General features: G+C 39.1%; 1 protein-coding gene across 3 annotated transcripts; it reads left to right on the forward strand.

Annotated features, from left to right (window-relative positions):
* Nucleotides 1–17,139: 17,139 nt before the first annotated feature.
* On the forward strand, nt 17,140–59,645 carry RPRD1A (regulation of nuclear pre-mRNA domain containing 1A). Of its 3 annotated transcripts, none has more exons than XM_084509536.1 (7): nt 17,140–17,402; nt 28,260–28,389; nt 29,671–29,777; nt 29,860–29,954; nt 30,922–31,048; nt 31,147–31,322; nt 54,960–59,645. In XM_084509536.1, exons 1-7 carry the CDS (start codon nt 17,252–17,254, stop codon nt 55,107–55,109), a joined length of 936 nt encoding a protein of 311 aa, XP_084365662.1. In that variant the 5' UTR covers nt 17,140–17,251; the 3' UTR covers nt 55,110–59,645. The 3 variants fall into 3 exon arrangements, with proteins under 3 accessions (XP_084365662.1, XP_084365664.1, XP_084365663.1); XM_084509538.1 differs by lacking the exon at nt 54,960–59,645 and adding an exon at nt 33,089–33,183; XM_084509537.1 differs by lacking the exon at nt 54,960–59,645 and adding an exon at nt 32,533–33,183 and having other exon boundaries at nt 17,141–17,402.
* Nucleotides 59,646–60,948: the final 1,303 nt, after the last annotated feature.

A 60,948-nucleotide genomic window follows, 5' to 3' on the forward strand; every position in this document is an offset into this window, starting at 1 on the left:
GATCTGTCATGGACAAAGATGGGATATGTTCATTGGAAGTCGAGCACGCAATAGAAAATTGCCTCCATTAAGATAGTTCTTTTTCACTTCTGCGTAGTCTCACTGAAATTACTAGAAATTTTACATAAGCAAACGATAGACTATTTTGACTACAGCATCACAGAGAGGAATGTTTTGTGAATGAGAGAGGAAGATATTTAACTCTCCCAGTCAAAACACAGTATTTATGTATTTTAAAGCAGATGGCATTTTAAAAATAATATACTTTCTTTTTTCATTTATAACTGTGACATTTTTCCTTCAATGCTTTTCTAGAGAAAAAAATCCAGCTATGGATATTTAGGAGAATGATTATTCAGTATGTTGTTACCAAATGATTTATTTTCAGCTGAGAGCTAATACAGAGCTTGTTTGTGAAGAATAAGGTAGTTTCCCTAGTGATGGTAATCCTGCAAAAGCTCTTTGTGTCATGCTTTTTAGCAACTCAGGTATGTAAAGTCTTAGGATTGAGGACAGGATGTCTCTCTCAAATAGGCTGTCCTAGAATAACAGCGGAGTACACTGTCTTCAGCTTTCAAGCCGGCAGATATATCTTGTAGTGTACTTCACACCAGCCTTGAGTGCTAGCAGTAGCAACACAGGAGCAAGTGTGAGCATCTAAAGTGATGTTATTGTTCGGGAATGAACTACAGGCCTTGGATAATGTTGGCATTAGCAATTTTTTCAAACAGAAGCGGTCATATTCTGAGAGCTTAAATAACTACAGTTGTTAAAGGGAGTGACTTATTTAAAAATAACTTAGGGTCTCAACTGTAAATGAGTAGGAATTAGTCCGCCAGGTGGTTTGTGCGGCGCGAGTTATTTAGGTTGCAGAGGTTTAGTATCATTACAGCTTTTATGATGAAAACTGCTGTACCAGATGCATATAGACGGGGATTTGCCAGCCTGGAAAAGTGATGACAGAGTGGTGATAACAAAAGTCTGCAAGCAGCAGTTGGTATGGAGAAAATGAGTAGGAAATGATTATTTATGGTTTCTTCCAATATAAAAAATATGGGGGAATTAATTGAATTAATCATCAACTTAAAAACAAACAAAAGGAAGTAATTTTTAACAGACAGTAAACTTAAACTGTGGAATCCATTCTTATAGGATAATTGTGGAGATCAAAGCAAACCACAATTTAGAAATAAATTAGAAATATTCATGGAAGAAAATCCTTCAAACACAAGGATTTAACTTGAGACTGAGGAAGGAAATATTTTGTTACTGAAATGGCACTTACACACACTATTTCAGTAATAGAAATTTGTTTTCTATTTGTTGGTAGGATATAGCTATTTCTAAAAATGGTTCACATTGTCTTCTAGATATTTTTGTATCATACATTTTTTAAGATCACCAGTTTGTATTCTGATTTCAGGTATTTCTTAAAATTGACTTTTGGGGATAGTTTTTTTGCCCTCCCCTCTTTTTTTTTTTTTTTTTTTTTTTTTTTTTTTTCCTACTGATTGTAAAGAATAATATTTCTTGCTCTTTCTTCCTATTGATTTTTACCATTTTATCTCCTCCTTTCTTAGTTTTGGTTTGGTGTGGGAGTTTTTTGGGCAATTTGATTTTTTTTTTCCAAAAAAATTTAACTGGTGAAAGCTACCACAAGGCAAAGAAACAGGAATGTTTTTGTTGTTGTTTTGTTTGGTTTTGTTCTTGTTTGAAAACTGGATAAAATTACAGTGGAAATTGAAAAATGAATGGAACAGATGTCAGGGAAATGTCCTAGTGGACCATTCCTAACTGTAGCAGGAAGAGCAATGCCTAAATCATAATCTACTCAGATGTTGACAGAGAAGGAGAGGAGAGACAGACACAGTCAAAAAAGAATCTCTGAGGAAGATGATAAAAGTCTGTGGCTTGACAGGGTCCTGATCTCAGGCTCTTGGCCTTTAAACCTCTCGCACTGTAGCTAGTCATTAGTAAACAGATTGTTCAGAAGAGGCTGAGGAGGAACACGACAAGAACAGGGCTGCGGGAGCCAGAAACACAATGATTAATGATGTTCTGCAGACATGCAAAAGAAAATGCATTCCATGCTCACGGCATCAACCTCTGCTGCAGTCTAACAATGATTCCTTAATTGTTCTCTTGGCATATGGCACGTAGCTGTTTTTCTAAAAATTATTTTATATTAAAATTCCCAGTAAACCTTTTATCCAGACCAGAATGAGCTGAGTAGTGAAGCTTGCCCTGAGGAAAGAAAAAAATAACTTTGAGCAAAATGGCTGGAGAAGGGATGGAGGAGAAGAGTCAGGCTGGAACAAAGACTAAATATCGTGCTGTAGCCAACTGCACCACTGAATTGCTGGAGGAGGATGTGAAATAGCACTGAACCTCACACGTGCCCTAACTAAGCAGACCACCTTTCTGCCAGTGAGTGTAAGACTCTGGCTAGAGCAAACTTTTCTCCTGGGACAAGCATGAAGAGTAAGGTTAGAAGTGGCAGGGCAGAACCTGAGGTACTTTCCCGATCCCTAGCAAGTAGCATGGTGCTATCAAATCCTCTGGTATAAAATCACAGCCCTGCAATGGTGCTAGGCTGGAGTTGAGCTCTACTTTGGGAGAAAGCTTATAAATGCTTAGTTTTACATTTGCATCCACCTTTCCTGAAAATATCAAAAAATCTTGTACTTTTGCTGTCCTTTTGTAAGTCATATTCTACCAAGTCTGTTGATAGTTGATGTTCATGGCAGAAAAAGAACTTCATCATTTTCCTGTCATGTCCCTCGCCAGCATGGCTATCTCCCTATAGTTGTAAGGTGTTTGGGTGGTTCCTTTTTGAGGAATAAATTAGTGGGCTCAGGCACAGCCTTCATATTGGGACCCACTTTTACCTTTCCCTAGTCTAGCTCTTGGAGTTCCTACCTCAACAGGGCACAATTCCAGTGAAGAAATTTAACACATAAAACCTTAAAATATGAAAACAATCTAGATGCTGAATAGTTAGTCAGTAACTGAGTCTTTTAACTATGTCATCTTTTACTACATACCGTGAGCCCTAGTTGAGGAACAAAAAAGCCTCAGTTTTGAGTCTGCTGTCTTCAGATAAGTGTTGCTTGTTAGCTCTTGGTTTTCTTCTGGGTTACTTTGTCCAAAGACTGCTTTGGTGTTCCCTGTTCTAATGTTCCACTATGAGAGCTTTTCTCTAGAACAGCTTTTCCCTTTCTTAAAATGTAATTTTGCATTGCTCTGCCCAAGACACAAAGGTGAAGAGAGACCCTGAGGTTCTGGGTGTTGCAGGTCTAACACCCAGCCATTCTGCCACAAGGGTTAGATATGGAGGGAATGGGTTGGAGGAAACAAGGTGAAGGTACAGCTCTGCCAGATGGTGTGATCAAATGTTCATCTCAGAAGATGTTAATGGAAAGGCTGTAAGGCTAGCAAAGCTGTAACCACAGGTACCTGCAGGCAGCAGAAGTGGTCTCACAGTTAAGTCACAGGGAGCCGCTCAATTCTGTGCTTCTCTGAGGTGGATGCTTTGTTTTGGCACCTACTTTCCTCTTGGACTGAACAGGACTTCTGGATTGACTTTCCAGGCATGCTGCAAGATCAGCCTAAGCCTTGGGAGGGCTGTGATAGGGTCTGGAATTTACTGGTGAAGGTAATTACAGTTTGAGATTGATTTCATCGCAGTCTCGTTGGTTTCTTATAGCCATTGGTGAGAGAATAAAGCAGATGGTTTTTCTTCAATGCTGTTTTTCTCTAGCACTATAGAAAAGCACTTATAGCCCAGAAAGGATCCAATTTTTATTAATGGAAAAAGGTAAATAATTGATAAAAAGGCAAAATTTACAATCTATAAAACAGTATTTGCAGAACAGAGTGAAATTCCAACCAGTCTTCCTATAGAGATCAACCTTCCATCTAGCACTCCTCAATGAAAATAAAATCCAGTGGACACATCTTACCTATCAAATGATAACTCTGAGCTACAACCAGAGATTCTACCTGGCTAGAAACTGGCTGCACAAAGCATTTATCTGAGATGTGCCATCAGAAACTCCTCCTTACCACACACACACACAAAGCAAAAAGCAGTCGTTAAACAAATAAAAGGAGGAATGAGAAGATTTATTCTGGAGACCCTTGAAAGCCTAACAGGAAGGCAGATTTTATTCTTATCAGCTGGGAAAACAATTGCAAAATATAATTTTGTTTTGCCTGGCTTGCAATTCACTCTCTTTCTTTTCATTTTTAAGATGATACCAGCTCCGACTTCTGTGCAACATTTTCATTTGTTTCACAGTCCATTTTTTGTTCAGAAATTCTTTCACTGGCAGGTATCTGTATGTCACTTTCTATTTCGAAGCAGACGTTTAAAATCTATTCTGTGGCACCAATACAATTAGTGGCATGTTGACTGCTATTCCTTATTTTTTTATTATATATTTTTTTAGCATTGTATCAGATAAATTTCACAGTCCAAACAGAAAATATAGAGCTAAGTGGATCTTTTTACAGCAGGCTAGAAGTACATCGTGAGCAAAGTTAGTTCTGACAATATATGTAGTGTAATACTAAGGCTGTCTGTTAAACTGAGAGTATAATTTCGTTCATAATCAAGACCAAAGGTAAATCTAAAAAAAAAAAACAGTGAATATCAGTTGTTTGTAATTTGTTCCTTTGGATAATATTTCTTAGATTAAGCACAGTGTAACTACAAAATAGGAAAGAAATTGTTCAAACCTAAGGACTCATTAGAAAATCTCGTGCCTTCTCCCTTGGAAGGTGCTGGCATCAACACAAGCAAAAGCAGGACCCAGTGCACCTCCACGTGCAGTTCAGTGCACTGCATTGTTCACAGCATCACATGCCTATCCGCATCCAGATCAGAGTAATAATCTTCAGTGCAGGGAAAGTTCTAGTTTAAATCTAGTGGGCAAGGAAGATATATGCTTGCCAGCAAGCAACTGCACACTGATATCAGTGAGAGGCATGGGCTGTACAAACTAAAGGTGAACTCCAAACATTCCTGTAGGCCCACTATACATTGTTGATGTCTGCTGAGGTCACTGATGGTACTCCTTTATGGGTACCAGTATAAAGTGAGAAACAACTTTGCTGTAAACAGGAAACTCAGATTGTGAGTTTAGGAGGGAATAGGTCTGGAAACCTCAGTTAGCCCTTACCATGCTGAGAACCGATTAAAATTTCACTTACAACAAAGACCTCTTCCCCATTCTTCCACAAACCTGATGGCCTCATGATGCCAAATACTGCTTTCAGTGGTTTACCAAACCTCAAGGTATACTAACACTGAAAGCATTTGGATGCGCATCTGAACATCATGGGGATTAATAAAATTTCCAGCACTTCTCAATTGTTAACCTAATTCCTATGCATTAGGGTGAAAATGGACCTGCAAGACACGTTTCAGTGCCTGTATGATTCCCACTCCAAGCAGCAGATTTGTATTAGGATGGTCAATTTTCATCCCTAAAAGGAAAGGTCAAAGTTTGAGGGTGGAGAGGGCAGCATCTTCTTTCTGGTATTTTTCATGTTGAATGGGAGATGACCCTTAGGAATTTTTAGCAGGACTTTTTAAGCTCCATTCCTGAAGCTCTGCCAGTGCACAGCTGACAGGTGGCAACTGGTAAGGAGTAAGAGCCATGATGGCAGATAGGAAAGACAGATACATCAGAGTGGGAACATTTGGCAGCCATGCACTGAATTTTGAAAGCTATTATGTAGTCAAATGAGGAGCCTACAACACAGACACGGGAGATGTCAACTCAGGACAATTGTCTATGGTGTGTGGTTACCCTCAGTCCACATAACAAGTTTCAGATTTCCAAAAAAAGACAGGCTTGCAGTCATTGCAGGGGGGGATTTCAGGTCATTTTCAGTACAAATCATACAGTAACTGGAAGCGAGCATTGACTACTTAGAGTGAGCCAAATTTCTTGATGATATCATATGAAGTCTGTTGGCATGGTCCTGGTACCTTATGAGACCAATGGAGCTGATGCAGCTCAAGGCTGCTGGAGCTCTTTCCTTATGAAAGAAGCAATACAGGCAGTTCTGGCAATCAATACCTCCCTATCCTGCCATGATCTTCTGAGGCCATTTCATGCTCATAATGCCCAGATGATTTTCTTGAGCTTTTTGGAATATCCAGAGTTAGAAGGGATGCTGAAAAGATGGTTTGTTGAGTACCAGCAAACTGTCTTAATACAGAGGAATTACCTACTTTACATGACCTTTTTTTGTGTGTGCATTTTGAGAATAATATGCCTCTAAAGCTTTGTTTCATCTTAGTGTACTTATCTGTAGAAAATTTTAACTACCCATGCCATGAGGATTGTGTTCAAACACAGATTTGATCATACTTCTTTCTTAATGTGCTCTGAGAGATGCCTAGACCAGACAGTTGGATTGTTTCATTCCTTTTTTCATGAAACAAAAAAGACTTTGATCACAGCTAAATAAGTCTGATTTAAAATATCAAGGAGTAGCCAAAAACTATAATGCAGAATTGCTTTTATATTATTTAAATATGCTTTAAAATCTTTTTATTCTCTTGTGCTTCAGCCCAGACCAGAGATGAGAGGAGTATAATGAAATTAGTTCTGAATTGATGATGATCAGCATGACTCGGAGAGCTGAAAATGTAAGGAAATGCTTAAACTTACATCACTGAATAAGGGCTCCCTTGGGACACATTCCTTCTGTCCTCTCTGCCTGGACTGCAGTGGGAGCCATATTACTGTAGCCAGGCGATAGCAGAAGTTTTGAGGTACAGAAGTTTACTCCAGATACTTCATAGCAGTGGAGTTCTTTCCTGCAAAGACAAATTATATTTATTTTAACAGTGTGAATCTTTAGTGTGCACCCATCCCCTGATCACTGAGAATAATACTGTTATTATTCATACTGTCCATGTCTCTGTTGTGTACTCTATTGAATCTGTATATTTTCATTGAGAAGCATTAAAAATGAATTTCTAACTGCACTATGATACTCACTGAAGGAATCTCAGTAAACTGTGTTTACCTGACAAGTTCTTGGCTTCAAAGAGCTGTGCAGGTCCTGGATTTCTTCTATGTTCTGATTTTTAATGATCCTCAATACCTACCTTGAAAATACGAATAAGTTATATAATATTTTTGAGTTTCAGCATCATATAGTGCTATCATTACTGGATATCTTCTGGAAGGATAATACAGCAGGTTGCAAGAATGTAGGAAATTTCTGGAGCTCAGATACAATTCTTTAGTGCAGGTACTTATAGGTCAACCATTGGAGGTGCTCTGCTGAATTCCTTACTTGTGAATGAGGAAGTACTGATTGAAGATGTGGTTATTACCAGATGGGTTTCCCACTGTATCTCTGTAGGAACTCAGTGAGATAAACTGGAGAAGTTGATTACTAAGTGAGTGGAACAATGGCTGGATGACAAGGCTCCAGGGTTTGTGATCAGTGGTACAAAATCCATCTGATGGGCTGTTACTAAGTACGTCCCTTAGGAAGGACCTGAAGCAAATACCATGACCAATACTGGTTAATTCCTACTAAAGACCTAGGCAAGGAGACAGCATACACCTTCTGCAAGCCTGCAGCTGACAGTGTGTTGGAGAGTTGGTAAAGAAGTGGGAGGAAGGCAGTCAATGACCTGGAGGGCAGGGCAACCATTCTGATGGGCCTCAAAAGGTTGGAGAAACAGGCTGGCAGAAACGCCATGAAGCTCAAGAGAGGAAAATGCAGAGTCCTGGAGCTCAGAGGCACGGGCACAACAGCATCTTGGGACTGGGGCTTGACTGGCTGAGGAAGGGCTCTGTGGAAAAGGACTTTTGGATCTTGTGGCAGCAAGTGAAACAGGCATGTGTGCTGAGCCCATGAGACTGGAAGACCATCCCTTACTGGGCAGTATTACTGCACCATGGGCAGGTCAAGGGAAGTGATTCTTGCCCTTTGCTTGGCCCTTGTGAGAGCATGCCTGGGTGACTGTGTCTGACTTTGTCTTCCTTAGTATAAAGAGAAAAGCATAAGACTGGGAAAATCTAACAAAGACACATCATGGTGGTTAAAGAGACACACATACAGGCAAGGGAACTAGGTTTATTTATCTTGATGAAAATAAGAGTACAGAAGGATCTAATTTCAGTCTTCAGTTACAGAGCAAGCAAACTCCATGCTCTTTTTGAAGGTGCACGGGGAGAAGCTGAGGGGCAGTAAACGAGTTGTAGCTAAAAGAACAAGATAGGAATAAAAATTTATCTGGCATTTCTAAACCACTACTGACACCTAGTTTCCAGTATAACTATCGGCAGCTACATTAGCACTGCAACTTAGTAAATGGATCAGACTGTTTACAATGCTGCTAACTCAGTAATTTGAATGGACTGGATAGCATAGTCCCAAACCTATAGATCTTGATAATAAAAACGTGTGCACTAAATGTCTGCTCTCATAAAAGACATGAAGTTTGAGGATGTAACTTCTTGGTGGAAGGTACTGACACTGTTTTATTTCAGACATTTCCATGTCTATGTCTGTGCTGTCTAGCTAAATCATTAATTGCTTATTAAAGACTAACTTCCTGATTGACCAAGCATATTGACATGCACTCAGAGGACCTTAAGGATGCTACTACCTGGCTCCTCAGGTAAGAAATCTTGGACTTGATGTGGAAGGAGCTGTCTCATGTGAAAGCCTTCTCTCTCAGGCAAGAGAGATGTAATAGGTTTGTCTTGAGCTGCTGTGATTTGTAGTAATCCAAAGATGCTGGAGTACTACAGAGGCCTTGAGCCTTCTTATCTCACATTGGCTCCAGTTCTGACCTGCCACCTGTGTTTCCTTATTAAATTAACTTCACAGCAACATTTTTATTTCTTGGGTAACTCTTGTACTATACATGGGTAACTCTTGTAGTGCTATACTGGCTGTCCAGGTGGGCAGTTCATGACTTCCCTTCACGGCTGGGTGGCTTCAGAGAAAAGCACCTTTGCTCAGGAGAACAAGAAACAGATCTCCTGTCTAGGAACAGCCATGTTCTCTTCTTGGGGACGAGCACAAAGCCCTGGAACACATGCTCATTTGGAAAGTCTAATGGTGAGGGACAGAAAGTCACAGATGAAGGAAGATATGGAACAGCATATCTGACAGCCCAAAGATGGGAAATGTCAGATGACAATGTATTTGAGCAGCCAGTTTCCCAGAATTGCTAAAGCACCCTTCCATCCTTACCCTGTTTTCACTTTCCTGCCTTCTGCCCACCATTTCCCAAGAGAAATGAGTCCCTCTTCTCTAGAAATTAGGGTCATTTTCTCTAACTGTGCAGCAGCTCTGGCCAGATGTGACAGGATGGGGGAATTACCCAATGGCAAAGCATGTTTTGGCCACCATCAAAAAATGACATGTGTATTCACCACATTATAAACAGCAGAGATCTGAAGAAACACAGCCTTTCCATTGCATTCACAGCTGACTCCCACACAAAACTGTTAGCCCATCACCACTCTGACTAGGTTTTGAGTCGCATATAGAAAAATGATACCATAGAGAACAAGTACAGCAGAGGACCATATCACTAACTATTGGTAAAATTGAGCCATATTTGAGTCATGTTCCTGAGGATGTTGCAAAAGCAACCTATGAACTCCTATTGCTTGCATAAGCTTCCTTTCTGCATAGCCCTCTCCATATTTATTGTCCTTAGCTCAAAGAACAGGTTCAGCAGTTTTAGGGTGAACAATTAAACATTCCTGGGAAAGAGCCATCCAGCACTCTGGCAATTCTCAGGTGTGCTTTCAGTGTGAGGAAGAGAGAAGAGCTGTTAGGCATCAGAAAACATGTGGATTTTACCTATCAGCCCCCATACATTTGGGGAAACTGTGACTACTGAAGTCATTGATGTTTTTGGCAGCATAACTGATGGACAGCATGTAGAAGATATGGCTGGTGGCTCTTCACACCTGTGTAGTAAAGACTGTAATAGCAGCCTTTTCCATATCTCACTCTGCCTGCTCACTGTTCAGTAGGAGTTTGGGGTGAGGCACCCTTAAGAAGACAACAGATACTCTCTTGGAGAATCAGGGTCTTCACGATTGCCTGCTGCAGTTGTAGAGCTGATGCCAGCTGACAGCAAAGGTTGTTTTGAGATGTGCCTTTCTTCCTAAATTTCTCTACCAACATTGATTTGATTTGGGTGGGGAGATCAAATATAATGTGTCTTTCTTCTTTTGGTAAGACAAGACTGGAAAAATTGCTTAGCCCTCTGCCAGCTGGTACACCTCTATCTGTTACAGAAGAGGCAACTTTTTCTAAGGTGGATCTACTGCCTATTGTTCAAAGCATCATTGGCCTTCTCAGCAAGATGTGTATTATGGAAATAGCTTCATGTGGTCACTGATCAGCTAGAATGGACCAGTTCCCATCTGCAGGGAATACTGAAGGATCACACAGGCACACAAGTTATCTGAGATGCTTTACATGAAGGACAGTAATGTTGCATAGTTGGACAGCTATCATGCTCTGTGGATACAACTGATTCAAGACAAACAACCTTAGCCCTACAGTGTGCACACAACCTTTTTGGGCAACCTATTCCACTGACTGGTCATGTTCTGAGGGAAAAAAGAAAAAAGAAAAAATAAAAAAGAAAAAATAAAAAAGAAAAAAGAAAAAAGAAAAAAAGAAAAAAAAAAAAGAAAAAAGAAAAAAGAAAAAGGAAGGAAAAGGTTTTCTTTATGTCTAGTCGGATTCTTCTACTTCAACTTATGACCTTCGTCTGTCAGCCTCTCACTATGCGTAACCATGAAGAGCCTGATTTCATTTTCTCAGCAGTCTCCTTGCAGGTAATGGAAAGTTGCTAGTAGGTTCCCCCAAAGCCTTCTCCAAGTTAAACACACCCGGTTCATTCAGTCTCTCCCTTTGGATTCTGTGCTCTAATCATCTGACCATCATGGTAGCCTTCTGCTGGACTTGCTCAAGTTTATAAATATTTTTCCTGAAGTAGGGGACACCAAAACTGAGTGTACTATTCCAGATGTGGTTTGATGAGTGCCAAGTAAAGGTGAACAGGCACTTCCCTCAACCCTCTGGCTAAACTTGTGCTAGTACAGCACAGTAAGCTGGCAGCCACCATCTCCAAAAGCATGAGCTGAGTATACAGAAATAAAAAGAAAAAAGTACGGTCTGATCCCTATACTGGAAAACAAAACAAAACACCAGTGTCTGCTCCCTACAGTTGAATAGTCTCAGTTGAATGTGATCCTCTACTGGATCTCAAAGGTGAACTAGCCCATTTCCTTTGATTTAAAATAAAATTTAAATTTGCATTTTCCAAAATTTTGAAGGATGTTCTTCACTTAGTATATCAATACATCACAGAGTTTTTCTTTGGCTTGCAAAGATAATATTATTTATTGTTAGGAATGTGCTTTACAACTTTTATGCTGTGACTAAGAGCTATATGCACTTTAGGGCACATATTAATGATCCATTAATATATTGCTCAGATGTTTAAAATTACTCAGCCTAATGTTTCATGCCTTTCTGCACACCTGAGTTAATACATACCCTGGAGTGCTTTCTTGCCTAGTTACAGCACTCCCTCTACTAAGGAAAACTGGGACTTGATTGCACCCATATATTAATCACAGGGTATGTTTACACAGTATGACTTCACTTAAAAGCGTAATGATGAAGAAGCCGGATGTACATAGCTGCTCTGGCTGAATGCCTGACTTGGGAAAAGGGAAGGTTTTCTGCAGATGTCTTTACATCTCCACCACAGAGGACCAAAGAAATCACAGAAATGCTAGGGAGAATATTTTTGGATTTTACAATCTATCTTTCTGCATGAAACACGGGGATCCCTTGCTGGATCATATATACATATCTCAGTAAGTGGTTGTTGTTAATCTCCTCAGTAACAATTAATTGCTGCCTAATGTAACAAATTACATTAAAAGGTGAAGTGCTTTGTGGTGGGAACTTGTGGAAAAGAACCATTATTCACCCCAAGGTTTCTGGCTCCAGTAGGCAGATCCTGTGAGTGACTTCAGCAGGCTTCTTCCTTTCATTTAAGATTTCTTTTTTGTTCTCTGCCTGCAGGACTTAACACTGATTTTTTTTTCTTTTTAAAAAATTTCTGCCAGGGATATGCCATCTTGTTATACGGTTAGCAAATTGGATTTAATGTTTCTGAAGGAATTACTCAGATGAATTACCACCACTCAGTCAGGAATCATTTTACAGCTATATTTCAGAGTCTTCATGTTGTGTTCCTCTGTCTTTCATGCCCTTATTGGGATATGCAAGCAGGATCATTTGCACAGAATTGTGTTGTGCACAAGTATACTGACAGAAGAAAATATTTTGAAGTGTGAAACTTCAGAAACCATTGTACTGAGATATGTTAGAGATGGCCTGGACACTTGGAATATTAAAAAAGAACAGATAAGTCAGTGATGTATTTTTGAGATCCAGGTAGCAATCGGTGTGCTGACTAACAGAAATACGCAGGCAAGAAATAAGACTAGAGAAAACCCATTCCTCCTTTAACAGTGTTGCATCTCCTGGGAGGGACTATTTCAGAAAGAGCTACAAAACAAAGATAAAAATGACAAAAGGACAGCCTCACACAGGTCAAGATTTGTTCTGTTCTGAAATAAGATCTGGTTTCAATTTATAACAGGGAGTCAGTCACCAGGCAGGAGGGGGAATTGAGGAATAGATGTCCATAGCATCTCAAATTTGTACACGGCTGATGAACAGCATCTAGTAAACCAGTATATACACAGATTGTTTTACTTCTTTATGTATTGAAGTAAAATAAGGTTTCCTAAACAATTTGCGTGAAGTATAGAATATTCCCAAAGACAAATGAATCATCCAGCTACATCTCTGGACTTCAAGAGAAAATGACATATAAAGGTGACAGCTATCTGGGGGGAATATCTGAGTAGAAAGTGCCCTCAAGGAAACAACCAAAGCTAAAATTGACTCTGAAACTACAACACGACCATATCAATAAACGATGAAATGAGATACTTAGGCTCTGTGAACAGCAAAGTAGTAGGTGGTGTCTATATATTTTTTACATAGTATATTCCCCTTGGATATGGTGGAACAGTGCTGTTCTATAGAGCAATACCACTGAATTCATGCTGACCTATGTGAATGCTGAAGTACAGACAATGGTAAATTGCTCTGGAGCTCAGTGATTACATCTGAATCTCCTGAGGGAAGATGATTTCATTGATTTATTGCATAACTACTTTGGATCAGCTAAATAGGACTCTCTTGATCAAAGCACGTATGGATTATACAGTTCAAAAGACAACTTGTGAACCAAGGTAAACAGAGTAGCCCCCAGTGTATGTGAAAGAATATTCTGAGTAACATGTGAAAGCTGGGGGCATGAGGTGTGTCAGGCCCTCCCTGCCATGGGAATGGAGGGAAGAAGTGAAAAGACAGAGCTGGGACAGAGACCCTGTGGGGGTAAATCTGTCAAATCCCACCACCAAAAGAATAGAAGAGCTGGTGACTGCTGCTTTTGTGAGGGGCAGCTCTGCTTCTTCAGCAGTGCCCCCACACACTCAAGGGTGTGTGCATGTGTGTGTTGTGAAAGCAGCTGAAGTACTGCAGGCAACAGGGCCATCATCATTTTGTTGCTCTGGGCACTCTTTTAACCAAAACAAACTGCCTTCTTGGCCCACTCCTTTGGCCCTATCTGAGAGTCGGTACAGATCATCTACCTTACCATCTTAATGCTATGATCTCTTTTGAAATTTTGCCTTTTCTTGCCAGTTTCAGAGAAAAATACCTAAATCTGTTTTACCTTATATCTTGTTTTTCTACCTTTTAAATGTTTGGTGATAAAAAAAAAAATAAAATGCTCCTGTCTTGTGGCAGTTTCATTTTTGTCATGGCTCCACGAGCACCAGGAGCTAAGCCCAGTCAGATCTGTTGAAGGGCTGTCCAAGAGTGGGTTCAGTGCTCTGATGAAGAGCTGGGGTGATTCAGGCAGATGAGGTGCACAAATACAGGCCTGTGCCTTGGAATGATTGCTTTTGGGAGATCCCTACAGAAGAGTCACGATGCTGTGTGTCTCAGCACCATGGCAGAATGAACCCTTCTCTTTGAATTGACTGGAAGACAGCAGTATCCAGGTATTTATACTAAAAAAAAAAAAAAAAAACATGCACCATAAACATTGCTATTTTAGAGACAAATCAGCCCTTCTAGTGCTTAAGCACTTCCCAAGGTTCCCTCAGGGTAACAGAACTTAAATTTCTCACTTGCTACTGGAGTAAAATTCTCCTCTTAAGAAAGGTTTCAGGTGAATATCCTTGGCTGAGGGGAAAGGAGAAGCATAAAATCTGCTTTATTTATAAGTAGAAGTATTTATAAGTACAAATACATTATTTTATTAAACAATATATTTTAAATAAACATTTAAATACATCCAGATTTTATCTTAAATGTTTTTTATTTATAAATAAAAATAGCACATGTGGTGTAAGAATGCTCTACAGCCTCTTGGTGATTGCAGTCTGAAATGTAATTACATGTTTGAAGCACCTAGAGCCTCCTGATCCCTTGTTCTAATAAAATATCAACCAAGTAATTGCTTCACAGCCATCATCTTAAGTGTACATGGGTCTCACTCTGCTAGGAGCAGGAGAACACAGCAGACTATCACTAATCCATGGTGACCAGACAGAAGGGAAGCAGTGCATACATAATTTTGTTTTTCAGATATCAGAGGAAAGGTGGTTTTAATTTGAACACAGGAATTGGTGGAATAAAACTTGACATCTGTTTGCAACTCTCTGACCCTATGGATGTGGGTAAATTTTTTACAGGTAGGTGAATAATTTGTGCATCATTTCTGAATTAAAACTGAGATTTTCAAAGCTCCACAACAAACCAGTGCTCCATTGTGAATACTTCCTGTTTGAGATTTACTTTACTTTGAGTAAGTCTCATGGTAAATTTCCATGCATTGACTGGAAAAGCATAGTTTTAAAATTAGATTATTGATGTAAACATTTATTATAACAAATTTAATATGTGCTACAAAGATTTATGGGGGGAAATAAAATCTCAGTTTTGCTGTATAATATATTGTGGACTATATTATACACATAATAAATCAATCCCTTGGTATTTAAATACATTAATTTGCAGAGTAAATACCCATCTGAGAGGATTTATTCCTGTTTGCAATATGTTCAGAGAATCTAGAATGAAAGAGGAAGAGTAAACAGTAACAAAAATTGCTACAACTACTACTAAAATGCTCTATTATTTTCCTCTGCTTTTTCCTTATCTTTCTGGCTTTAACTTCTGAATTTTAGTTTGTTCCCAGATCCTTTTTAGTCCAGTCTTGTAGGTGAGATAAATGCTGATTCTTCCATAGTTACCCACAAGATTCCCCTGTTAATGTCAGAATTAACATGAATGTTTGGGGAGAATACACGCCTCCCCCCAAAAAAGGTATTTGAACTGTAGGTACTAAATTACCATTCATATTTCATTTTCCTAATGCGTGCATCTCTGTCAACTCTGTATTAATGCTACTTCACTGGCCAGTTCTACTTAACCAGAGTGTCCTCTGCTGTACATAACAAAAATAGCAATGTATTACAAGTTCTCCCATTCGTGATGATCAAAATGCAGCGAATTGAGAGTATATGAATCTCCTTGGAGACCTGTAAAGCTTATCACTTAAATTTTTCCGTCAAGATCATTTCTGCAAAATCCCATCTAGTTTCTCAAATGTCATCCATGCCACAGATGATTTTGGGGAATAGAATTCAAAGGAAAACATCTTAACACTCCCCTTTTGCTCCTACCAATATTTTTTGTTTGAAATGGAGTATTTCATCAAGAACCACTATCAGGAAAATTGCCTGAAAATAATGCTCTGTGCCATCTTATCCGAATGTCAGAATGAATTAGGGAGAACATTTTGTGAAGTTTTAAGATTACAGATTGTTTCGTAACTAGCTTTCTGCTGTTTGGTGAGGACAAACTGGATGGGTAAAAGTTTATAGGAATACTATAACCTTGTTTTAAGGGTGGATACTTAACCATTGTCAGGATGTCTCAACAGTTCAGCATATGTGAGTGAGACTTGTAGCAGTTTAAGCGCACATAAGTGCATTTCAGTGTTATCTGGAAATGTTACTCTGTAATTTTTAAAATAAGACTTGGTATAAGGCATTGTTAGGTGAGAAACAGGCTAGAAATGCTCATGAAGCTGCACCTTGAGTACTGTAGTACTGTTGAGTACTGAACAGCTTTGGGCCCCTCACTACAAGAAGGACATCGAGGCCCTGGAGTGTGTCCAGGGAAGGGCTACGAAGCTGGTGAAGGGCCTGGAGCACAAGTCCTGTGAGGAGTGGCTGGGGGAACTGGGGGTGTTTAGTCTGGAGAAGAGGAGGCTCAGGGGATACCTTATTGCTCTCTGCAGCTACCTGAAGGGAAGGTGTGGGGAGCTGGAAGTTGGCTTCTTCTCGCAGGTAACCAGTGATAGGATTAGAGGGAATGGGCTCAAGTTGCACCAAGGGAGGTTTAGGTTGGAAATGAGGAGACCTTTCTTCTTAGAAAGCGTGGTTAGTCATTGGAATGGGTTACCCAGGGAAGTGGTGGAGTCACCGTCCCTGGGGGTGTTCCAGGAGAGTTTGGACATGGTGCTTAGGGAAATGGTTTAGTGGGTGACATCGGTAGTAGGGGGATGGTTGGACCAGGTGATGCTGGAGGTCTTTTCCAACCTTAGTGATTCTATGATTCTACATTAACACTAGAAGCTTTACATATTTTCTGCAGCATAGAACACCTTCCATGGAAGCAGGTGCTGAACAGCCTTCCACCCCTCAGCTTGAAACATCACTGAAGACGGCAGAACAAAAAACCTTTGAAGCAAGGCAAGATATTTATAAAGAGAATCTTTTATATCTGCCACCCTCCCCTCCCCTCGCCACACCCCACCCCCGCCCCATGACGGCGCCGCCTCAGCGCGGCCGGAAGCGAGGGCAGGAGGAGAAGGGGGGCGGCGCCGTGCGGCGGTGGGGCCGCCGCCATTTTGTCAGCGCCGCCGGGCCGCGGGGCCGGGGCCGGGGCCGGGGCCGGGGCTCGGCTGGGCTCAGGCGGCTCCTCCCCTCCCCTGCCCTCCTTTGCCGGGGCGGAGCGGCGGGGCCGTGCCGGGTGAGGGGTGAGGGTGGTGGTGGTGGTGGTTCCCGGCATGTCGGCGTTCTCGGAGGCGGCGCTGGAGCGGAAGCTGTCGGAGCTGAGCAACTCTCAGCAGAGCGTGCAGACGCTGAGCCTCTGGCTCATCCACCACCGCAAGCACTCGGCGCTCATCGTCAGCGTGTGGGAGCGGGAGCTGCGCAAAGGTGAGCAATAAAATCCTCACGATTTTATTTTATTTTATTTTATTTTATTATTTTTTTTTTTTTACCGGCTCCCCTCTGGGCCCTCGGTGAGGGGCTGGGGGCCTGGCGTGGCCCTCTCCGCTGTGGGAAGGGGAGGGAGGCAGCAAGCACGGGGTTTTTGTCTCTGATATTAATAAGGGTGGGCAGGGTTCCTCAGAGAGCTGCTTTTAGGCAGTGCCTCTCCTCTCGCCAGCCGTAGTGTTGGTGGCTGCTGCCTGGCATTGGCTTTGTCCATTTGTGCAGGCTGCTGAGGGTGGGCATGCTTCAGGGGATGAGCAATTAAACGCATCCCAAATGGCGTTTCCACAGTTCTTACCCAGTCACTAATACCAATAAGTCAGCATAATAAAGACTCATGTTCCTTCACCTGTCTTCAATATTTGATGTTGAGTGTGCATACTTAGATTCTTACGTGATTTTCCTTTTAACAGCACTGTTCTGGGGTTGAAAGGCAGAAATGGCCATGTGAAGGTTTATCTGACCTGACTGGAAAATAGCTTGATCATAAGTTGACACATTTAAGTATAAGTAAATAACCTGCTGGAGCTCCGCCTTGCTCTGGAACATATCACCAGAGCAGAGCTTCCAGTAGCTCCCTTTGGATCCCCATTACTATATGGTCCTTTAATGGGAAAAGTAGATAGGTTTCCAGGTGGAGAGGAAAAATAGAGCAGAGTCACTTCAGAACCTACAAAAGAGAAACCACAACTTTAGTTTTGAAGAACTGGAGGGTTTGACCTGCAGGAATGACATGTAATAGAATGCAAAGGGTATGGCTGGATCATAATTACTTGTTTGGGGTGCGTAAGTTCATAACAAACTGAACCACCCTTAAAATAAAAATCTTGTGTGTGAAACAATACTGAACTTTAGAGTATGTAATATGGAAATTGATTCCTATGTGCCCTGTAGCTTTTCAGCTGACTATTGTATTTGTATTTAAAATAGGCTTTTTGCACAAAATGATTTTTTTTTATTTTCAGACCCAAGTTAAATGTTTTTTGTTATCTAGAAGAAGGAATGTCATGTTAAGGGATATATTAATCCACAAATAGAATTATTTAAATCTGTTACAGATGAATTCCTCAAAAGGAATACATATTTGGTAGCATATTTGGTCTTACGAAATAAACTTTTTTCAGTATATGGTTGTTAGCAAGTTTTTTTGTTCTTTTTTTCCCCAGTGTTCTGAGAGCAATGAATGTGTCCGCCATGTAAACCTCTGGTATTCCTGGGGGTTCAAGACAAACAGTTTGATGATCTGGGGTTCTGAATGATATCAGAAAGGTGTTTTAAACTAATTGGCACTCAGCTAGAGGTTTGGTTGCTTGTATTGATAACATGCACAATTCTCGTTCATAATAATCTATAATATCAGCTCCCAGTTCTGAACTTCTGAACTAGTATTGGCATAATTTGAATAATCGGAGAAATGAATTGCTCAAAACACAGGCTAAATGTTTGGAGGTGGCATTAAGAGACAGCGATAATGATCATCTTAAAGAAGAGCATTCCCATGAGGTCATTTCTCAGCTTTCAATGTCTGGCTTCCACTTTTACGCATGTTCAGAGGCTTAAAAACTTAAAACTGAGGATGTAGTTCAGGAGCTGCAAATAAGCATAGATGCTGTAATTGTCTTTGTCTTCCATTTGTTGAACTGTCTTCCAGCTTTTGCTGCTTCAAGGTACAGTTTTTCTGGTGACCTCTTTGGAAGTCAGCCTTCAAGGGTGTGTGGAGAGCATGTGATAATCCAGCTCTGGTAGGAGAAAGTTAGCTGCTTTCAAGGTTCTGATGGGCTTTTGTGCTTTTAGGCCAGGTGCCTAAAGCATTTTTTTCATATGTTCCTCTACCACATCATCTGAAGTTGGCATGGCTAAGATACATGAAATATATTTTAATTTTCCACCTCTGACAGTAGTATCTAAGCTTCATAAATGTTAGCTTACACGTACCCAGTACTAATCTTTGCAAATTGCAGCACAGAATTTTAAGAGAGTCTCAAGTCACTGTGTTTGTATGCTAAGCAGACGGCAGGTGGAAGGTGAGAAGGAAAACCAGCATGTTGTGCTGAAGTGACTTGCATGTAACACCACGAAGTAGAGTGCTGGCAGTGAGGCCGTAAGTAGACCAAGTTTAATGCTCTTGACTTGTCTATTCTGGGGAATACGGACAGAAAAATTTTTAGTTTTGTCCGCTGCTATTGCTACCGAGTGTTGTTCTGGAACTGTATGTTGCCTTTCTGGAGTTTTAGTTTGATCACCTTTTTTTGTTACTCCCTTCTCTGGACCTTCCTTTCAGGCTAGTGGAAGATTTTGCTGCCACATGACCTAGTTGACTGAGTTGAACAGAATACAGCATGATACTAAGTATTTCTGGATGCTTTCATTTTTGGTAAAAGTTCTCTTGTTTCAGATCAGATTGCAGGAACTTTCTAAGATGGCTTTAGATGTTGATGAAAACAAGCGCTAGGATATATTAATCCAGGATTAATATAGGATCACAATTCTTTTGTACTAAGTGTATGGTTCTGATTCTCCCACTTTTAAAATAGTCATTGCCTTTATGTCATCTTGTATTAGAGACAAAGAGGTAGCGTACCTAAAGTGCATACGATACAGGCAACATAGATGTTGGGCAGTGTAAAATCATAGTCCCCGTCTGTCTGCCTGGGTAATGGGTTGCCTTCAGGTCCCGTGTTAGGGTGTTTATCTTTACAGATCATCAGTTGTACATGCCTTCATGTACAGGTTTTACACAGCTGAACTTAGAGTGATTCTCTTGGTAAAATCATGTACTTTGATGTAAACTCAGATTATGGGCAAAGCTTTCACATCTTTGGCGTAACTCAGAGGAGTTGGGGAACACTGGATTTGGGTAACTGAATTGCAGCGTTGCTCTGGTTGAGACAGTTGATGCAACTGATTGCTGAGTATGCATTACATGCATCTTCCCTGATACTGCTGTAACTTTTATATGAAGTTCTTCTTTAAAATACTGGCAAGTATAATTCATAGGGTCATTCTTAAAAAATAAATAAATAAAGGAGTGATGTATTCTAGAATCAACTGTTTTGCCAAAATATTGAGAGCTCTGGATTGCTGAGAGACTCCTAGTAATCTTCACACACACACACACAAAAAAAAAAAAAGGGTAAGGAAGGGATATCATCATCAAATTACAGATTATAGAAATTATTTGCTTTCAGGGCCTGAGTGTAGAGAAGGGCATGCTGTTTAATGACTGACCTCAAATATGTGCTAATGAAAGATCTACTTAGGAACTGCACTGCTGAAGCTCAGTGCCTTTGCCTGAGATAATAAGTATTCCCAGCTCTACCTCTGTGCAAAACCACTCGGGTGTCACCCCAGGTACTCCATGTTTTGCTGTATGTAGTTGTGTTTGTTTGCTTTCATTTCTGCAAGGTACTGACTGTCTGTTGCTGTGATTAATGGAGAATAGATCCTGTAGTTCATCGATCTTTTGTTTGTTGTGGAATGATGATAAAAGATGCACCGAATGCATTTAACTTAAATTACTACTATAGTGATATAACAAAGATTTTTCCTGTTTTGACAGATTAGCAGAGGCCTTCAGTGACAAGAGAACAGCTTGTTTTCTGCTCTGATGGTGGTTAAATATTTGTTGCTTTTTTGCTGACAGTTTTGTGTGCGGTGCGAGTGCTGGAAATCTAACAAACCCAGTAATTAGTTTCTAAATAGATGCTTTCCCTGATGGAAAGCAGTGCTGGCGCAAAGGAGACTGAGGACAGTGTTGCAAGCTTAGGCCACTGCCTGTGTTAGTACTGGTGTATGCTGATCGTGAGTCTGCATTATTTTGAATTTCATAATTGATTTATGAAGTAAATATTTTGGTGAGGAGGATGCTCTTTCAGTACCGCATTTGTACTATGTCTTGCTAGCGTAATCTGTCATTGCAGGTTGAATTTCTGTTCTAGAAGAAGTGGGAGGCTTTTTTCTGGTACTTGGCAGTTGCGTGATTGTTTCACTGTAATGGGTGTGGGTTAACTTGAGTGATATTGTTGCCACATCATCTAATTATTTTTATGGAGACTATTTGATTAGGGGCTAGGGAGAATTTTGTAAAGGCTTGGAAGGTGTGTCCACTGAGGGAAAAGATCCTGCTTCAGCTGTATTTCAGATGAAATGTAACAGTTGAAGTAACATAGTTAATTACTTAACTAATCAGTAAGCTTATGGCTTCTAAGCGGTACTAATTAATTAACCAAAATGTGAATACTACAGTCAATCTCAAAATGCAGATGGTGGGCCTGTTAAAACCTTTTCATGTTGTGTCCATAAAGAGATTGTCTTGCAGGGAGTTTCTTAACAAGGTAGTGCATTTATACAGTTGTTTTAAGCCTGCAGCAACTGAGTGGCTGCAAAAAACAAACAAACAAAACAAAAAAAAGAAACAACCACACCACACTTATGAACAACAAATAAGAGTCTCTTCTGAGATGGAGACTGACTTTTTTTGTATTTGCAAATTAGGTATGTTCTCTCGCATCCATCTGTTGCTCCTGGATTTCAGGATTCTTTGCACCTGCAGGTTTTGTTTTGTCTATTTTTGTGGTGTTTTATTTTTGGGCTTGTGGGTTTTTTTTTTTTTTTTTTTGTTTTAATGAAAACGTCAATCCCATAATTCAAAGCATCAGCCTTCCAGGAGGCTCCATCTGATACTCATTGTGATGGGTTTAAAATATGTTCTGTTTAAAGTGGGGGAAATTAAGCGTTTGATTTCTATGAACAGTATGGTGCTTTTTATTTCAGGCTCCAGTTAGTTGTACTTCGTACCTCTTTTACCTGTTAACTCTTTTTCTGTTAGGTTTTCTGTTTTCTTTTTCTGTTAGTGATTTCTTAATAGACCTGTCGTGTGGCGCCTTTTATTTCACATTCAGGTACCTGTTTCCTGAGAGCTTTACATAGCATCTTAGGGATAAATCAGTCTCAGAAACTGGTGCTGAAACCCCATGTAAACACCTGATTTCTTGTTTTGGCTGTCACCTCTGTCACCACCTGTGTCACACCATTCTTTGTCTTCACTGCAAAGCTTACCCAGGTTTGCAGAGTCAGTGTATATCATCTTTGAGACAGCTACAATAATGTGAGTACACTTGTGCCAGTACATGGGGATATATTTTTAGCACTTGACTGCCATTTAACCTGCTGTTCCAGCTTACTCTGCTCAAAGCTCTTTTCTTGGTATGAGTTGAAGCCATTCAGTGGTAGAAGAAGCAAGTATTTTTGCTTATTTGTAATTTTTTGTTTTTCTGTTTGTCTGTAGTGTTTGGGCCCTCACTTGTTCTAGCTGTTGGCATTGATGCAGTGCATTTTTCTGATCCTTGTGGTTGTGGCAGTTGCTTGATGCTACAGAAAATTGTAAGATAAAAGATCTTGGTAGGCAGATTGAGAGGGCCTGGCGATACTGAAACTGCATTTGAAAGTTGTGCTGAATTGCTCAGAGTCAGCTGCTTTGGTGCCAGGCCACAGCCGAAAGTGATGGAAATACTTTGCCCTGCAGATGTGAAGTGTATTTCAGGAGACAGGTTGCTGATTTTAAAGTGGTTATTTTCAGTACTAGGTGGTGTATTTTTTCTTCCAAGAGAGGGGATCTTTCACTACTGATGGTTTTAAGGTTGCTTTACCTAATGGTGGCATTGTATCAGTGGATAATGTGGTAGACTTAAGAAAATAAATGGATTTTTGCTTTCTTTTATTAAAAAAAAAAGAAAGATTTTTGATCATAGTGTACTGATTTTCACTGGTTAGTAGGTGATACTGAGGAGGTAAATAAGGTACTTAAGATGGTGTTGCTTGTGGGAATCCAAATGAAGCTTCCCTTTGCAAAAAGGTTCAGAGATCAACCAGAAGCAAATGTTCAAGATGAATACAGGTTGTTGAATTAGAAAATTATATTTGTAACATGTGCTTTATAAGATGGCCTGTGTTCGTGAGCAACAGGTTGCCAATGTAAGAAGCTTTTGCACATTTGGATGTGTAATATAACCTGTATTACTAATTAATAATTACTAATGTAAGTGTCTGTATGCTGTGTTCCCTTCCACTGATAGCTTCCAAACCCAAAGTCAGGGTGCCTGGACCATCAAACCTTGAGCATATTGTGTAGGTAATCTCCTTGCCCTCTTTGATAAAGAAGCACAGGAGTTCTCAAACCTTGGTAAAATTCAACAGGAGAATTAGGTTATTGTGCGATGTTGAATACATGACCTAACTTTTCCATGACAGAAGGTTAATGAATTTTCGGATTGTACTTTTATGGGAAATCTTATCTCTCAATTGTCTTTGGATGATAGCCTCAAGTTACTTTTTACAGATGTGCTTGCAGTCATGTCACCAGAAATCACGCACCTAATCAGCTTGCATAAATGCTTGGTTAGTGTGAAGGGTCAGATGTAATGCACTTAAGTTTCAGTGCTGCTTTGCTTAGATAACACTGGGATTTGTAACGAAAAGCTTGAAAGCTTGCCAGGTTTGTACAAGATGTCACGTAACTTACAGGTATGAAGCATGTTACGGCACAGGAGGTATCTCATGGGTTTTGGGAGAAGTGCTGACGCTCATACTCTGCTCTTTGTAGACTAACGTAATTCCAAAAAAAAACTGAATCAAATTCTTACCTAAATCCATATTAGGGAACTTAACTTAAAAAAAACAACAACAACAACAAAAAAAAGAGCTGGTAACCAATGCAGGGTTTTAAGCTATTGATGCTCATTTTCACAAAACCTCTTGTTCAGTGTTACTTGTGTTTGAGGTCTGTTGATGCAGCAGAGCCAGCCTGTAGATATTTAAAGCCTGACTTGATGTTTTTCAGGTGTGTCAATGGTCTATTCACTTGTAGCGGGATGTAAGTGAAATCCCTTGTTGCCTGCCTGTTTTCTGAAGTTTCTTGCAAATAGTCATGGATGCACTAGAAAGAGTCCAATGGAGGGCCACCAAGATGATCACAGGACTGGACCAGCTCTCCTGTGAGGAAAGGCTGAGAGAGGTGAGACTGCTCAGCCTGGAGAAGAGGAGGCTCAGAGAGGATCGTGTCAGTGTGCATACGTTCCTGAAACGCTGCCAAGAAGACAGAGTCAGGCTAGGCTCCTCTCAGTGGTGGCCACTGTCAGGACAAGATGCAGTGGGCACAAACTGGAACGCAGGGGGTTCATTTTGAATATCAGGAAGCTCTTCTGTACTGAGCAGTGTTACAGGTAGCCGAGAGGCTATGGAGTCTCCTTCTCTGGAGATATTCAAAAGCCACCTGGACACAGTCCTAAGCAGTCTGCTTTAGGAGGCCCTGCTTGAGCAGGGGGTTGGACCAGACGGCCTCCAGAGCTCACTGCCAACCTCAGCCATTCTGTGTGTGTGTGAAACATACATCACTCCTGGGGAAGAGGTGTGCAACTGCATGACACTAAAAGGCCTGTTTCTGGTAACCTCCATGGGAGCTCAATTTCTGGTGCCAGGAGGTAACTTGGAGAAGAAGAACCTGGGTGATGATGCTTGCCAGAGTTAACCTCAGTGAAATAACAAGCTTCCTGCATTACCAAGAAGTCCTTCCCAGGCTGCTAGAGTTTCTTGCACTAAAGTGGTGGTGGCTCTTGGGCATTAGAGTTCTCTAAATACTGTGAACTCAAGCCCAGAATTTCAGGGTATCTGTGTTGGACTGGAAGAGAACCAGGAATACCCAGGTCAGGTTAAAATGTGCTTGCAAGAGGCATAAATTTCCGAAAGCTGCAACTTGGTAGTGAGGATGCTAAGTTGGGTACAGTAGATGCCTGACTGTCCTAGCTGCAGGTGAAATACCATGAATAACTGCGAAGTATTCAGAGCAATTGAAATGTCAGATGCATTTGTGGAACAGACTTGGTTTCAGTTTGTCAGGTGCTGACCCCAGTTAGTGTCATTATGGATGCTTTAAGGGGAATCTTCTTATTATGGCCCTTAGACCAGCCAGCGCTGTGGACGTGGTAAAACGTTTCAGAATCCGGTGTTTCTGGGAGCTGCTTTGGCGACTGTGGAAGCAGATTAATGATAAATTTGAGACAAGCAGAAAAGTTGTGTGAGCACTGCACAGAGCTTTCGAAAACCTGAGTTAGTCCAACAGGGATACTGAGCAATTTCATGTTTGCAGCCTGCACTGTTAGTGTACCGGTGACGCTACCAGCTAGCTACTTCTAACAGCGCTCTGGCAGTACCTGCACCTTTCAGATCCTCCTTTAGCCTAAGATCAGACATACTTTGCTTTCAGTTTCTTTTGATGGTGCGTTTCTAATAACCTTGCCCAGCACTGAGGACACTTCTTTTTGCTTAATTTGTCTGACTGCCGTGTGATCCATCTTGGTGTTCTGACGTGTATCAAAGCCCAGGGCTGGAAAGTTAGTGCCACTGCTGCTAGAGACAGATGCTTGAAACAGAATTTTTCAGAACAGGTCTGGAATTGAGCTTTGTATTTCAGGTTCAGTAGTTAATTTGCAGTTCTAGTGGCAGTAGGGCACCTTAGGATTCTTTGTCAGTTCAGAGTTGCCAGCCTCATTTGCTAAAGGTTACGTTGCTCTGGAGGCTTATGCGTAAGGTGGGATGGTAGGAGGCCAGTGTGTGACTCCTGAAGACCTGTGAAGTGGAAAGGAACACTTCTTGAAGGTAGGCAGAATATTTAACTTCTGAATTTTGTGCAGAGCATTCTTAAAGCAGGAAGAATTAAAATGTACTTTGCAATACTTTTATGAACATAAAGGCAGTATGTTAGTTGAATTTCTTACCAAAGCCAGAGATGACTGAAGTGCTATAAGGATTTTTTTTTTGTTCATTAAATGCATCTTCAGTACTGTTAAGTAGCAGAAGGAGGCTGAAAAGGTAATGTTAGTGGAAACAAGGTCAAAAGTGATTTTGAGTTTTACCATGCTTTTTCTAAATGTTATTTGTTGATCTCTTTATTGTAGTGAACAGACAAAAATCTGGGCTTTGTGGGAATTGCTATCACCTGACTTGGTGGCACTGCATACGTCTCCAGATTTTGTGACTCAGTTAATTCGTTTCGTTGCTGGAAGCATGAAAGTTGAGATCCATCACATTCACTGGAACTGGAGTCCTAATTTGGGGCTCCTTTGAGAAACTGGGGGCAGCGGGGTCAGGTCTGCTGAGAGGCCTGGTCTGGTTCATTTTGGTGCAGCCATAAGACAAACTGTTTTTTCAGATTGCCGTTCTTTAATAATTCAAACCTTTCTGTGTTAGAACTAAGTTACCTGAAGCATGGGTAGGAGATGTGTTGCTATATTAACAACCAGTTTTTAATACAGAAATAAGGTAGCATACATCTATAAAAATCTACATTTTTTACGTTAAGGAGATTTTGACCTAAATAAATTAATGTGCTGGGTGCTGATGTGTAGTGACTTGCCTGACTGGGGGAAACCTTTAATAGATCCACCTGTGTCTAGCACTTCCAAACTAGCTTCTCTTTGCCACTTGTTAGTTTCCCTCATTTCCGAAAGACGGGTGCATTTTTACTTTTAATACAGGTGTTTTTCACTTTGTTCAGACTTGTGTTAACTTCTTGGGTATGTCTGTCCAAGATGAATTCAGTATTCAAAGTAGAAGTTCTTTAGAGGATTTCTTCTGTAGCGCAAAATTCATATTCAGAAACACTACTTTAGAGTGGAAATACCTCAACACTGAGTGTGTGTGTGTGTGTGTAAAGGGGGGTCACCCTCTGGCATGTTTAAGAGATGGGAGTGGAAGTGAACAAAATGAAATCATTTGGGGAACTGAGTACAAGTTTGGGATGATAATAATACAAATGCCTAGACTGGATTTACCACGGTACTCCTTTCTCTGAGAGGACAGAAAATAATAAGTCTTTTCATTCAAGAGGAACTTATTTTTCAAGTGAGAGCATACACACTGAGGCTGTGTGGCTGTTGCAGGTACTGAAGATTTTTCTGGTATTAACGCAAGATTAGAAGAGTTACAATAAGAGCTGCAGCTCTGAAATTCATAGACTAATAAAGACTAGATGAAGTGTGAATGGCAATTTAAAATTGCTGAGTAGCAATGCGGGATACAATTTCAAAAATAACCTCTAAGGTGGAAACTTTAATTATATTGCAAATTGATGGGATTGGGGTAAAATGCTTAAGATGCTTGGAGAACTACAGCAGACAAAGTGATTTTTGAAAATGTGTTTCATGAGATGCCAGCTGCAGGCACATGAATGTTTTAGTGATTGGGCAATGAGGGGTGTAACAAATTGGTGTGGAGAGGTTGATTAGGAATTGACCATTTGGTTTGCTCAAATCTGAGGAGTTAGGTCAGAGTGAAATTCAAACCGAAAGAATGAGGTTCTTCATGTGAATGATAGCAGACCCGTGAAGCTCCTTGTTAGAGGACTTGGTGGGAGTAAGGAACTTTTGTAGACTCAAGGAGATGCTGAAATACTTGGAACAAATCCATGAAGGTTTCCAAATAAGTCAGTCACATCAGGCTCAGAAAAACACCTGAAAGTATGAAGAACATTTGGGGATATCATGTTTTTATATAATTGCTTTCAAAGATGGGGCTAGAGGGAACTTGTCAGCTTATGAAGGAGGAAGAATCTGAGCAAAGAGTTACAGCAGAAGAGAGGGAAAAGCCACTGTACAGCTTTAAATACAAAATTAAAACAAAATATAAGTGGTAATGAAAATAAGAAAAACATGTAATTTGTCTTTTGCATTTACCGTAGATATGGAAAACTGTGTTAGTTGGAAGAACTTACATTTCTAATTATTCTGGTTTGTTCTTTTTTATTAGCAAAACCAAATAGGAAGCTGACATTCCTGTACTTGGCCAATGATGTCATACAGAACAGCAAAAGGAAAGGACCAGAATTTACAAAAGACTTTGCTCCAGTAATAGTGGAGGCTTTTAAGCATGTTTCAAGGTACAGTAACTGTTACATGCAGTGTCCTTCATCACACTTGATTTGAGGGGGATTTAGAGCAGCCTTCAGCTCATCCCTTCTGGTGTGGCTAGTCCTTGTGAGCTAATTCTGTGTCTGAAGTCATGTTAATTTATTTAGTGTTCATCTGATCTTGGAGAGTGTCGTGGTTTAACCTGGCCGGCAGCTAAACACCACGCAGCTGTTCGCTCACCCTCCCCCCTCCCTCTCTGGGACGGGGGAGAGAGATGGAAAGTGAAGCCCGTGAGTTGAGATAAAGACAGTTTAATAAGACAAAATAATAATAATACAATGATGATAATAGTACTCCTACTAATAATGTGTACAAACAAGTGATGCACAATGCAATTGCTCACCACCCGCTGACCGATGCCCAGCCTAACCCCGAGCAGTCCGGCCCCTCCCCCCGGCTAGCCACCCCTATATATTGTTCAGCATGACGTCAGATGGTATGGAATACCCCTTTAGCTAGTTTGGGTCACCTGTCCTGGGTCTGTCCCCTCCCAGCTCTTACTGCACCCCCAGCCTGCCTGTTGGCAGGACAGAGCAAAAGGCTGAGATGTCCTTGGCTTGGTATAAGCACTGCTCTGCAACAATTAAAACATCGGGGTGTTATCAGCACTCTTCTCATCCTAAGCCAAAACACAGCATTCCACCAGCTACTAGGAAGAAAATTAACTCTGTTCTAACTGAAACCAGGACGGAGAGTCTTAATGCTATTAGATGAAGTTACGCTGTAAATTCATCTGTATTCAATCATTTTTGCCTTCAAGTGTTAGCGCTGCCTTAAATTAGGTCTTACTTTTCAGTCTGCATTTATATGCTACAGCATTTTGGTATGTCTCGTTACTAGTATTCATGATTTGTTTTTCCCCAGCAGACATCCCTCTTGTTGTATGACAACGACGCCCAGGTCTTGATGCAGAATTGTTTTCATATAAAGCTTTAGAGCTGTTAAAACAATGCAAAACTATTTACAGTGTTTATATAATAAGGGTACAGGCCTAGTATGGATTGAGCAAACAAATAGAAGCAAGGGATTGGGAGCTGACTTTTTGCTTAGTTGTGCTTGCAAAGACATCTTGAACTGGTCTCTTCTCTGTAAAATGTCGTTTTGTTATTTTCTGAGGTTATTAAACTTCTCTTACTTTGATGTTGATGAAGTATGCCGACATCCTTCAGTGAAAGATAGTCATGCTGTAGTAGTCTGATTGTGCTGTATTTTTACTTGGTGCTGATTTCTGCTTTTTTTTCTTGTAACAGTGAGTCTGATGAAAGTTGTAAAAAGCACCTTGGCCGAGTGCTGTCTATCTGGGAAGAAAGGTCTGTTTATGAAAACGATGTGTTAGAACAACTTAGGCAAGCATTGTGTAAGTATTTTGTGTGTGTATGAAAACTCAGCCTCTTGTTTGAGGAGCCGGAGAAATAACATTTCAGTTTGTTTTCATTTAGATGGAGACAGAAAGGTGAGGAAGCGTACATATGAACAGATAAAAGTTGATGAAAATAACTGTTCACCTCGAAGTTCTCCCACTGACCCTCCACAGGTAAAATAACATCTATAGAACTCTGTATTTGCAAATGTTTTGATACAAATTATTCAGCTGCTCTTGTTTTTCAGTGGGTCTCTGCTTTTCTTTTTAATTAGTTACTTTTTATGAGCAAAGGTGACTAGACCCCTTTCTTTAGTCCAAGTGACTGAACTTTGCCCCAGTAGGATGCAAGATTACCCCAGTACTGTGCTCAGTTATATTTTATGACCTGTATTAGCTTTGTAAGGAGAGACTGCTGTGCTTTTTTACCTGTCCCTACAACCTTCTCATACCAAGGTAAGATGAATCTTATTGGCTACATAAGTTTATTTCCTAAAGATACCTCATGCTGGGAATCTTCATTCTTCTATGAAAAGGTAGTTTAACATTACATTGATTTTTTTTTTCTGGACTACAAAGGATCTGTTGGCATTGCAACACTTTCTAGTTACAGTTTCTGAGCAATAGTTAGAAAACAATCCTGTCATTTACTACCCGTTTGTGAGGTGTAATCCACCAAAGAGTTGTAGACAGTATTCATCTTCAGCCCTTGTCAAACTTTTCTTTGAAGTATTTCAGGCTAGAAGTTGGAGTTCAGACATTGAGCATGCTGTAGTAGTCAGTTTGACACTAAAGCAGAATATATGTACTGTATCTTGCTTTGTTTGTCTGTCTTTTAGCATTAGTTCTGATTGGTTCTCATTTTAGGTTGTCATTTGGTTTCCAGGGTGGGAACAAAGATAAGTAGAACTTCAATGAAAAGTCTATTTTAGGAAAGTGGTCTTTAAAACTAGGAAGACTGAAACATTCTTCTGAGAACTTGTATTTTTTTGTCTGAGAGGGGATAGATGTCAATATGATGCTGATGCCATAAATGTTTTTAAAAATGCCATCAGATTGATTCAATAAGCTTGTGATACACTGTTTTTTTACTAGAATTTGTTTACTTAAACTAGTTCTTGATCTTCCATGCTTTTTTCAGACCACAGATCTCATTAGAGCGTTACAAGAACTAGAAAATGCTGCCTCTGGGGATGCAGCAGTTCATCAGAGAATAGCGTCTTTGCCTCTAGAGGTCCAAGATGTGTCTCTATTAGACAGGATAACAGGTGAGGGTTGGGGATCTAGTAAATGAAATGCTGTTATGCAAACTCAACAACATAGAATGAAATCATGCTTTACCTCTTTCTCTCTGCTTGCTTTTTAGATAAGGAATCTGGAGAGCAACTTTCCAAAATGGTAGATGATGCATGTATGTTGCTGGCGGATTACAATGGCAGGTTGGCAGCTGAAATAGATGATAGAAAACAGCTAACTCGAATGTTGTCAGACTTCCTGCGATGTCAAAAAGAATTCCTTGCAGAGAAAGAACATAAGCTGGAAGTGCGTAATGTTTTGTTTTAGTCCATTCTTTGCTCTAGCTTGATCTTGCAAATGTTTTCAGTTTGCCTAAACAGCTTTTTTTCTCCAAAGGTAAATATTTAATTGCCAGTTAGGTCTTTGTTTCCAGCATGTTATTAATGAGACTTATTTGGTTCTAGGATTCTAAATCTATTAAACCAGCTCAACTTTAGGTAATATTACCACTTCAATCACTTCAGTGTTCGTCTTTTTGTGTTTTAGGATGTTTGGTCTGCGCAGTATGTAAAGGCTTAATTTTACTTGTGCAGGTAGAAAATCTTACCCTTAATGGTACAAACTTTACTCCATGCAGAATTAACTTTTTCTTGTTCTTTTTATTTATTGTTGTAAGTCTTAACTATGTATTACATGGTATAATATCCTTTGTGTGAAAGGGCTTGATCTTTCTGGTAGTCAAAGGTTTGTGAAGTCACGTAAAGGATAAGAATTTAATTACTGGCTTCTACATAACTTTTTAACCTGACTTGGGTATCTATTAATCTTAGTAAAACATAACTTTAGGTTCTTTAGCCTCTAATACAACTGATTACCAGCATTTTTAGCACTGGGACCAGTAGGATAGGACAAATTGTTGGTAAAAGAGGGAAGCCAAGTGAACAGCTCACTGTGAGTGGGTGATCTACTGAGTTACCCCATTCCTCACTATTACCAGTGACTTGTTTTGTTTTCCTATTGAGTAATACTGCCAAAACCCCTGGTGAACATTCTGCCTTTCTTAAACAGTTCTATAATTTCACATCCATTGCTTCCCAAATCCCTTCTCTAAACTATGAGACATAGATTCAAGCCCTGACTTGGGTAATAGAGCAATGAAATTGAAGCTGCCTTGTTTTGCAAGGGGGAAAATAGCTGTACATTTGCCGTGCCCTGTAACTGCAGCATATGTGCATAATCTTTATGTTCACGAATTAATTGCTTTTCAGGTTTCATGTAATACAGGCTTATCATGAAAACTTTTTTCACTTCGGTTTCTTTATGCTTTTGTAACCTCATAACTTGAGTTCAGTCAGGTCCTGTGTCCTGGCTTGGGAAAATGCTGTTCATGATGCATCTGAAGTTATGTTATTTCTAGGCTGCTCTTGTTTCCTGACTTCCTTTGCTCTGTGCCTCACAGAAAAGGAATTGATGAAGCTTTTTCCTGCTAACTTCACTGTATTTATCTTCACCCAAGGGGGAAGAATATCAACCAACTTCACATAAGATAGATGGCACTCATGGTAGCGTTGATCGCACTAGCAACTGATCCAACTGCACAAAGGAACCTGAAAAAACAGGAAACCTTAAATGATTGCATTCTTAGTGAATCTGAGAGATGTTACCTACTGTTGACCTGGTTTAATAGGATTTGAATTTCCAGAGAATTCTTGGTGTCTTTAAACTCTAGACTGGAGCTTTAGACCTAAATTTGCAGGTCTCTTTTCTTGTGAGGAAAGTTTACAGGTGAGTGACTTGGAATAACCAATCTTTGCATTAGTACTTTTTTTTAATAGTTGTTGCTATAATAGTTATTTCTAAACAGAACTTAATGATTCCCACCAAAATCAAGGTAACATATGCATTAGCATTGAACCTTGACAGGAAATTTTGGCAACAGATAAATAATATGAGCTATTATGTCTACACCAGGAGCTAACCGTACTGCTTAGTAGGTGACTTTCATAACTCTGCTCTGGGTAAGTAGTGTCGTTTTTAACTCTTAAATTATGTTTTCTTTAACATCTGTCTAGCTTCTGTTGCAGGTGGTGGACATGGACCTATCTCCTAATGATGTCACCATCCATTAGTACACACATCCTGCTAAAAATAAATTTAAGAATCAAAATCTTGTATTGTCTGTTGTTTTTGAAAACTGAAGGGGAGGAATCCTGTAACTACTCATACTAGACCTCTGCTATTGTCATCTATCTTCTCACAAACATGACTGAATTTATGCCTGAGATGGATGAGCATTTATCCAGTGCCATTCCTTTTTCTTCAAAAGTAAAACTTTCACGTGGTTGTTCTTAAAATTCACAAGTCCTTTTGGTTAAATCATTCCAAGATCCAAATGCAGGAATCTGGGTGTCACTTGCATTGAAGTTGCCATAACCAAAAGCAAAGAACTGTGAAAACAAGACTTTGTCAGACTTCAGCTATTTAACTTACACTGTAGTTAATGGGCTTATATGAACATCAGAAATGATGGGTGGTGGATGTAGAAGTTGTCCTTCACAAGTGCAGTAAAGAACTTTATTGAGGTAAATCTATGCAGGTAACAGAGGAGAGGTATATTTTATAATTGCTCTTATGCCCCTTCAGGAACCCCCTCAAATTTAGGATTGCCCTAAAGGGCATTTTCCCTTCACCTTTGTAAGTTTTAAAGAAGTATAAATATTTGAGATTCAGCGTACTGCAGTTGTATTTGGAAACTTATCTGGCATTTATAGCTAGGCATATTTCTATCTTAGAGAAGACGGACACTTTTGCAGAAAGATTTTGTAGGAACATATTTTTTCCAGAACCTCGAGGATTAATATTTTCTATTTTCTACTTCGATTCATTCCTTTCTATCTGCCTCCTTGTTGCACCCCTGTCCTGCCCCTTTGCCCATTCTTTAGTTTTTGTTGGTTAATCTGTCGGTCTCACTGAAGGCTGGGGAAGAGATATTTATGTTGTGCAGGAACAGAGAACTAGCTATACACAAATCAAGGTGCCCTTATGTCTGTGTGATAAAGACCGTGCTGTAGGTTTTCTAGAATGATCATGACCTTAAAAATACAGGGATGGCATAAACAAGAGAAGTACTTGATTTACTATTGCTTTGCTTTTGCTACTTCTACAGTCTTATTGTAGGCTCTTACTAAATTTCAAGTAAAGGCTTTGGTAGTGTGGAATCTTACATGACTTACAAGCGTGGGCGGGAGGTAATACTACCTTTTTTTCCTAGAAAAATGCTTCAAGACAGCCTGCTCTCAACTGTGTTTGTTAGAAAAAACATAGCATTGCTACACTTAGCATATGCTGGGTGACTCAATTTCTTGCATAAGGTTTATAACTACTTACCACCTTAAATTTGGCAATATTATTCTCACAAAATCTGAGTTTTTATGGAGGAAATGCTATGCTAGGAGGCCTGCTGTGTTTCAGCAGCTTGCATTTAATTAAGATGTTTGATGTTTTCTTGCATTCCTTATTTTATACAGCTATATAAACAATATTCACATCCCTGCACTCTCACATCTGGTTATAATTGTGGTTTCTTAGCATGTTGAGAGAATAGAATATGTTCAATGCACTTTTATTTAATGGTTGAGCTTTATGGCTCAATATAACTTAACTTGTCTTCCTAAAAGTTTTAATTCTGTTGTTGAATTTTACGGGTAAACAGCAAGCAGTTTCTCATCCCAGCCTGCAGCCCTGGAGTTGAAGGCTCTTTGCTTTGTTCAGTTCCAGCTTAATGGTTTCAAATATGTGAAGGAAGTCAGGGGTGGTAGTGGTATATTATAACAGGCCTTTGATGTTCAGGTTTTGTTTCTTAGTGCAAGACTGGACTGATGCTACAGTCTACTGTTTTCATCATGGTCTTGGCTAACAGTAAAGGCATCACAGGTAGTGTAGTGCTTTCATTGCAGTTTTTTCTTTAGACCCCTTATACTCACCTAGTACATTTTTGCCAGCTTGTTTCATGCAGTGCCACGTGAACTTAGGGTGATAGATTCAGTCATTAACTTCTTAAGTCCACTTGAAGTAATTGGAATTAATTTGTAACTTTGCAGCTGAACAGCTGAAGTCTTTTGCTGTGTTTTGCTCAAAGTTGAGAAAGATTAACTTGTAGTATGAATCCTACGCTGCTTTATGGTTTAGGATGGAGTTTGCTGTGCAGCATTGTAGGAGATCTGCAAATCCCTATGCGTGGCAGAACCACAGGTTAATCTTGAATTGGAACCAAGCTGTACTGTAACTGTTGTTAGCAGTGCAATGATGACAAAATGGTTAGTTGGGAAATAGCAGGGTGTTTTCAAGAAGGCTTATCCATGCTGGATCAGGACTGTTCTGGGGATTTAAGGTCCTCTGATACTATGTTGGCAATGGAAGTCTCTCTAAGTAAGGATACCAAATAGTTGTTCTATACTGTGGTTTCTTTTGACATTGTGAATCATCACATTTATTTCTATTTAGGATTAAAGCTGAGGGAATTGAATCTGGATCGAGAATGCTTTCAGTTCAGGGTAGTGTGACTTCTCCAGAAAGAGGTGATCAATTCAGATACTCATGGGCTGAGGAGAGCATGAATTTGGATCTCTGTAAGGAAAAAAAGGGAGGAGATGCTTCACTAGGACTCTTTTGTGGGCCAATGTCAAGTAATCTTCACTGTTTTTCTTTGAGAAATGTATGTTACTGTTATCCATCAGGAGAGGATTGTAGACTACGGATCTCTGGTGAATAGATTCACTTCATTGTAGTTACCATACCCTGTACAAAACGAAATAGGACTCAGAAACAGACCCCTGTGCTTAGAGATTGGTGTAGACCTGTTCAGAGCCCTTCCTCGTACTGACCACTTGAGATCTGTCATGTGGTGTAAATGTCTTGAGGCTCTATTCCTCTTGAGTTGCACAGCGCAAGTCCTTTACTGAATTTATAATCACTGAGGTTCAGTGATCTTCAAAAAAGATACAATATCAAGATCAGTGAGTTTGCATTATCTATCTGAAGGCGATTGGGCAGAATTCAGCCATCACAGCTGTACTCATATCTTTTTAAGGTTTAATAGATTAGAAGTTAAAGAACGGGAGGGAAATTATGTCTTATCTGCACTAGAATTAGGCTTGCTTAGCATGTTTACAGATTGATAGTCTGTTTTTCAAATGTAGCTGTTCGTATGTTTCCTTTCTATATGAAGAAATGGCAGGACATCCAGTTGTAAAGGTTAACTTTTGTAGAAGTAATTTGCTGGACTAGAGTGGAGGACTGCAACTCTTACGTCAAATGCAGCAAAGTCAAGCCATCAGTGAATTTTGTCCTTCTGTGCTGTGCCTGTTTTATGAGAATAATATTTCTTAGCTCCATTTCTCATAACCACCTTATAACCCCTCTTCGCTTGACCAATAAAAAATGTTTTTATATTAACCAACGACTGGAGTCTGAGGTACCATGATGCATAGTTTGTCAATTTGTAGCCGAAAGTGTTAGGCTTCAGAGATCTGTCACTCAGCACAACAGACATTTGCAGACTTCTACTTTTTAAATTGAATTACCAGTAATTTTGAGTATAAATCCTTGGCTTTTTTAACAGATTGGACAGGTTGTAGGTTGTACTTTTGCTCATCCTTGTAAAATAAGAATAATCTTTTGATTATTAGGGTGGTTTTCTAGAACTTCACTCTTTAGCTTACATTTTATTTAAAACAAACAAAAACCAACCACCACCAACAAAAAAACAAGTACAGGTACTTATACTCTGAGGTGCTTCTTGAATTCCACACTATAAACATACAGGGGGAAGATAATGGTCATACCTAGGTAGGACTTGTTGTTTACGACAAGTCCTTTAGACAATGTTCCTGGCTGTTGTAAGCCAAAACCTTGATCCTGTTAACCAAAATGAATGGATCTATTTGTCATCTTCAGAAGAACAATTTTGCAGGTATGTAATGGATTCCTTTTTTTTTGTGCAAATAAACACCTGAGAGGATGGGAAAGTGAAAATGGAATAATCAGTGCAGTGTGTTCCAGCTAGAACTTCTCCTTCAGTGTCGAAGGACAGCTGGAGACTGGACAATTCTGGGTGCTTTCTTCAGCAGATGTTTTGTGTTAACCAGCTACTTATTTGCTGGAAGAAAAACAAAACAAAACAAAAACATTTAAAGATTGAAACTGTAGCGCATATTTCTGTCAGTGCTGGCCATGTAGTTCTTGTAGAAAACGTGTAGTCTTAACTACAAGTTTTAATTTCCCACAATAATACCGTTTAAACTAGATTTTTTCAGATGCTTTTCTCAATAGGGCTGAAACTTTTTTAGGAGCCATTTTTTTTCTTTATTGTAAATATGAAGTGAACAGAACTGTAAACCCTGCTTGCACACCCCTCCCCTCCCTGTCCCTGTCCTCAAGTGTCTATATGCTGCAGTTGAAAAGGAAGCACTGTACTCGAGTTACTCTTGATTGTGACCTCATGTTTCACTGCACTTCTGATAAAGATCTGCTTGGCTGTAAGGGCTGATGAGAAGTGCTACTAGGTATCTCTGACAGAAGAAAGAAGATAAATGGCTAGAACATCAGCTTCCTTTCTCTGTCAGCCTTGCTGAGACAACATAAAGCAGATTTCGTTCCATCTTAGATCCAAACTTGAGATGTTTCCACTTAAAAGCAGTGTGGTGTTAGGTACAAAAAGTGTTTTGCCTAAAATCTGATGCAGAGCTTAACAGCACTCACGTTTGTGGACGGGGCTAGTAACTCTTTGAAGAATTGTGCCCAGCAAGGAAACAGTCTACAGTCTGTGCTTGAGATGGCATTTTAAAGAAAACTTGCATCCACTTTAGATCTTGGGCAGGGTGGTAATATTTATGTGTCTTCACATACACATAGAAGCAAATGGATTATTTTCCTGTGAGAGCCAGAGATGGCAAATAGCAAATATTTTCAAAGCCTATAATGAAATAGGGAATTACCTCATGTTATTGGGCACATCTCCATGTCTGCGTAATGGGAACTATTTGTGTTCTTGTTCTAGAATACTTCGTTATGTTGTGGTGTCAATGGACAATATAGTTTCCCTGTGTTGTTTTTTTTTTTTTTTTTTTTTTAAATGCAGGGCATCAATTGAAATTAGTCTGTCACTCAGTCCATCAGTTATGTGCAAACTCACCAAAAATAAAAATTTCAAAGAGCTCATTTGAATCTTGCATGACAGATATAAGGATCACACTTAATCTTAATAATTCTGATGTCAAATTATTTTGAACTCATGGTTGACCTGTTTTAATTGGGTACCAAAACTTTTGTTTTCCTGGTTCAAATTCATGACTAAACTACTGAACTAGTCATGAGGTTTCTTGTGACCATTTCATACATCTTTTATGGTCTGTATGTGCTTTTCAAATAGCTACTCATTTTCTGAATAACACCTTCAACTTTGCCATCACTAACTAAAAAACCTAACAGGTAGTTTAAGACATAATGGTACTGGGGTCATCTTCTTAGACCAGTAGCTCTCCAGAGGGCTTTTGTTTAGGAACAAATTCCTCTGCTAATTCCTTTAGTAGCAGATTGTGGAAGTTAGTACCTTCTGTATCCTTTCAGCTGAAGTTCAACGTAGAGGGCAGAAATACTGTTTAGTAGGATTCAAAGTGATTTTTTATAAATAAAAACCATCACATTTACACCAATGGCTAAGTCACTGTTACCCCCGAGACATTTTACTTAAGTAAAACCCATGCGTGTAATAAAATAATCTCCTGGTGCTTAAGGAGAGTTCAAAGAATAGTGCTGATGAAGTGGGTCAGTTCATGAAGCAGTAGGCTGAGGGTGCCAGCTGTGAAGATGAGAACTGTTAGGGCATATGGTGGTTCCCCTAGCTGGGCTCTTGCTGATAAATCCAACTCTTAAAATCTGCTGTTATCTTTCTGTTAAAGCATGCAGATGAAATAGTTTTGAAGAATCTCTCTTTTCAGCTTGTTGGTAGCAACTGGAGTTTAAGACCGACCTGATTTTGAAAATCAAATTCCAAGAATGATAGTCTTTTTATCCTCTAGAAAAGTCCATCTGGAAGTCTTACCTTCTTACTGGAAGTGCACACGACATGTATTCTGAATCAATGCTGGAGGAGATGGCCTAGCAAGGAAGAGAACTGCAGGGCTTTCAGTGTTGCTGCAACTACCTGGACCAAATGTTCATTTTTGCCTTGATTGCAATTGGAAGCTGAGATTTTTATTGTAATATATATGTTTGTCCATACAAGCATTTTTTCCTAGCATCTTACTGCAAAACGTGTTGTCTTAGAAGGTGAATTATTTTCTCCATACCTTCATTTGTATGGTTGGACTTGATGATCTAAGAGGTCTTCTTTTTCAACCTAAACGATTCTATGAGTTCCCTGATCGAGAGGAGGGTACCATACAGGAGGGAGAGTGGGGAGAACAACTTGGAGGCTATGAATTGAAATGTGGTTGAGGACCATTTAAAAACACCAGCACTCATTACTCTTGAATAGAGTAAAACTCCTACTCTACTCATTAGTTGTCTCTTGAAACTGTATGTATCTAGCGGATGTAATGAACAAGCAAGGCAATTTCAGCAGCAATGAGAAAGCAATATATTCCACAAGAACTCTTGCTAAGTTAGTTTCACAGCCTGGCTGCTTTGTAAAGGGAGATATTGGAGCCTTTTTTCATAGGAGTGCTCCCCATCACCTGGTAAGGGCGTAAAACGGTCCTTAGGCTTGCCTTAAAATTTAATTTTCAACCAAAAGAAAGGCCAGAGTGCGTTTACTTCTGCTAAAACAGTTGAGATGTGTTTCAGTTTTGCTAAAAGAAAGCTGAATTAGTCTAATTCTGAGTTGTTAAAGCTTTTCCACTGTCAGAATCTGGAATGCTGTGGACTAATGGTGGAATAAGGTAAAACAGAATACAGGGAAACAACGCAGGATGACATACGAATTCTGTGCATTGTCTTGAGTTTTTTTCTGCTATATAGTATGAAGAAGTATTTCCCAGATAAAAAGTATGTGAAGTTGACTTGGTTAGAGAGTAAAAAGCATTTTTGAAGCACATTCCAGCTGGTGTTGGCAGTGAATGGTGGACAAGGGAAGTGTGTACTGTTATTATAGTAGGCTTGTAAGTGGTGATTTCTCAGGAGACTAGACCGGAGCAGTCATGTGGACAGTCCATCAATTCTTCTTTCATTTGACAGGGAAACAAAAATAGTTTAGTTCCTTACGTTTGGCAAATTTAGTTTTGTGAGTAGTAGAGAGGCCCAAAGGAGTATCTCAGTAGCATTTCTCTCTTAGTTTCCTCTCCAGGCATTGTGTGTAGCTTGGAACCAGCTGTAGTCTCTGGTGCTTTTTGCCAAAACAATCCTTGTGGGATGTAGAAGACATCAAGAGGTTGGGTTGAGGAGGTTGGATTGAGGATGGGGCACACTGGCTAGGAGTAACGGTGGGATGGAGAGCTGAGCTAACTTGTGTGGGATTAGGAGGGTTACCTGTTCGTTTATAGGAATCAAAAAACATCACCAGTCACTAAACATCCTTTTATCACTGTGCTGTATCATCTTGAAAGATAGTTCAGTTGAGGGTGAAAGTGTTTGCATGCAATAGGATGGAAGCAGTATTCCTCTAACAGCATTAATCTGAAGAGCTGGTGGTTTGAGCTGCTTTCTCATGCCTGTTTTCAGTATTAGCTGAAATCTTTTTGTTGTTGTTGTTTTTGTTTAGTTTAGTCTTTATTTTAGTGTATTTTCACAAAAACACCTTTCTGATTAATTTTCATTGTCTGTGAAGTTGACCTCACAGCGTGCTCTCAGGGCTATGGTACTTTAGAAATACATCATGAATTCAAATCGACTTGGAGAAACTTTCAAACAGCTATCAAATCAATTCCACTGGTCTATCAAGAAAATGAAGGAAAATAAGTTGTAGCTTTTTCTAAATGAAGAAAAACTTCGTTATGTGAAGTGGGATAGTACATATTTAAATGGGAACATCCAGGGGACACTTTAATGTCTAAGTGTTACACAGGAGATTTTAATGACTTGGGTTTTGCACTTGTACACACAAACAAAAACCAACACGAACAACAAACAAAAAGAAAAGCACTTCTTAGGCCAGTGAGAAGGGTATTTTTGAGGTGCATAGGCAGAAGAAGAAGGTAATGTGACTTTTTAGGCAGAAAATTACATTTTTGATAGCAGTCATAATAAGTACTCTGAAATATAAATGTCTGTTTAGAAACATTATCTGGTTCCAGATTCAGAGTAGTTTCTTGGTTCAAAAGTGATCATCATTTCTCTCTACGTAGCTGGGCATGCTTGCCACAGCATTTTTAATCTCATTTTTAAGTGGGGGTGAGGGGGAAAACAAAGAAAGCAGAAGAATGCACATACTTTTAAAAGAAATGTTAGAAGTTGCAGTAGATGCACGTTGGAGGGCTGGAATATGAATCAGTATCATTAGCACAAGTCCTGAAGTTTTGAAGGTAGTCCATGAGTCCTCGATTTAGATGTAGACAACTGATGACTAATAGAAATCATTGTAAAATTAAGCCTTTGATCTGCTGCAATTTGAATGTTTCCTCTTTTTTCTTTTCTTTTTCTTTTTCTTTTTTTTTTTTCTTTTATTTTTATTTACATATATAAATAAAAGCTTGTATTCAGCTCTATCTTCAAGGCCCTGCAAACTGCATGGGGAGACCTAGTTTTGCAAACAGCACATGCGGTGGTTTAAAGCTTTGCTGCACACAGAGTTTGAATGTGGGAGATGTGTAGTGGCTGCTTCATCAGTTATTACATGGCAAGGGGATGTTCAGCTGTCAACGATGCAGAGCTGAAAGTTTGGTAGGAAATGTTTGAGCTTTGAGTTCACCATTCAAAATACTTCTATTTTGAAGTCGCTTCTGAAAATAACACATTAACAGCATGTCAAAAATAGCAGTAGAACAAAATGAAGAAGGTTGGAGAAGAAAGATGGTTGGAGAAACAAGATTTACATCTAACTACAGTCTTAGGGGTCAAGTAGATGCTTCCTTTGCTCTAGTTCCTCAAATGGTAGGCACTTATTATTCCTTTTCACTCCTAATAACATTTTTTATTTCACCCTTTGTTTCTCTTAAGTCAATAGTATTCAGATAAGGTTCATTTTATTCCAGCCCAAATACTTATAGAGAGCATGAGACAGCAAAGGAGGTAGAAGGCTAATGGATTTGGGGGTTCAAGAGTTCTGCCTGTAAATGAGTTCCTTAATTCTGTGTGCAGTGTTGAGCTAATTGAAACTGCTTTAAAATGAGCCTTTGAGCTGTCCTGATCTGAGTAAACGTAAGCTCTTCTGATTACGAGGACAGCAGAACTGCAAGATTAACGCTTTGTAATGTTTCAAACACAACATTTTAATGTAACTTATATCTAGGTTGCTAGTGACTACCGGAGCAGGAGGAATGATTCTGCGAGGGCAGAAGATAGGAATTCAGTTGTTTTCTGCATCACATCCTAATTCACTATTTGTAATTTGTCCCATTGTGTTATTTTTCTTCTATCACTTATTCTGCTTTTTCCTCGTGCTGCGGCCAGTAAGGAAATGCTGGGAATGTTGCATTCTTAGAGAATTTCCTCTTCCGCCCCCCTCTCCACCTTGTTTTTGGTTGCCATCCTACATATCAAGACAATAGCGAAGCTGAATCGGGTGCTGTTTGTTGCCTAAGAGACCGCAGCATCAAGATAAAACCTGGTTAAATTCTGGAGGTGTTCTAGAAATGTAAAATCTCCCATTTAAAGCTGCTGTTATCTTATGGAGATAATTAATGTCTGTCAGCCGTAGTGAACCATGGTCAGAAAGTGGTGGTTCATCCCTAAGGTCAGTATATTTGATAGATAAGCAAGCTGTGCTATCGTTGTGCTTAACTTCCTGCAGGGTTGCTTTGCCTACCAGATTCAGATAACCATTTAACATCCAGGAAAAAAAAAATGCAACAACAACAGGGTTTTAGTTAAACTGATAGTTGATGAGTAGCTTCCAGCCGTATCTTTTCAGTCTTTCTCTCATTTATGATTCCATACTAACAAATCTAAGCAACAACTGCATGACAGCCAGTAAAACATTTTCTTCTTTCCCCATTTTCTGTCTTCTGTCCTAGGAAAACTTTGTTGGGGCTGGTGGTGGCAGCGGCATTTATTTATTTATTTTTAAACCAGTGATAACTTAAGCAACCTTTGGTTTTAAACAGCTTAGGTATGAATATCGTGCCACTCTCATTAGCATTGCATACACTGCCTACTTAACAAAGCAGTTTAGCGTACTGTCTCGAAAGCCAGGTATTTCCTGTGCTTGCTGTCACATGTAGTGAAATGAGTGCCGTTACCAGTAGAGAAACCCATCATTTGGCATAGAAAGATAGTGGGTATGACCTCTGCGGAGAGAATTAAATTCTGTCTATGTACATACCCATTAATTTGCTCTCTCAATCACAACACAGTTACTGAGCTTAGCTATGGCATTATCTGAAGATGCAGGAGTGACAAGGCCTTATTTATAATGTCTGTGGAAGAAACCAGGTGATCTTGCTAAGACATGTTATCTCAAAGCCTTTTTACCCCCAGGCTGAAAGACTGTAGAATAAAGCACAAAATGCTGTTGCAGGTACAAACCCAAAGCACAGTCACTGTGCACACTGGTTTGTTGCAGGGGAACCTGCGCAAACTGGCCGTGCTCCACCATCAGAGAAGCTGGCTGCATTCTACTGCAGTTTCTTCCAGTGCTCATCCACTTCCTTTTCAGACGTGTTCCTCTCAAGAATATGCTGTCTTCTGGATTTCTTACTGTGCCATCATGCTGTCTCAAAATATGGATTGCAGCAAGACATTTGGTGTGGCCAGGCTACCCTCCAGAAAGTAATCTTTAAATCACTGCTCCTTTTGTTTTCTGACTCATCGGTGATTTATATGGACTGTTAATGTTTTTTCTTGCTGCAATGGCTGTAAGAGAAAGTCATTCCTGTGCTATTGAAAATGGAACAGGCTCTTTCTTCTACAATTTTGGACCCCTTGTTCTCAGCATTTCCAGAAAGAAAGCAGTACCTATATATATTTTATCCTCCTGGCTGACTAGTCTCTTCTGCCACATCCCGAGAAGCATCCAAGTCATTTTTGTGGAACGCAGATATCTTCCTTTATTCACAAGCCCACAGTCCAGTAGATTTGTTATGCTTAATGCTAATTCTTGAGTCATAGAGGAATCCTTCTTTAATATCAGGCTAATCAGTGCTAGTAGGATTGGACTCCGCAGGATCATGCAACTGCTTTCGAGCCAAGTAGTTTTTATATATATGCAAAAAAAAAAAAAAAAAAGTGTTTTTTTTTCTTTCTTTTTTTTTTTTTTCCCCCAAATCTTAAGATTCGAGATGAAGAAGCTTCCTGTCGCTGTGCTGACTGGGAGCATCTCATTTATTCCATTTCTGTCCTCTGTACGCTGCTTACACTTCTACAACTTGGCAAATATCCTAGCCCCAAATCCTTGAAGCCGTGCTGGATAACAGCCACTGTAGTCAGCTGAGGAATAATGTGCTTTTCATGCAACATGCTCAGGGAAACTGTGCTGCATGATAGCAGCTGTAGATTGTAACTTTACTCTTCTGTTCAACAGTAAAGATTAATTCTTAGGGCGATGAGGGTATTTCTATGTCTGGGCTGTAAAACAATCTTGATGACTTGAACTTCAATTTTGGAGTTGTCTGTAAGTATTTACAGTAGCTGCTCTTAAAAAGCAAAAGTAATAAAGATTGAGATATGTGATCTAGGTTTTAGCTATCTTTAGTTTTAAAATGCTGAGCACAAGCTCCAAATTTGCTTCATTAGATATAAGTGGTAAATGCTTAGCATTTAAATACGTCTTTTTATTATTACTTTTAGAAAACATAACTATGTGACTTAAGGTTTAGAGCAAGTGTATCTTCTGATGTGAGCAAGTGCCTATGTATCAGTAGGAGAAGGTTGCTTAAAAATACTGAACGTAATTAGAGCTCCAATAAAAACAGCAATCAGTGCAAATGTAAATGCGAAGATGAGCTGCAGTGAGGGACAGTGGGCAGGCTCACGGTCCAGCAGTGGGTGGGAGCAGTGCTGTACTCATCTGACAGCTATGCGAGGTCTGAACTTGCATTAAAACCTTGTCCATGGGAGGTACCACCTCCGCGTGCAACATGTGCAGCAGCAGCAAAGATTTCTCCCAAGCTGTTGCATACAGAATCATCTGCTAAACAGTGTTGCCGGCTTTTTCAAGGCACGTGTGTGTTCAACAATACTTTTTCTTCCAATAATCAAGTACTCAGCAGAATTTTAGGCTACGTTACACAGCTTTTGCTATATTGCATGACAAACTTTCTCCTCCATGGTTCAGTTTGTTGGAATTGTTATGAAGTATGCCCTGCGCTGTTGCAACTTTCAGCGTAGGTTTTAAAGACTGTTGTGAAGGGGCTTTTTTATTTCAGTGTGTCTTTGCAATACCAAGAATGTGCCAGAGCTCCCCGGTGTGACCAAGGGCCTCATCCAGCCTGCACAGCCCCTTCAGCTTGCTGTGCCTGGATAACTTGGTTTTCCACTCAGGTGGCCTTGCAAGGTGCGAGTAGAGAGATTACCTTTTGCTTTACAAGGTGAGGCCTTCCAAAAAAAAAATAAATATATATATATGTATTTTTTGATTACATAGTGACTTCTACAGTTGCTCTTGAAGCCTGCATCTCAAGATTTGGTGCAAGTCTTTGTTTTATCATAGATCATGGTTAAATCATTTACCATAACCATACCTTGGATTTAGAGCTCTTCGTTATCACGTTTCCCCTTTTACACAGGGCCCTTTGCGTGAGAGTTGCACTGCAGAGTGAAAGCAAAGTGACATACCCATGCCTGACACTCAAGCCCCTTACCTCAGAGCAAGTCAGAAACATGTACCACATACCCATGTATACATTAGTCATAAACTGGTCGTGTCCAGCAGACCACAAATCTTAAAACATGCACTGGCAGGTTGGTTTGGCTGTGCCCTAGAGCTTCCCAAGGCAGCATGCTGGCAGAGAAACCAACCCTGTTAACTCTTGCCTGAAATTTAGACTTGCTGGTTTTCTTCCCCTTAATGAAAGTCCCAGAAGACCCAGTCATCAGATCCTAGGCTTAGTTTATTTTTGTCTTTTTGTTTCAAACTCAATGTTTGTGAGACGTATGAGACATTGTGAGACATAAGGATGTGGGGTCTTAGGGACTGAATAAGTAGAGAAGAGATGAATAAGTATTTTTAAAATTCTTAAATGGTCCTAGATGACTTGTAGATTTGTCTTCAACTTGCCAAAAATTGAAGGGTAACCCCCTTATTCAGCAAGAGTCAAGCCTACGTTGCTACTTCAGTTCTTGTTTTCTCCTCAGGGAATTTAAAGCTTTCCTCAGCAGAGGAATGAGGCAAATGTAATTATTTATTTTGTAGTGTGGACCTCAAATCTGATTAAAAAACAAAAACAAAACAAAGCAAAGAACCTCTTTTCTACTTCCCTAAGGGATAGTAAGGAAAAGCACAGTTTAGAGGATTGTAATTTTTTATTTGAGTTTGTAGAAATGAAAGTAGAGATGGAGTTGTTCTGGAGCCTTTGGTAGAAATTTAAAATAGCATCAAGCTTCTGAGAGTGGATTTTGTATGAATAAGAAATTTGGAATGTCTGCCATAAAAAAGAAGAAAACAGGAAACTAGGTAGTGTACTACGTGACTTGCATACTGATATGCAAGAAACACACGGCAAAACAAGGAATTTAAGCTATTTACTACTTTGTATAATTCAATTTTTTTCAACACCATGAAAACCAAAGAATTAGTTTAGGAAATGCAGTAAGGGAACCAATGAAAAATAATACCAGAGTCTACTACATAATCAGAAATCTCAGTCCTTGGAATCTTTAACAGAAAGATCTGAAACTTGAAACTTTGCAATGACTCTTCCCTGTCTTTCCCTCCATTCCAAAATGACCCATTTTTTTAAAAAACAGGATGTGAATGGAAAGAACTAAATAATCTTTTCCATTACTTGCAGTTTAACTCTGCAACATGTCTATTGAATTACTCCGATTTTTTTAGAGACACCTTAGTGATTAATTATTTAGTTATTTTAACAACATTTAACGGTTTTATCCTAATGACCTGATCTTCAAAGGTCATTTACCCATGACTGGATAGAAATCCAGACCTACAACACAAACAAACAAACAGAAAACCCACAGGTGACTTGAGCTTTTACATAAACAAGGGCAATCATTTTAAAGACCTTTTTAACAAAGTACAGGTGGCTTGAATGGATGAAAGATGCTTTAAAGAGCTAACGCATTTTAGATAGAAATGACTGCTAACCTTTGATACATGTTTTCTTTCATCAGTGGATCACAGAAAGATGTGCATTAGTGGGGTTATTGCTAGCTGTAGGCTTTTGGAAGGAAAATAGTTCATAATGGGAAAGAAAACTTCAGGAAAAACACTGTAAATGTCTTTTTAAAAAATGTTCTTTATTTCTTCTTTGTCCTACTTTCTGATGTTACTTTTTCTTCTGTTTCTTTATTTTTTATTTTTTTTTACCCTGGCAATCTCTTTTTGTGTCCTTTTAGTTTTAAAATACAACTAGTTACATGAGCAATTCGTAGTTGAGGAAAACATGTAAAAAAAAAATAAATAAATGGGTGGGTATGCCAAATTTGCTGCCTAGAATTGTCTTTTTTTTTTTTTTTTTTCTTTTTTTCTTGCAGCTCCTCCACGCTCTTAACTGATTTTAGTTCCCTGACACACAACTTTCTCATTAATTTAATGCTAAAGCACCGTTGTTTGTTTGTTTGTTTGTTAAATGATGGAATTTTATACCGGTTGTTAGGAAAGATTTTTCTCCTTTCTTGTTGACTGTGAATTGCAGTTGCATTTTTGCCTCATATGTAGTAGAGTTTGCATTACATGTTCCCAAAGGACATTAGAGGGGCAGTTTCAAGAATACCTACTGCTGCTGTGTAGTATTTCCATTCCACCCAGTCCTACCTTTCACACACTCCCATACCCATCACTGAGCTGTGCATTTGAAGCATCTTTTTCACACTCATGAAAGGAGAGAAAAACAAAATTACTATGCAGTCTGTTTTACACATGCCATTATTAGTCACATAAACTTCAGTTTCATTTCTCAAGTGATGCTGAGCTCTTTCAACTGCCATTAAAGTAAATCAGACTCCTGAGCGCTCATCTTTCAGCTGCCACTAAATCTTTAGAACCCACGTCTATAAAATGGATGTATCAGCCTACTTAATGAAATTGTGCGATGAATTGACACGTATAATAAGATGTCTGGCTGATCAAATTTACTGATATACACACATTGGATGACCCCCTGGCATTTCTTGGCTTATTTTGAGAAGCACTCTTTAAAATCTGTTAAGAAATAGCCATATGCTCTTCAGGTAAGACTTTTCTGGAGTCGTATGGTGGTTGTCCTTCACAGCAGTTTCTTCAGGTTTGATAGAAGTAGTTTATAAAATGGGAAATTAAGAAGGAAGTCGAAAAAAAAATAGTTTGAAGAGCTTGTTGAAGATGTCCTAAGATCAGTTTTGTACAGATAGTCCCGCACTGGTAGGCCAACAGTATTTGGTTCAATTGTAGCAGAAAGTCAAGGTCCTCCATCTATATTACTGATGTTTATTCCACTTGAAATACAGTGAATACCCAATCTCAGGTCAGCAGAACACTTCTAATTCACGTACTTCTCATTGATTTTTTATTTTATTATATTTTATTTTTTTTGCCTTGCTCACAGGTTAATATTTAGTGGCTTTATAGTGCAGTTGCAAAAACTGTGTATATTACCTTGCTTTAAATTTGCTGCTGCTTAGATTAGACTGCTACTATTACTTACCGTTGCTGCAATAAACCTAGGTCTCACTACTTCTACTTTATATATATATGCCTCTGACAAAAGAAGAGATAAGGACCTGAAACATTTGTCTCTTGGCCAGCTACAGATAAAACCCCTACTTAGGAAGGTGAACTGCTGCTTTTGTTTTCAGATTTACTTTTTGTATCAAAACCAGTTACTTGTAATTTTGGCTTCACAGAAATTTCATACGCTCAGATGTCCATTTGTCTCCATTAAATAATGAACATCAAAGTCCCCGTTTTTGCAGTTGGACACCCACAGCATTGGCTTTAGAAAGATGAATTGCACATATGGAATTTGAAACTGAGACCTTTGTAATGACCTGCACATAATGGTTACATGAAAAGAGGAATGTGTGTGATACACAATTTGTACAGTTCAGCTACTTGGTACAGTAAATACTTGAGCCTGAGGACTTTACACAGCTGTTCCTAAATATATTGTGAAGGACATGTTTTTTCCAATAGACCACAAAAAACTGTCAACAAAAAATCAATTTGAAGTGGAACCGTGATATCCTTTAATTTGGATTTCTTTCAGATTTGTTTTTGAGTAGGTGAAACTTTAAGAAGCTATCTTGAAGCCTGAGGCCATTTCATTTTTATTTTCAAAACTATTCTATTTTAACCCATGTGTGTCTTAATCTGTAGAGTATCTGCTTGAATATTTGAGCTCAGTTGTGTAAAATTTTACAGAAGTGCCTGATTCCTTGTCATCAGAAATTCTTCAGAACCTCATGCTATTAGCCAACATTTGAAATGTAAGAATTTAGTGTAATTTAAGCATCTCTTGGAAGTAGGTACTTTCAAGTTTATTATAATGTCTAAGTTTTGAGAGAGATAAAAGTCTCATATTGGATGATAAAACACCAAGACCAAATTTAACTTCAAGTAGGCATTGTGAGGAACTGCTACTCATATCTGTCATCTTCAAATGCTTTCAGTTAAATTACTGTCCTGTAACAGATTCTCTAATTAAATCAGTATCTTTAAATAGTAATTTATTTTATAAATTAATATATGTTACTTTGGACCTTTTCTGATAGAGTGAAGGTAAATATAAACTAAGTAAGCCTGGTGATACAGCCTGTAATTAAGCCTACATGTCCCTGTTTGGACCAACTTTTTTCCAACACAATTAATCTTCAAGAATAAAGTTTATGTAATAAAACAATGTTAAAAACAACAACAACAAGAACTTTAAACCTTTTCTTTGAGATGACATTAATGTTATTTCTCAAAGCATTGTGGTGTGGGGAAGCTATTCTTTCTGTCAGGGGCATGGATTTTGTTATACTAATGGAAATCAACCTGAATTTAATGAAATTACAAGGCTTTAGGAAAAAAAAAAAAAAAAAAAAAGAAAAAAAAAAAAGGGCTTTTAATATGCACATCAGAGGCTTCTTAGACATCACTGACTTCCATGAAGAACTTTTCTGCCAGAGTTTCTTTTCCAGCTTGGGCTAAAGAAGACTTCTGTGATTGCAGCTATAGATGGCTACAATCTGCATGAGCTGACCATGGGCCAAGTGCCTGGTGTGAGAGCTGAACACTTCTGTGGGTGGGTTGTCCTTGGTTCCCGTGAGTCTAAGTAATGTGGAGGTGAAGCCAATGGGTTTGAGTGTGCAGAACTTGGACAAGTGTCTGTAAACGTGGCACCAGAGGCCACAGAGGTTAGGAGGGAGTCTAGGACTAAATGTTACAGTAAGGAATGGAGTAGGGGACAGGGCCTGGCCATGGGAGGAAAAGAGATCAGCTGGCTGAGAAGTAAGGGAGTGACGGGTCAGAAAAATGGAACGTCATGTAGGATTGAAATGGAAGGAACTGAAATTTATTTGGACAAAGAGAATGGGAGCAAAAGGTGGTATGAGGTGAGAGAGAAATGGAGATACAGTGTAGGCAAAGAACAGGGACAGGCTGAGTAAAAAGGACTGGGGAGAAATAGGTGGAACTGGAACCAGGAGCAGCTAAACCTATAGACAAAGTAATAATTATAGACTGGGATTAGAGGGAGGAATTCAGACATGGAGCCAGAAAGGAAGGAAATCAGAACAGTTAGGCAAAAAACAATTGTGAGTGTATTGGGTGAGAATACAGGCATGACGGTGGGGTGAGAGGCACCAAACAGCCTTGCTGGACAAATACATCGGTTCTGGGAACAGTATTTGAGGAATAGAGTCGGACCAAGGGTCAAGACTAGGGTGAGTGAGGTTTGAGGACCAAGTTTATGTTGGAAGGAGCTGGACAAAGATGACTGGATTGGGACCACTGTGAAGGATTTTGCATTTCTATCACTCACTCACCCTTCAGATGGGAAATGTTCTGGTAAAGTACTTTGTTCCCATTTACTACTGCTGCAATCAGAAACACACAGTTTGAAGATCTGCAGTGGTACCAGTTAATGGTACCATCTATGACAAAGTCATTTAAATCCCGAGATGGTCACAAATTTAGTTTGTGGGTTTCAAAATTCTGAGTTCATTGTTTCCTGTTGCTTCCTTAGCACACAAGCTGAGGAGTCTACGATATTTTAAGTTAATTTTAAAAAATGTGATTTGAAGTGTTACATTCTTGGTAATTTTCAGCACTGGGAAAAATCCAATATTCAAAATTAGAGGATGCATTTGACTTTGATTTCTCATTTCCTGCCCAAAGAAGTTTCCTGAAGAATTAGTTATGTTTACGAATGGTGAAGTATGCCATCAGCAAACCTGTAAGGATATTTGTAGATCTGTGTACAGACCAGAGTTTGAATAGCATGCAGTAAGCAATGCCTGAGGCAATGCGTAGAACAAGAAATGAACAAAGCAGTCAGAGGCTAGCTTGTAGGGCCATTTACGCCAGTTGTGGTAAGGCCTAATGACAAACTGACGTAAGGTTCTGACGTATGGTTAAGTTGCAGAAAATAGAAAACTCATTTCAAGTAAAGAGGGCAAAATTATAATGGAAGGTTATCCAAGTCACTCCTTCCCTAAGCTTGTCATGCCTGTCCTCGATTTTTCAAAAATTTTTTTGTTTTGTTTTGTTTTGTTTTGTTTTGTTTTTCTTGTGTGTGTGTGATGCACATAAATGTATTCAGACTCTGTTTAGTGCTTTAAATGCTAAGCTGTTCTGGGATTTCATTCAACCTTAGCACTGACAAATAGCATGAGTCCTTAATCATGTGGGTGAAGGATGTGAGCCATGGCAGGTTTTTAAAGACAGCACAAAATTTAGCCCAGCTATTACATTTTCTGGATCGATAGAGAGGCTTGCCTGGCTCCTCTAGTTCTAGCTGCCAGTCTTCCATGCACAAATACCCAGGCTGGGTGAGGCGTTATATTTTAATAAGGAGGAGCCTATAAATAAATTCTGTGTGTCTGAACTTTTAAAATGTCGATATCACATGCTGCTTGCCTTCGTCTGAGCCTTTGAAGATTGCTAGCAATGCCTGTGCTGTTCAGACAGCCTGTGAGAAGCATTTGCTCTGAGACACAGCACCCGTGTCAGCACCTGAGCCTGAAAGGTTGGAACTGGCCTGGAAAGTCAGGGATCTCAGTTCTAAATCCGATCTTACCAGCCACAGATGCCTCTGTATACTCATGCCCTGAACATTTGAAAAGTTTTTATCTTTTTATCCTTTTTATCTTTTTCTTTATATTTTTTTCCTTTGTGTAATGAGAGTGTTGCTTTCCACCTTACCTTTTTTCTATGGCTGATGAGTGCAGATTAAATATTTGTGTTTTCTGTGTATCTTCTATTCTTGCTTTGCAATCAAGCCTTTTTTTTCTCTCCCTTTGCTATGCATTAGTATTTTGATGCTTGCCATAGTGTTAGTGATCAGATGAGAGATCAAAGTCATCTTAATGCTGAAAAGGGAAGGCGTACTCATTAAGTTCCAAGTGGTTTTAGCTGTAGCCCATCTGTAAGATAATTGTAGAAACTCTCTATCAAAATCTGTTTCAACCTATTTCAGTTGAAAGGGAAAATATGATATGCAGGGCACAGCCTGTTTGGGCTTCCCACATTTTTACTATTCATGATGAGTGTGGTATCTGTTCAATCAAAAATTATTTGGCTTTTTTTGCCTGGCACTTACTTGATAGAGAAATGCTGTTGATCTAGATGTGGAATCTGTAGATTTTAGCATTAGTTTCACAAAATATTACATTTGACGCTGGCAAGTAATGAAAACTGTAGTAATCAGTGGGATTCTAATTAGCAAAATAAGTTGTTCTAATCATCTCATAAACCTGCTCTTATGACTGGTAGGGCCAAAAATTATTGCTTGAAAGTAGTCTTATCTTAGGCCACTGAAGGAATTAAAGTGAATTTAATTCTGTACGTCAAGTTGCCCACATATCCCAGGAGTGAGGTTCTCCATAGGCAGCCAGCAACGCAAATTATGCTCCCTGTGGCAGGAGAAAACAACATGCTTCTGCTTGTCCTTGTCTGTCTGAAGTAAATAGCTTGAATCTAGCCTTGTTTACACAGGGGTAATTTGAAGTGTATGTTAAAATCAAGATAATGAAAGTGAAATTGAAGTTCTCCAGCAGGATTTCTGTAGTTAGGAGCCTCAGCGGTGTGGGTAAATGGTTGCTCAGTTGCACAGCATCCAGCATTTCCAATGGAGCAAAAATACCAGAAGCGAAGCCGAGATATCCCCATTCCCAGTCTTCTGTTTTAATTGCTGAGTCACACCCCCAGCATATAAGTTGGACAAAAAGGATGTATATACATGTGCACAGTATTATGATAAAAGAATAAAGGCTGTACATATAAATATTGTTTCTCTTGAATTCCTGATGTCTGCCTTCCAGCAGTCAAGGACTACTTAGGTAATGACAGGACTATATCAGCAGCCATCAAAATATATAAGCAAACCCTTTCAGAACTGACCTTTTCAGAATGATTTTACATGGAATTAAACTCTAAAAAAAAAAAAAAAACAAAAAAAAAAAACAAAAAAACAGCTTTGAAATACCTCAAAACTGCTCAATCCCTATGTTTTTAAAACCCTTTCAGACATGCTCATCAGTCATGAAAACTGATCATCTTCAGTGATTTCTAGAATGGTTTTGAGAGGGGCAGGGAAATTATGGTGCTCTGGAGGAGGTGAATACCCAAGGGGGAGAAATGTCATGGAAAAGCAATCTCTACAATTACCAAAATTGTATAAAAATTACACTCTGTAGCTTTTAGTGAATTCTAAAGCCCTATATAATTTTTGATATATTCTAGTCTTGTAGTAATACTAAAACCTTGACCCGATTTTTTCAGTGGTCTCCATTTCTAACAAGGTACAAGGACTAAGCTTTGACTGCCCGTGAGTGTGCGTTGTGCTGTAAAGGTGTTGGTCAGGGCAAAAAGGCAATGCTGGTATATGGGAGACCAAATTTCTGAGAGCATGCGCCTTGGTGAGAAAAGGAGACACACTGTCAGTAATATTGGTCGAGCTGATATTCACTAGGCAACAAGTCCCAGCTGAAATTTGTATGGAAAATGCTGGATGTGAGAAATGTGATGTTACTATGGAAATGATTTATTATCAGCAAAAGGGAAGCTTAATGGAGCCAAGCAACTGATAATCTCATTTAAGGCACATTTCTGGTTCTGGAGTAAAGTCTTGAGAAAATGTAGCTGGTAATGTGCATGTTTGCCTAGCATCACACTTCGAACCTATGAAGGGGTGCTGATTTGCTGCTTCACAGTTCTTCGTGGACAGAGAATGTATTTGGCCAGGATTCAGCTGATTCACCACTCAAGAATTAACTGCTGAAATGAGATTTTAGTATTTTTTATGTTGGTTGGTTGGTTGGAGGTTTTTTGTTTGTTTTGTTGTGTTTTCTGCACTAATATTGGGTTTAATACCAAATACCTACGAATGGTCAGCTTGGTAGGACATATGCAGCTGACCATTTGTTAGGACATGTGTTAAGTGCAGTAAAAAAGGGGATGGTATTTATTTCATGATGAATCCTTCTCCCTTACAGGAATACAAACGCAAGCTCGCCAGAGTGTCCCAAGTACGGAAAGAACTCAGGTCACGCATCCAGAACCTGCCTGATCTCTCTCGACTTCCCAACGTCACGGGCAGCCACGTACACCTGCCGTTTGCAGGAGACATCTACAGTGATGATTGATTAGAAGAATGCCCTTCCATAACCTCTACTTTTCTGTGAAATGAGGGGTAGGTCAGACTGATTGGTACTCTTGTAGTATTATTTTTGTATATTGTTGGAGAGTGTCAGTAAAATACTCTAATAATTTATAAAAAAAAATGGTTTAAAAAGTTGATTTGTTTACTATTTTATTGGCGAGTGAACATAAGGGTACATTTATAAAAAGTGTCGTCTGCATCTAATACATTAAAGAATGGGTAATTATCTTTTGTACAGATTTTGGTTGGGTGCGCTGTAAAAAACATGCTAAGATTTTTCCTATGTACCCTATATTTAATGTAGATCAACATGTAATCAAAGCATACTTCTAACTTGAGACATTTCAGTTGCTAGTGAGGGAGTGAAACATGGAAATCAGAAGTTTATGTCTGCAAGAAAGTTAAGACTATTTAATGCGAAGTTAAAAGTAATCCTACTGTCCATTACATTTAAAATACCCAATCTCAAAGCAAGTCAGGTGGTTTATTTTGAAGTAAATGTTAGAAACCAGTTTTGTATTGGAAAACATAAATCATGTTACACAGACTACATCTTTGAATGACTCAAAATGTTGCAATATGTTAGTGTAATTTAAAAGTCAGTGTAAGAAACTATACAATTGACCATTTTAATTAGGCTTCAAAATTGGAACTTTTCTTGTTACAGCTGCTTAGTTTCTAAATTGAGGGACCATTCATTTGTACTCTAATCTGTTTCTGGAACATCCATCTCCATCTAAAAAGGTTAATCCCAGAAATGCAAAGCCATTTTACAGCTTTAATTAAATTGAAAGGTCATTCTCTGAATGATCCCAATTGTTAAATGTCCATTACTAAATCCGACAACCCTATACACAATCTATACATGCAGTAGCATGGTTCAGCCAGGTTGTAAACAGTATAGAAGCTTTGGGCCAAGCCACCCCCCTCCACTGAGAAACCCCAGAGGCCAGTATAGGCTTCCAGCCCCCTAGCTCCAGCAAACATTTCTAGATCTTGATGGTCTTCTATCATGAGGAAAGGAGGAGACAGTTCAGGACTGTGTATAAGTTAAACCGTGGAAATTTAGTGCTGAGTGGTTTTTTGTTGTTGTTGGTTTTTTTTTTTGTTTTTTTTTTTTTTTTTAACAACCCTTTGCATGGCATGAATGTGGTATTTGTTTCAAGGTAGCCAAACCTGTGAAAATTCCTTGTTTCTATACTATGCACCAGCTTTTAATTTAGCTTAAAAACCTAAAGATATAGACAGGCACCTAAAGGATTGCCAGAAAGCTGAGGCTTTTCGGTCAATTGAAATTAGGCACTCAGTTGTTGAGGAGTGATTTAAAAATGTCTACCTGTACCCTTTGGCATTTAGATAACCTTAAAAACCTAGTCAGCAAGTGTGTTGAGTTGGATGGATCATCTGAGTATTTAATGATAACATTTTGTTCATGGGTTTGCACTTGTCAGACATTGTTTTGCGTCATTTAAGTTCAGAGGTTATGGGTCTAACACTCCTTTTCACATGAAAGCAAACTTTTAAAAATAATCTATACTTGTTTTCAAAAACTGCAATCATTCAGAATAGTCCTGGAGTGAAATTGTTGAAGCTAGGTAGTAATTTGTCACTTGTTTTTGACCTCTATAGGGGCAATCCCTAGAATACTTGCTGTATTCGACGTGAAGAAAGCTCTGTCTCTTTAAAATAGTCACACGTACATGTAAGCACCCCAGTCCAATTAGCTTTTCTCACAGAAGACATGAATGAGACCTTAGTTAAGTAGAGGAAAATAAGTACAAGCTTTGGCCTAGCATTCCATAGTATGCAAAGTAGAATATTAATGTCATCAAAAATTCTAACTGTCAGGTAGGAATGCTGAAAATAGCTTACCTGAGCTCACTGACTGTCTAAAATTTGTAACTATAATTAATTCAGAGGAGTGTTTCTTTAGTTCAGATCTAATGTGTAAAAATAAATAACACTTATTGCCATCTTTTCTTCTTGCATTTATGCTAAGAAAATGAACATCCAGATGAAGTTTACATATTAAATATTTCTGTTCTAATGTGTTAAAACTCAGCTCATAAATTTAGAAATACATATATGTGCATTACTGCTGCAGCTAAAGTTCAGCTTTGCTAAAGAATAGCATCAAATTAGTTATAACAGTGCAATCCATTAAGAACTATAAAACAAATCATAAACCAAGAAGGAATAATAGTGCATTTATTGTTGAATCTCATTCAGGGATTTCTGAATTTGTTACCCAGACATGATTCTAAGTGCAGTGGCATGGCTTGCTTAGAGTCCATTGAAGGATCTAAGTCATGGATACTCAAAGCTGTAGGGAATGTATTAAGCTTAAATAGCTTTTTGCTACCATAATTAAGAACAATTATAAAAAATAAAACTGAGTGCTGGATTTCCTTGATCTCTCAAGAGAATTAAAAAAGACACAACACTTACTTCACTAGGCTCGTTTTTCCTATTCATACCATTATCTTTGTCATAATGTTGCTTATCTACAGATAATGTAGAGCTGATGAAAGAATGAGGAAAAATCTCAACGTTTTCTTGGTGTATATAAGTTTTAATTTTGAGAGAGTGCTATTTTCTGGATGTATTTTTTCTTTATTGTGATAATTGTTTACTTCAAGGAGTATTTCATAGCTGGGTTTTTGGAAATTGTCTCTCAAAATTCGTTTGGAAAAGAGGACTTGCTGAAGGGAAATGTCACTCTTATAGCAAGTGTTACATATTAGTGGCTGAAGGGTACTTTTTTTTTTTTTTTTCTATGGGAAAGGCATCATGTATCAACTAGTTAGAAGATTTATATTGTAGCTGTAGTAGTATAGCAAGAGATAACATGGTATGATACAAATGCAGCCCTGTAGTGTCAAAAGATACCTCCAAATTCTCAGGTTCCAAAGCTTATTGCATATACGTCTGACATCTCAGGAAGAAAAGAGTCTGGGTGGGGAAAGAGTGAGTGCCTGGGAGCTAAAAGGGGGAGAAAATGTCTGAGTGGAAACGAGAAGCAAAACAAATGTCAACGCTTGTCAAAACAGAAATCACAGTGTGAAACTGTGAGCAGCACAGTAATTACCTGTAGCTGGGGTGATACAACAGAACTGCTTTGGGGTGTTGCAACACTGGGGAACTGTGTGCGTGTACCCTGCCCGTCTCTTCTAACATGGTCTGACTGTACCCAAACCGGAATGCCCACCTTACAAATTACATAAATAGCATCTGAACATTTTGCAGCAAATAATAATAAGCATAATAATCCGATTATTCGCTTCACTATATTGCACTTTTATTGAGCATTCTTTGGAAAAAAAATAAAAAAAGACAATCCTGCAGCTCTTTGCCATATGAGAATGCTTACCTTGGAGGTCACTGGGACTGCTTGTATACTCTGGGGGCTGCAGGATCAAGCTGTATTTTTGCAAACTGTTTTGAAAACTACCCAGAACATTACCCCACTTCTCCAGTTTCGAAAATAAACGTGGAGCCCTTAGTTACAAAAATAGTCGTTCTTAGAAATTGTGTTTCATTGCTCCTTTTGAAAATTAAAGCATACACTGCAGTAATGTTAGTTTGTCTGTCTCACTCAGGTAACGTTTGTAGTAATACATTGAAGCACCTCAGCTAATCCCTAGGAACACAACCCAGACTACATGCTTAATATGTATTTTATCTGAGTAGTCTTCTGAATGTCAAACTGAGAGCTTTCATTATAATAAAATTACATTCCTCTTTTCCTGAAGTTTAAAAAGACATTGTTTTAGTATTTTCGACAGGCTAATATTCCTCTCCTGAGCCAGTGGCAGCTCAGTCTGGTAATTTAGTGATTACCCAAAATACATACTTGGGATGCGGTAGTCCCCTGCACAGATGAACATGGAGATCATGCGTAGGCTTGATTGGCCCTCTACACAAGAGCTGGGTTTTGAAACGTGAACAAACTGATTCCTGGCTTTTCTACTGTGGAAAGGTTAGTGAAATAGCAAACCAGCATGTCTAAAGTGTGACTGTTACACTGATAAGTATTTAGGGCCAGTTCTGCTTATTGCTCATGCATATAATCACACTGAATATTCCTGCAAGTAAAGAAAGCAGATTCAAATGTACTGTCTGGAGTGGATTTTTATTTTTTTTTTCATTTTAATGAATGACCAATTTTGTCTCAGCTCCTATTTCAGTGTGTCATTTATCTTGATTAAGTAGTAAATCTCTTCCATCGTGTTATTTAGAAACCTAATTCTGATTTCATCTTTACAACATTTAAAGTATCCTACTAAGCATGATGTTTTTGTGGGAATTTGCAGAAGTTCAATAGCACTCTTGTTACTTGTTTGCAACAGAAATAGACTCATTTGTTAAAAGCTAACAAGAAAAGTTTGAAATGTAAAGATGTTTCATTATTGTGCTCTTCTGACAGATTGTGTAATCCTTGTGTAATTTATGTCCTTAAAATAACACCTGTATGTATGCTCTTTCATATTTAATAGAATAAAACATTGTTGTAAAAACATCCATGAAATCACTGTTTATTGCTTGCATATTCGATCTCATTTTGTGCATTGGTCTTAATGTAAGCTGCTCCCTATACCTAAGAGGAAACCAAAATCACAGAGCGACGCTGAGGAAATGATCAATACTAATTTTGAAGTTTGTTACTCTCTGTATTTGTATTTTGTACAATAAACTGAAATTTTTCAATGAGGAAGCAGTGCATTAAGAAGTCTGGGGTCATATATCTAAAGCTGCAATTTTTTAAAAAAGAAATATTGCTGATATACCATCAGGTTTGGCCAAGTTTTTTGTCACTTTCGGAGGGAGGAAGGGTTGGGTTTGAGGTACCATTTGTACTGTTCCAGTCCAAGGTTCCCAATATACAAAAATGTGAAAATGTCTCAAAATGGTTTCAAAATAAATAAGCTTTCACTGAGGTGGTTATTTTAATCTAATTTTTTGTAACATTTTCAGCATGGTGTTATCATCCTATTAGTATCAAAGGTAATGCAGTATAATTGCATGAGCAGAATTATATGAGCTGGGAAATACTAACTCTCAATCCATAATTAAATATTTGTACCCAGAGGTGCGTGCCTAATAGTGAAACTTCTTGGGTTTGCTTTACAAAGTCTTGGTAAAATTCTGGCCTCACTGGTATCGGTGCCTTTTCCTCTTGACAAAGAGAGATGTTCTAGCTCTTCACACGTAAATGAGTAACGCTGCATGGCAGGTGTTTGGCAGGGGGGCTCAGTGACAGTCTGTTGCTGCCAGCAAAGCCTTGTACAGGGACGTAATCTACTCTGAAGCATGCATCAGATTATGTATATGTGTCTATGTATGTATATATACACAACTGATGTGTTTGTATATACATACACACGCATATGCATGTAGTCCAGACACAGAAATATATATATTTATATGTATATTATATATACACACATTCTTAGAGGCTTAAGAATAACATAAAAGCACTTCAGATGATAAAAAATATCAAAACTACTTCTGCCTGGCGTTTGGAAGTATATTTGTAAACCAAGGAATGGCACATACTTACTTTTCCCCATGGTAATGTAAATTTAATATCTTGCAACAGTGATTCTTTATAAGAATGCATCTGAACTTCTCTGACAACTCCTGCTGTCAGTCTACACAGAAGATGTGGTCTGGAGCATTAACAAATACCATGTTGCAGCAGAATTACATCTGGCATGCAAAATACCTGAAGCTCAGTGCCTGCAATCCACAAGACCCTTTTTGGGGCATGTGAACTTCAGATTAACTCGTGGGTTTGTGGACAGATCACCCATTAGTGGCTG

The sequence above is a fragment of the Aythya ferina genome, assembly GCF_964211825.1.
Source record: "Aythya ferina genome assembly, chromosome: 2".
Lineage (NCBI taxonomy): Eukaryota > Metazoa > Chordata > Aves > Anseriformes > Anatidae > Aythya > Aythya ferina.

Coding starts and splice junctions, on each gene's coding strand:
- RPRD1A (XM_084509536.1), top strand. CDS start 17,252: ATGTCGGCGTTCTCGGAGGCGGCGCTGGAGCGGAAGCTGTCGGAGCTG. Junction 17,403..28,259: donor GGAGCGGGAGCTGCGCAAAG/GTGAGCAATAAA, acceptor CTTTTTTATTAG/CAAAACCAAATAGGAAGCTG. Junction 31,049..31,146: donor TCTATTAGACAGGATAACAG/GTGAGGGTTGGG, acceptor CTTGCTTTTTAG/ATAAGGAATCTGGAGAGCAA.